The following is a 72,089-nucleotide window of genomic DNA, read 5'->3' as shown; positions in this document are numbered from 1 at the left end:
ACATTATATAAGGTAGCATTGTTTAAAGTGGCTAGTGATATATTTACATCATTTCCCATCAATTCCCATTATTAAAGTGGCTGGAGTTGAGTCAGTGTCAGTGTCAGTGTGTTGGGTAAGTAACATTATATAAGGTAGCATTGTTTAAAGTGGCTAGTGATATATTTACATCATTTCCCATCAATTCCCATTATTAAAGTGGCTGGAGTTGAGTCAGTGTCAGTGTCAGTGTGTTGGCAGCAGCCACTCAATGTTAGTGGTGGCTGTTTAACAGTCTGATGGCCTTGAGATAGAAGCTGTTTTTCAGAATCTCGGTCCCAGCTTTGATGCACCTGTACTGACCTCGCCTTCTGGATGATAGCGGGGTGAACAGGCAGTGGCTCGGGTGGTTGATGTCCTTGATGATCTTTATGGCCTTCCTGTAACATCGGGTGGTGTAGGTGTCCTGGAGGGCAGGTAGTTTGCCCCCGGTGATGCGTTGTGCAGACCTCACTACCTTCTGGAGAGCCTTACGGTTGAGGGCGGAGCAGTTGCCGTACCAGGCGGTGATACAGCCCGCCAGGATGCTCTCGATTGTGCATCTGTAGAAGTTTGTGAGAAGCCTTTTGGTGACAAGCCAAATTTCTTCAGCCTCTTGAGGTTGAAGAGGCGCTGCTGCGCCTTCTTCACGATGCTGTCTGTGTGAGTGGACCAATTCAGTTTGTCTGTGATGTGTATGCCGAGGAACTTAAAACTTGCTACCCTCTCCACTACTGTTCCATCGATGTGGATAGGGGGGTGTTCCCTCTGCCTTTTCCTGAAGTCCCCAATCATCTCCTTAGTTTTGTTGACGTTGAGTGTGAGGTTATTTTCCTGACACCACACTCCGAGGGCCCTCACCTCCTCCCTGTAGGCCGTCTCGTCGTTGTTGGTAATCAAGCCTACCACTGTTGTGTCGTCCGCAAACTTGATGATTGAGTTGGAGGCGTGCGTGGCCACGCAGTCGTGGGTGAACAGGGAGTACAGGAGAGGGCTCAGAACGCACCCTTCATTACTTCCGGCGCCGACAGAGATGGCCGCCTCGCTTCGCGTTCCTAGATATATGGGGCTGAGGTATGAGGCTAGGGCAGAGATATGTGGCTAGGCTGAGGTATGAGGCTGGGGTAGATATATGGGGCTAGGCTGGGGCTGAGGTATGGGGCTAGGCTGGGGCTGAGGTATGAGGCTGTGGTATATGGCTAGACTGGGGCTGAGGTGTGTGGCTAGGCTGGGGCTGAGGTATGAGGCTGGGGCTGAGGTATGGGGCTGGGGCTGAGGTATGAGGCTAGGGCTGAGGTATGAGGCTAGGCTGGGGCTGGGGCTGAGGTATGAGGCTATGCTGGGGCTGAGGTACGAGGCTATGCTGGGGCTGAAGTTTGGGGCTAGGCTGGGGCTTAGGTTTGGCTGACGTATCCGACAGGGGATAAAGCTGAAGGTGGACTTAGAGAGGCCCAGGGACCAAAAGCTTTCTCCATTTCAGGGCTTGTGAATGCCACCCCACAACTGTCTGGGCATGCATATCTGTGGGTGTGGGGAGTAGTGGGGGGGGTCTGTGTCCGGTTGGTCAGTCTGAGAATGTAGAACCATTACCACCCGAATTGCCACTGACGCTCCTCCACACAACTGCTGTCCAGTCAGCACATCTCCACAACACCTGTCTGAATACCCCCCGTGTGCATGTGTGTGTCTCTCTCTCTTTCCCCATGGCCCCACACACAGACACAGGAATAGATAACCCCCAAAGAGTGTGTGAGCAGAATGAACACATGCACACACACTCACACACATACGTACATCTTGCGGAAGCTCAGAAAATAGATTTACTCTGAGAAACAACCAACCAAATATCTCCCCAATAATAAAGCCATTGAACCTCAATAGCAGTATATTGAACACTTCTCCATGCATCTATAACCTCTATAACACTTATCCATGCATATATAACCTCTATAACACTTCTCAATGGATCTATAACCTCTATAACACTTATCCATGCATATATAACCTCTATAACACTTATCCATGCATCTATAACCTCTATAACACTTATCCATGCATATATAACCTCTAGAACACTTCTCAATGCATCTATAACCTCTATAACACTTCTCCATGCATCTATAACCTCTATAACACTTATCCATGCATATATAACCTCTATAACACTTCTCAATGCATCTATAACCTCTATAACACTTCTCAATGCATCTACAACCTCTATAACACTTATCCATGCATATATAACCTCTAGAACACTTCTCAATGCATCTATACCCTCTATAACACTTCTCCATGCATCTATAACCTCTATAACACTTCTCCATGCATCTATAACCTCTATAACACTTCTCCATGCATCTATAACCTCTATAACACTTCTCCATGCATCTATAACCTCTAGAACATTTCTCAATGCATCTATAACCTCTAGAACATTTCTAAATGCATCTATAACTTCTATAACACTTCCCCATGCATCTATAACCTCTAGAACACTTTTCCATGTATCTATAACCCATATAACACTTCTCCGTGTATATATAACCTCTATAACACTTCTCAGTGCATCTATAACCTCTGGAACACTTCTCCATGCATATATAACCTCTAGAACACGTTTTCATACATCTATAACCCCTATAACACTTCTCTGTGCATCTATAACCTCCATAACACTTCTCCGTGCATCTATAACCTCTATAACACTTCTCCATGCATCTGTAACCTCTATAACACTTCTCCATGCATCTGTAACCTCTATAACACTTCTCCATCTATCTATAACCTCTATAACACTTCTCCATCTATCTATAACCTCTATAACACTTATCTGTGCATCTGTAACCTCTATAACACTTCTCCATCTATCTATAACCTCTATAACACTTCTCCATCTATCTATAACCTCTATAACACTTCTCTGTGCATCTGTAACCTCTATAACACTTCTCCATCTATCTATAACCTCTATAACACTTCTCCATCTATCTATAACCTCTATAACACTTCTCCATCTATCTATAACCTCTATAACACTTCTCTGTGCATCTATACCCTCTATAACACTTCTCCATGCATCTATAACCTCTATAACACTTCTCCATGCATCTATAACCTCTATAACACTTCCCCATGCATCTATAACCTCTATAACACTTCTCCATGCATCTATAACCTCTAGAATGTAGAACATTTCTCAATGCATCTATAACCTCTAGAACATTTCTAAATGCATATATAACCTCTATAACACTTCCCCATGCATCTATAACCTCTAGAACACTTTTCCATGCATCTATAACCCATATAACACTTCTCCGTGTATATATAACCTCTATAACACTTCTCAGTGCATCTATAACCTCTGGAACACTTCTCCATGCATCTGTAACCTCTATAACACTTCTCCATGCATCTGTAACCTCTATAACACTTCTCCATCTATCTATAACCTCTATAACACTTCTCCATCTATCTATAACCTCTATAACACTTCTCTGTGCATCTGTAACCTCTATAACACTTCTCCATCTATCTATAACCTCTATAACACTTCTCCATCTATCTATAACCTCTATAACACTTCTCCGTGCATCTATAACCTCTATAACACTTCTCCATCTATCTATAACCTCTATAACACTTCTCCATCTATCTATAACCTCTATAACACTTCTCCATGCATCTATAACCTCTATAACACTTCTCTGTGCATCTGTAACCTCTATAACACTTCCCCATGCATCTATAACCTCTAGAACACTTCTCCATGCATCTGTAACCTCTATAACACTTCTCCATGCATCTGTAACCTCTATAACACTTCTCCATCTATCTATAACCTCTATAACACTTCTCTATGCATCTATAACCTCTAGAACACGTTTGCATACATCTATAACCTCTATAAGACTTCTCTGTGCATCTGTAACCTCTAGAACACTTTTCCATGCATCTATAACCTCTAGAACACTTATCCATGCATCTATAACCTCTAGAACACGTCTCCATGCGTGTAGAAGCTAGAGAACACTTCTCCATGCATCTAGAACCTCTAGAACCCTTCTCCATGCATATATAACCTTTATAACACTTCTCCATGCATCTATAACCTCTAAAACACGTATCCATGCATCTAGAATCTCTAGAACCCTTCTCAATGCATCTATAACCTTTATAACACTTCTCCATGCATCTATAACCTCTAGAACCCTTCTCCACGCATCTAGAATCTCTAGAACCCATTCACCACATCATTAAGGCTATGTTTACGCACACACACACACACACTGCCCTTCACTTTGTTAGTCCATCGAACCCGTTAAAGGTTCTTGTTAAGTCTATCATCATAACTCTTGTTATGATGGTTCTAAACCAAACAACCCACCACTCAGGTCAGAAGAGGCCTTGATCACACCTTTCTATCAAACTTAGGCAGCCCAATTCTGATATTTTGCCAAATTATTGGCAAAAGATCTGATCTGATTGGTCAAAATACCAATTAGTGGCAAAATATCAGAATTTGTCTACCTGTGTTGAGGGCCCTGCTCTGACCTGAGGGGTGGGTTGTTTGGTTAAGAACCGTCATTACAGGAGTTATGATGATAGACTTAACAAGAACCTTTAACGAGATTGATGGCCTAACGAAGCAAAGGGCAGTGTGTGTGTGTCGGTGTTAATGTGTGTGTGTGTGTGTGTGTGTGTGTGGGAGGAAACACTCATTATCATTTGCTATAGTAATGAACCTCTCCTCCTTCATAATGATAATAATGAACCAACAGCCACACAGCCAGAAGGCCTTGCAGGTTAGAATAGAGACCTGGAAAGGAGTAAACAACATTATCTAACAGTGTCAAGGTCACAAAACAGGGGATATTATGAGATGTGTTTGGAGTTGTTCATCCTAGTCTAAGACAGAGGCCTCATTTGAAAACATTTCAACATTTAAAGCATCAACCTCCATGACCACTAAACAGTAGAAACACCCCCTGTGAGGGCTAATGTTGGGCAGCAGACGACAACATTATGATAGGAGCTGGAGGAATCAATACATTATGAGCTCAGAATGTCATCTACATTCTTTCCTCAATCAACAGCTGTGTGTGTGTGTGTAGGTGTGTGTGTGTGTGTGTGTGTGTGTGTGTGTGTGTGTGTGTGTGTGTGTGTGTGTGTGTGTGTGTGTGTGTGTGTGCGTTAGTGTGTGTGTGTGTGTGTGTGTGTGTGTGTGTGTGTGTGTGTGTGTGTGTGTGTGTGTGCGTTAGTGTGTGTGTGTGTGTGTGTGTGTGTGTGTGTGTGTGTGTGTGTGTGTGTGTGTGTGTGTGTGTGTGTGTGTGTGTGTGTGTGTGTGTGCGTGTGCGTTAGTGTGTGTGTGTGTATGTCAGTGTGCGTTAGTGTGTGTGTGTGTGTGTGTGTGTGTGTGTGCGTGTGTGTGTGCGTGTGTGTGTGTGTGTGTGTGTACTGTCACGAGTCAGCCAGTCGCTGGTCTATGAATATGATTATGCATCCCATTCTGGGCAGAACAACTATAATAACCACAATCATCAGCTGTCACAGATTACATTCTACCTTTACAGGCCGTTCCACTGTTGTCACATTGTGACAGTCATCTGGTTCATCACATTACAGCAGACTGGGTCATTTCCTGGTAATTTATGGAATATACATTATAAACCCAAATATAACTAAACAGGTTAGTTATGGAATATACTATATAAACCCAAATATAACTAAACAGGTTAGTTATGGAATATACTATTTAAACCCAAATATAACTAAACAGGTTAGTTATGGACTATACTATATAAACCCAAATATAACTAAACAGGTTAGTTATGGAATATACATTATAAACCCAAATATAACTAAACAGGTTAGTTATGGAATATACTATTTAAACCCAAATATAACTAAACAGGTTAGTTATGGAATATACTATTTAAACCCAAATATAACTAAACAGGTTAGTTATGGAATATACTATTTAAACCCAGCCAATTTTGACTTTTCAGCTTGCCTATCTAAGGGGAAATGGCTCAGTTCTGCCTCCAGAACAAGACTCATGACAATAAAGGTCAACCTTTATGCCCCTTTCAAATCCGAGTGTGGAATGTCCTTCTTCACTCGGCTACAACATATGCACTAAAACATTTGAACTTACTTTACTGATTTCCTGCTCATTCAGCTGGATATACGAGACAAACCATCCACTGGAAAGTGTTGTTAACGTAACTTGAAAACGCGTGTCTCTGTGTGTGGTTATCACGATTTGTTTGTTAATCACCTAACCCACTGGGCACAGATGTCAATTCAATGTTTATTCCAGGTTGGTTCAACGTCATTTCAATGAAGTGATGTGGAACCAACGTTGATTCAACCAGTGTGCCCAGTGGGAAGGCACTCGCACAAGACAGAAGTACATGCATGTGATGTGGAACCAACGTTGATTCAACCAGTGTGCCCAGTGGGAAGGCACTCGCACAAGACAGAAGTACATGCATGTGATGTGGAACCAACGTTGATTCAACCAGTGTGCCCAGTGAGAAGGCACTCGCACAAGACAGAAGTACATGCATGTGATGTGGAACCAACGTTGATTCAACCAGTGTGCCCAGTGGGAAGGCACTCGCACAAGACAGAAGTACATGCGTGTGATGTGGAACCAACGTTGATTCAACCAGTGTGCCCAGTGGGAAGGCACTGCACAAGACAGAAGTACATGCGTGTGATGTGGAACCAACGTTGATTCAACCAGTGTGCCCAGTGAAGGCACTCGCACAAGACAGAAGTACATGTGTGATGTGGAACCAACGTTGATTCAACCAGTGTGCCCAGTGAGAAGGCACTCGCACAAGACAGAAGTACATGCGTGTGATGTGGAACCAACGTTGATTCAACCAGTGTGCCCAGTGGGAAGGTGCACAAGACAGAAGCACATGTGATGTCGTTGATTCAACAGTGTGCCCAGACAAGACAGAAGTACATGTGTGATGTGGAACCAACGTTGATTCAACCAGTGTGCCCAGTGGGAAGGCACTCGCACAAGACAGAAGTACATGCGTGTGATGTGGAACCAACGTTGATTCAACCAGTGTGCCCAGTGGGAAGGCACTCGCACAAGACAGAAGTACATGCGTGTGATGTGGAACCAACGTTGATTCAACCAGTGTGCCCAGTGGGAAGGCACACAAGACAGAAGTACATGCGTGTGATGTGGAACCAACGTTGATTCAACCAGTGTGCCCAGTGGGAAGGCACTCGCACAAGACAGAAGTACATGCATGTGATGTGGAACCAACGTTGATTCAACCAGTGTGCCCAGTGGGAAGGCACTCGCACAAGACAGAAGTACATGCGTGTGATGTGGAACCAACGTTGATTCAACCAGTGTGCCCAGTGAGAAGGCACTCGCACAAGACAGAAGTACATGCGTGTGATGTTCAAGACAGAAGTACCGTGTGATGTGGAACCAACGTTGATTCAACCAGTGTGCCCAGTGGGAAGGCACTCGCACAAGACAGAAGTACATGCGTGTGATGTGGAACCAACGTTGATTCAACCAGTGTGCCCAGTGAGAAGGCACTCGCACAAGACAGAAGTACATGCGTGTGATGTGGAACCAACGTTGATTCAACCAGTGTGCCCAGTGAGAAGGCACTCGCACAAGACAGAAGTACATGCGTGTGATGTGGAACCAAACGTTGATTGATTCAACCAGTGTGCCCAGTGAGAAGATTCAACCAGTGTGCCCAGCACTGCACAAGACAGAAGTACACCGTGTGATGTGGAACCAACGTTGATTCAACCAGTGTGCCCAGTGGGAAGGCACACAAGCACAAGACAGAAGTACATGCAGTGTGATGTGGAACCAACGTTGATTCAACCAGTGTGCCCAGTGGGAAGGCACTCGCACAAGACAGAAGTACATGCGTGTGATGTGGAACCAACGTTGATTCAACCAGTGTGCCCAGTGAGAAGGCACTCGCACAAGACAGAAGTACATGCATGTGATGTGGAACCAACGTTGATTCAACCAGTGTGCCCAGTGAGAAGGCACTCGCACAAGACAGAAGTACATGCGTGTGATGTGGAACCAACGTTGATTCAACCAGTGTGCCCAGTGAGAAGGCACTCGCACAAGACAGAAGTACATGCGTGTGATGTGGAACCAACGTTGATTCAACCAGTGTGCCCAGTGAGAAGGCACTCGCACAAGACAGAAGTACATGCGTGTGATGTGGAACCAACGTTGATTCAACCAGTGTGCCCAGTGGGAAGGCACTCGCACAAGACAGAAGTACATGCGTGTGATGTGGAACCAACGTTGATTCAACCAGTGTGCCCAGTGAGAAGGCACTCGCACAAGACAGAAGTACATGGATGTGATGTGGAACCAACGTTGATTCAACCAGTGTGCCCAGTGGGAAGGCACTCGCACAAGACAGAAGTACATGCATGTGATGTGGAACCAACGTTGATTCAACCAGTGTGCCCAGTGGGAAGGCACTCGCACAAGACAGAAGTACATGTGTGTGATGTGGAACCAACGTTGATTCAACCAGTGTGCCCAGTGAGAAGGCACTCGCACAAGACAGAAGTACATGCGTGTGATGTGGAACCAACGTTGATTCAACCAGTGTGCCCAGTGGGAAGGCACTCGCACAAGACAGAAGTACATGCGTGTGATGTGGAACCAACGTTGATTCAACCAGTGTGCCCAGTGGGAAGGCACTCGCACAAGACAGAAGTACACCAGTGTGCCCAGTGAGAAGGCACTCGCACAAGACAGAAGTACGTGTGATGTGGAACCAACGTTGATTCAACCAGTGTGCCCAGTGGGAAGGCACTCGCACAAGACAGAAGTACATGCGTGTGATGTGGAACCAACGTTGATTCAACCAGTGTGCCCAGTGGGAAGGCACTCGCACAAGACAGAAGTACATGCGTGTGATGTGGAACCAACGTTGATTCAACCAGTGTGCCCAGTGGGAAGGCACTCGCACAAGACAGAAGTACATGCGTGTGATGTGGAACCAACGTTGATTCAACCAGTGTGCCCAGTGAGAAGGCACTCGCACAAGACAGAAGTACATGATGTGTGATGTGGAACCAACGTTGATTCAACCAGTGTGCCCAGTGGGAAGGCACTCGCACAAGACAGAAGTACATGCGTGTGATGTGGAACCAACGTTGATTCAACCAGTGTGCCCAGTGGGAAGGCACTCGCACAAGACAGAAGTACATGCGTGTGATGTGGAACCAACGTTGATTCAACCAGTGTGCCCAGTGGGAAGGCACTCGCACAAGACAGAAGTACATGCGTGTGATGTGGAACCAACGTGATTCAGACCATGTGCCCAGTGGGAAGGCACTCGCACAAGACAGAAGTACATGCGTGTGATGTGGAACCAACGTTGATTCAACCAGTGTGCCCAGTGAGAAGGCACTCGCACAAGACAGAAGTACATGCGTGTGATGTGGAACCAACGTTGATTCAACCAGTGTGCCCAGTGAGAAGGCACTCGCACAAGACAGAAGTACATGCATGTGATGTGGAACCAACGTTGATTCAACCAGTGTGCCCAGTGAGAAGGCACTCGCACAAGACAGAAGTACATGCGTGTGATGTGGAACCAACGTTGATTCAACCAGTGTGCCCAGTGGGAAGGCACTCGCACAAGACAGAAGTACATGCGTGTGATGTGGAACCAACGTTGATTCAACCAGTGTGGAAGGCACGCACAAGACAGAAGTGCGTGTGATGTGGACGTTGATTCAAGCCCAGTGTGCCCAGTGATGTGGAAGGCACTCGCACAAGACAGAAGTACATGCGTGTGATGTGGAACCAACGTTGATTCAACCAGTGTGCCCAGTGAGAAGGCACTCGCACAAGACAGAAGTACATGCGTGTGATGTGGAACCAACGTTGATTCAACCAGTGTGCCCAGTGAGAAGGCAACAAGACAGAAGTACATGCGTGTGATGTGGAACCACGTTGATTCAACCAGTGTGCCCAGTGAGAAGGGCACAAGACAGAAGTACATGCATGTGATGTGGAACCAACGTTGATTCAACCAGTGTGCCCAGAAGGCACTCGCACAAGACAGAAGTACATGCGTGTGATGTGGAACCAACGTTGATTCAACCAGTGTGCCCAGTGGAAGGCACTCGCACAAGACAGAAGTACATGCGTGTGATGTGGAACCAACGTTGATTCAACCAGTGTGCCCAGTGAGAAGGCACTCGCACAAGACAGAAGTACATGCGTGTGAGACACGTTGATTCAACCAGTGTGCCCAGTACATGTGGAACCAACGTTGATTCAACCAGTGTGCCCAGTGAGAAGGCACTCGCACAAGACAGAAGTACATGCATGTGATGTGGAACCAACGTTGATTCAACCATGTGGAACAAGACAGTACGTGTGATTGGAACCAACGTTGATTCAACCAGTGTGCCCAGTGAGAGGCAGCACAAGCACATGCGTGTGATGTGGAACCAACGTTGATTCAACCAGTGCCCAGAAGTACATGCGTGTGATGTGGAACCAACGTTGATTCAACCAGTGTGCCCAGTGGGAAGGCACTGCACAAGACAGTACATGCGTGTGATGTGGAACCAACGTTGATTCAACCAGTGTGCCCAGTGGGAAGGCACTCGCACAAGACAGAAGTACATGCGTGTGATGTGGAACCAACGTTGATTCAACCAGTGTGCCCAGTGGGAAGGCACTCGCACAAGACAGAAGTACATGCGTGTGATGTGGAACCAACGTTGATTCAACCAGTGTGCCCAGTGGGAAGGCACTCGCACAAGACAGAAGTACATGCGTGTGATGTGGAACCAACGTTGATTCAACCAGTGTGCCCAGTGGGAAGGCACTCGCACAAGACAGAAGTACATGCGTGTGATGTGGAACCAACGTTGATTCAACCAGTGTGCCCAGTGGGAAGGCACTCGCACAAGACAGAAGTACATGCGTGTGATGTGGAACCAACGTTGATTCAACCAGTGTGCCCAGTGGGAAGGCACTCGCACAAGACAGAAGTACATGCGTGTGATGTGGAACCAACGTTGATTCAACCAGTGTGCCCAGTGAGAAGGCACTCGCACAAGACAGAAGTACATGCGTGTGATGTGGAACCAACGTTGATTCAACCAGTGTGCCCAGTGAGAAGGCACTCGCACAAGACAGAAGTACATGCGTGTGATGTGGAACCAACGTTGATTCAACCAGTGTGCCCAGTGGGAAGGCACTCGCACAAGACAGAAGTACATGCGTGTGATGTGGAACCAACGTTGATTCAACCAGTGTGCCCAGTGGGAAGGCACTCGCACAAGACAGAAGTACATGCGTGTGATGTGGAACCAACGTTGATTCAACCAGTGTGCCCAGTGAGAAGGCACTCGCACAAGACAGAAGTACATGCGTGTGATGTGGAACCAACGTTGATTCAACCAGTGTGCCCAGTGGGAAGGCACTCGCACAAGACAGAAGTACATGCGTGTGATGTGGAACCAACGTTGATTTGGGAAGGCAACAAGACAGTACATGCGTGTGATGTGGAACCCGTTGATTCAACCAGTGTGCCCAGTGGGAAGGCACTCGCACAAGACAGAAGTACATGCGTGTGATGTGGAACCAACGTTGATTCAACCAGTGTGGAAGGCAGTGTGCCCAGTGGGAAGGCACAAGACAGAAGTACATGCGTGTGATGTGGAACCAACGTTGATTCAACCAGTGTGCCCAGTGAGAAGGCACTCGCACAAGACAGAAGTACATGCGTGTGATGTGGAACCAACGTTGATTCAACCAGTGTGCCCAGTGAGAAGGCACTCGCACAAGACAGAAGTACATGCGTGTGATGTGGAACCAACGTTGATTCAACCAGTGTGCCCAGTGAGAAGGCACTCGCACAAGACAGAAGTACATGCGTGTGATGTGGAACCAACGTTGATTCAACCAGTGTGCCCAGTGAGAAGGCACTCGCACAAGACAGAAGTACATGCGTGTGATGTGGAACCAACGTTGATTCAACCAGTGTGCCCAGTGGGAAGGCACTCTCGCACAAGACAGAAGCACAAGACAGAAGTACATGCGTACATGCGTGTGATGTGGAACCAACGTTGATTCAACCAGTGTGCCCAGTGAGAAGGCACTCGCACAAGACAGAAGTACATGCGTGTGATGTGGAACCAACGTTGATTCAACCAGTGTGCCCAGTGAGAAGGCACTCGCACAAGACAGAAGTACATGCGTGTGATGTGGAACCAACGTTGATTCAACCAGTGTGCCCAGTGAGAAGGCACTCGCACAAGACAGAAGTACATGCGTGTGATGTGGAACCAACGTTGATTCAACCAGTGTGCCCAGTGGGAAGGCACTCGCACAAGACAGAAGTACATGCGTGTGATGTGGAACCAACGTTGATTCAACCAGTGTGCCCAGTGAGAAGGCACTCGCACAAGACAGAAGTACATGCGTGTGATGTGGAACCAACGTTGATTCAACCAGTGTGCCCAGTGTACATGCGTGTGATGTGGAACCAACGTTGATTCAAGCACAAGACAGAAGTACATGCGTGTGATGTGGAACCAACGTTGATTCAACCAGTGTGCCCAGTGGGAAGGCACTCGCACAAGACAGAAGTACATGCGTGTGATGTGGAACCAACGTTGATTCAACCAGTGTGCCCAGTGAGAAGGCACTCGCACAAGACAGAAGTACATGCGTGTGATGTGGAACCAACGTTGATTCAACCAGTGTGCCCAGTGAGAAGGCACTCGCCTGTGATGTGGAACAAGACAGAAGTACATGCAGAAGTGTGATGTGGAACCAACGTTGATTCAACCAGTGTGCCCAGTGGGAAGGCAACAAGACAGAAGTACATGCGTGTGATGTGGAACCAACGTTGATTCAACCAGTGTGCCCAGTGGGAAGGCACTCGCACAAGACAGAAGTACATGCGTGTGATGTGGAACCAACGTTGATTCAAGTGTGCCCAGTGGGAAGGTGCAAGACCAGTGATGTGGAAGGCACAACCAGTGTGCCCAGTGGGAAGGCACAAGACAGAAGTACATGCGTGTGATGTGGAACCAACGTTGATTCAACCAGTGTGCCCAGTGAATTCAAGACAGAAGTACATGCGTGTGATGTGGAACCAACGTTGATTCAACCAGTGTGCCCAGTGAGAAGGCACTCGCACAAGACAGAAGTACATGCGTGTGATGTGGAACCAACGTTGATTCAACCAGTGTGCCCAGTGAGAAGGCACTCGCACAAGACAGAAGTACATGCGTGTGATGTGGAACCAACGTTGATTCAACCACAGTGGAAGGCACTGCACAAGACAGAAGTACATGCGTGTGATGTGGAACCAACGTTGATTCAACCAGTGTGCCCAGTGGAAGGCACTCGCACAAGACAGAAGTACATGCGTGTGATGTGGAACCAACGTTGATTCAACCAGTGTGAGTTCAGTACATGCGTGTGATGTGGAACCAACGTTGATTCAACCAGTGTGCCCAGTGGGAAGGCACTCGCACAAGACAGAAGTACATGCGTGTGATGTGGAACCAACGTTGATTCAACCAGTGTGCCCAGTGGGAAGGCACTCGCACAAGACAGAAGTACATGCGTGTGATGTGGAACCAACGTTGATTCAACCAGTGTGCCCAGTGAGAAGGCACTGTGCACAAGCACAAGTACATGCGTGTGATGTGGAACCAACGTTGATTCAACCAGTGTGAGTGTCGCACAAGACAGAAGTACATGCGTGTGATGTGGAACCAACGTTGATTCAACCAGTGTGCCCAGTGGGAAGGCACTCGCACAAGACAGAAGTACATGCGTGTGATGTGGAACCAACGTTGATTCAACCAGTGTGCCCAGTGCACAAGACAGAAGTACATGCGTGTGATGTGGGAAGGCACTCGCACAAGACAGAAGTACATGCGTGTGATGTGGAACCAACGTTGATTCAACCAGTGTGCCCAGTGAGAAGGCACTCGCACAAGACAGAAGTACATGCGTGTGATGTGGAACCAACGTTGATTCAACCAGTGTGCCCAGTGGAAGGCACTCGCACAAGACAGAAGTACATGCGTGTGATGTGGAACCAACGTTGATTCAACCAGTGTGCCCAGTCGCACAAGACAGAAGTACATGCGTGTGATGTGGAACCAACGTTGATTCAACCAGTGTGCCCAGTGGAAGGCACTCGCACAAGACAGAAGTACATGCGTGTGATGTGGAACCAACGTTGATTCAACCAGTGTGCCCAGTGGGAAGGCACTCGCACAAGACAGAAGTACATGCGTGTGATGTGGAACCAACGTTGATTCAACCAGTGTGCCCAGTGGGAAGGCACTCGCACAAGACAGAAGTACATGCGTGTGATGTGGAACCAACGTTGATTCAACCAGTGTGCCCAGTGGGAAGGCACTCGCACAAGACAGAAGTACATGCGTGTGATGTGGAACCAACGTTGATTCAACCGTTGCCCAGTGGGAAGGCACTCGCACAAGACAGAAGTACATGCGTGTGATGTGGAACCAACGTTTCAACCAGTGTGCCCAGTGGGAAGGCACTCGTTGCACAAGACAGAAGTACATGCGTGTGATGTGGAACCAACGTTGATTCAACCAGTGTGCCCAGTGGGAAGGCACTCAGTGTGCCCACAAGACAGAAGTACATGCGTGTGATGTGGAACCAACGTTGATTCAACCAGTGTGCCCAGTGGGAAGGCACTCGCACAAGACAGAAGTACATGTGTGTGATGTGGAACCATGATTCAACCAGTGTGCCCAGTGGGAAGGCAACAAGACACACGTGTGATTGGAACCAACGTTGATTCAACCAGTGTGCCCAGTGGGAAGGCACTCGCACAAGACAGAAGTACATGTGTGTGATGTGGAACCAACGTTGATTCAACCAGTGTGCCCAGTGAGAAGGCACTCGCACAAGACAGAAGTACATGCGTGTGATGTGGAACCAACGTTGATTCAACCAGTGTGCCCAGTGAGAAGGCACTCGCACAAGACAGAAGTACATGCGTGTGATGTGGAACCAACGTTGATTCAACCAGTGTGCCCAGTGAGAAGGCACTCGCACAAGACAGAGGTACATGCGTGTGATGTGGAACCAATGTTGATTCAACCAGTGTGCCCAGTGAGAAGGCACTCGCACAAGACAGAGGTACATGCGTGTGATGTGGAACCAACGTTGATTCAACCAGTGTGCCCAGTGAGAAGGCACTCGCACAAGACAGAGGTACATGCATGTGATGTGGAACCAACGTTGATTCAACCAGTGTGCCCAGTGGGAAAGCACTCGCACAAGACAGAAGTACATGCATGTGATGTGGAACCAACGTGATTCAACCAGTGTGCCCAGTGGGAAGGCACTCGCGCAAGACAGAAGTACATGCGTGTGATGTGGAACCAACGTTGATTCAACCAGTGTGCCCAGTGGGAAGGCACTCGCACAAGACAGAAGTACATGCGTGTGATGTGGAACCAACGTTGATTCAACCAGTGTGCCCAGTGAGAAGGCACTCAAGACAAGACAGAAGTACATGCGTGTGATGTGGAACCAACGTTGATTCAACCAGTGTGCCCAGTGAGAAGGCACTCGCACAAGACAGAGTACATGCGTGTGATGTGGAACCAACGTTGATTCAACCAGTGTGCCCAGTGAGAAGGCACTCGCACAAGACAGAAGTACATGCGTGTGATGTGGAACCAACGTTGATTCAACCAGTGTGCCCAGTGAGAAGGCACTCGCACAAGACAGAAGTACATGCGTGTGATGTGGAACCAACGTTGATTCAACCAGTGTGCCCAGTGAGAAGGCACTCGCACAAGACAGAAGTACATGCGTGTGATGTGGAACCAACGTTGATTCAACCAGTGTGCCCAGTGAGAAGGCACTCGCACAAGACAGAAGTACATGCGTGTGATGTGGAACCAACGTTGATTCAACCAGTGTGCCCAGTGAGAAGGCACTCGCACAAGACAGAAGTACATGCGTGTGATGTGGAACCAACGTTGATTCAACCAGTGTGCCCAGTGAGAAGGCACTCGCACAAGACAGAAGTACATGCGTGTGATGTGGAACCAACGTTGATTCAACCAGTGTGCCCAGTGAGAAGGCACTCGCACAAGACAGAAGTACATGCGTGTGATGTGGAACCAACGTTGATTCAACCAGTGTGCCCAGTGGGAAGGCACTCGCACAAGACAGAGGTACATGCGTGTGATGTGGAACCAACGTTGATTCAACCAGTGTGCCCAGTGGGAAGGCACTCGCACAAGACAGAAGTACATGCGTGTAATGCAAACTAACGGAATTTTGCATTTCGTTGCACCTTTAATTAATACCTGCTGTAAACGAATCCCTTTGTTATATGTATATATTTAAAGTCAGGCAGGTGTTTGGCGCGTGTGCCCGGTGAGCTCAACGGCAGTACCAGTGGTTTGAGAAGTCGGTTTTATTGTAATGTTTTTCTCACATTTCCACCTGAATAAGGACCAACTCCACAGACAACCGGTCAAGTAAGTTCAAATGTAATTTTATTCAACATTCTGGCTTGTAAGGAAACCTTCCTGGTTTTTGCAGTGCTTCAATTCAGACTGTGTTAGCAGAAAGCTGGTTTCACAGTCTGATTCATTAGGCAAGCAGGACTCTACCAGACAAAGTACTGCTTTTACTAACAAAATCATGGTTGTGATGATGATAGAAATACTTAGGCAGAATAGGTTGAAATGTCAAACGCTTAACAGAAATAAACAGGTTCTGATGTCAAACTCAAACCTTTCAAATCAATCCAAACTGGATCTGGCCCAGGATCAGGGTACATGCACTGTAACATCACAGACAACCTACCCACACAGACACTCACAAATGCTGACAGAAAAAAAGCAAAGCCAAGTTGAAATACCTTTAAAGCCTGTTGAAATTTCCCTTTGCTCTCTAAACTCTAACCCACTCAGTGACATTATCACATCCTGCCTGTTTCCAACCACCACGACCAGTAGGGAAAATCCACAACATACTGTAGGTAGCATTTCATTTAACCTCAGCTCACAGGGTGTGTAGTAGTTGTGTAGACAAATAAGGTGAAGGAAATTATGACTTTGGTACAAAATGACTGGTTGAGCATGAGGGTGGAGGGATAGGGGGTCTCAGGAGCACTAAACACTGGGGTGTGTCCCAAATGTGCATGGGCCCTGGTCAAAAGAGCATGGGCCCTGGTCAAATGCAGTGCACTATAAAGGGTGCCATTTGGGACACACCCTGAGTGACAAATGGTGACCAGGCAGGCAGAGTGCCAGATATGGCCTCTAAATCAGCCAGAGATCAGGAGAGTGACATCCAGCCTCCCATAGAGAACCATCTGATAGACCACTCATGGTGATGTAAAATACACAATAAGGTAAAAATACTATTTATTTGGGGGGTAAATATGTGGTTCTGTAGCTCAGTTAGTTGGTGCTGTTATCGTTTTGGATAAAAGCATCTGCTTGGTAAATGTCCATATTTCCCATGTCATATCTCAACTGCCAAACCTATACCTTCCATCTGCTATTCTGTCAACTTAGTTCCTCTCACATTTTGGGGATATCATTTGAGTGTTCTGGAACATTTAATGTGCCCCTACCTGTGTTGTCGGGTAAGATACAGCTGGTTCAGACAGTGACTCAGGAGTCAGACAGAGACCACAGCTCAGACAGGTACACAGCCTCACCCTGTGTTGTCGGGTAAGATACAGCTGGTTCAGACAGTGACTCAGGAGTCAGACAGAGACCACAGCTCAGACAGGTACACAGCCTCTACCTGTGTTGTCGGGTAAGATACAGCTGGTTCAGACAGTGACTCAGGAGTCAGAGAGAGACCACAGCTCAGACAGGTACACAGCCTCACACTGTGTTGTCGGGTAAGATACAGCTGGTTCAGACAGTGACTCAGGAGTCAGACAGAGACCACAGCTCAGACAGGTACACAGCCTCACCCTGTGTTGTCGGGTAAGATACAGCTGGTTCAGACAGTGACTCAGGAGTCAGACAGAGACCACAGCTCAGACAGGTACACAGCCTCTACCTGTGTTGTCGGGTAAGATACAGCTGGTTCAGACAGTGACTCAGGAGTCAGACAGAGACCACAGCTCAGACAGGTACACAGCCTCTACCTGTGTTGCCGGGTAAGATACAGCTGGTTCAGACAGTGACTCAGGAGTCAGACAGAGACCACAGCTCAGACAGGTACACAGCCTCACCCTGCTGGCTGGGAATTAACCTCGCTGTAACCTTGTCTTTAACGTAACCTGGTCAACACGTAATCTTTTGAATGGATTAATTCAGCTAATATAATTTCTGTATCCCCAGCCTTGTACAACCAGCTACTAACTCATTCTCAGCCTCTACCTCAGGCCTCAGTATCAAGGCATAGCCCCAGCCATATACCCCAGCAGCCCTATACCCCAACCACAGCATCAAGACACAGCTCAGCCCCAGCCCTGCATCCAGCCCCTACCTCAGAGCCCCATCTTCCTACCCCAGCTTCTACTTCCAGCCCCACAGGAATGAGCCCTAGGCCATCTGGAGGCATTTCTGTCTATACATCTTGTTGCAATGGTGGTCCTCTGGCCCCTGGCCCAGCCCAGCCCTGTCGGGGGTGTGCAGGGGCTGGGCCTGAGACTTAGGGGGTGTGGCCCTCTGACCCCCTAAGGTCATCCCACACACCCCTGAGGACACAGGTCCCATACCCCCTAAGTCTCAGGTCCCTGCACCCCGATGGTCACCCCACCACCCTCTCCTTCCTCTCGGACACACAAGGGCTTGGAAGCACCACTTTCTCCTTCTGTCATCTGTCCATCCTCCCCCACCCTCAATCCATCCATTCCCACACAACCTACTCCTGTCCATCTAGCACCGTCAATACATCAATCTCTCCATTCTGCCAACATTGGATACATTGATCCATCCCTACATCCATCCTCACAATGAGAACAGATGCCTCCCCTTCCTCCATGCTGACACAGCTATCTGACCAGCATGCTGGGGAGCAGACAGTTTACTAGACAGACAGGAGACTGACTGGTAGAGACAGACAGGAGACTGACTGGTAGAGACAGACAGGAGACTGACTGGTAGAGACAGACAGGAGACTGACTGGTAGAGACAGACAGGAGACTGACTGGTAGAGACAGACAGGAGACTGACTGGTAGAGACAGACAGGAGACTGACTGGTAGAGACAGACATGAGACTGACTGGTAGAGACAGACAGGAGACTGACTGGTAGAGACAGAAAGGAGATTGACTGGTAGAGACAGACAGGAGACTGACTGGTAGAGACAGACAGGAGACTGGTATAGATACAGACAGGGTACTGGTAGAGATACAGACAGTGTACTGGTAGAGATACAGACAGGGTACTGGTAGATACAGACAGGGGACTGGGAGATACAGACAGGGGACTGGTAGATACAGACAGGGGACTGGTAGAGATACAGACAAGGTACTGGTAGAGATACAGACAGGGGACTGGTATAGATACAGACAGGGTACTGGTAGAGATACAGACAGTGTACTGGTAGAGATACAGACAGGGTACTGGTAGAGATACAGACAGGGTACTGGTAGAGATACAGACAGGGTACTGGTAAAGACAGACAGAGGACTGGTAGAGATACAGACATGGGACTGGTAGATACAGACAGGGGACAGATAGAGATACAGACAGGGGACTGGTAGAGATACAGACAAGGTACTGGTAGAGATACAGACATGGTACTGGTAGAGATACAGACAAGGTACTGGTAGAGATACAGACATGGTACTGGTAGAGATACAGACAGTGTACTGGTAGAGATACAGACAAGGTACTGGTAGAGATACAGACAGGGGACTGGTATAGATACAGACAGGTTACTGGTAGAGATACAGACAGGGGACTGGTAGAGATACAGACAAGGTACTGGTAGAGATACAGACATGGTACTGGTAGAGATACAGACAAGGTACTGGTAGAGATACAGACATGGTACTGGTAGAGATACAGACAGTGTACTGGTAGAGATACAGACAAGGTACTGGTAGAGATACAGACAGGGGACTGGTATAGATACAGACAGGTTACTGGTAGAGATACAGACAGGGGACTGGTAGAGATACAGACATGGTACTGGTAGAGATACAGACAGTGTACTGGTAGAGATACAGACAAGGTACTGGTAGAGATACAGACAGGGGACTGGTATAGATACAGACAGGGTACTGGTAGAGATACAGACAGTATACTGGTATAGATACAGACAGGGGACTGGTAGAGATACAGACAGGGAACTGGTAGATACAGACAGGGTACTGGTAGAGATACAGACAGGGGACAGGTAGAGATACAGACAAGGTACTGGTAGAGATACAGACATGGTACTGGTAGAGATACAGACAAGGTACTGGTAGAGATACAGACATGGTACTGGTAGAGATACAGACAGTGTACTGGTAGAGATACAGACAAGGTACTGGTAGAGATACAGACAGGGGACTGGTATAGATACAGACAGGGTACTGGTAGAGATACAGACAGGGGACTGGTATAGATACAGACAGGGTACTGGTAGAGATACAGACAGTATACTGGTATAGATACAGACAAGGTACTGGTAGCGATACAGACAGGGAACTGGTAGATACAGACAGGGTACTGGTAGAGATACAGACAGTATACTGGTATAGATACAGACAAGGTACTGGTAGAGATACAGACAGGGGACTGGTAGATACAGACAGGGGACTGGTATAGATACAGACAAGGTACTGGTAGAGATACAGACAGGGAACTGGTAGATACAGACAGGGGACTGGTAGAGATACAGACAAGGTACTGGTAGAGATACATACAGGGAACTGGTAGATACAGACAGGGTACTGGTAGAGATACAGACAGGGTACTGGTAGAGATACAGACAGGGGACTGGTAGAGATACAGACAGGGGACTGGTAGAGATACAGACAGGGGACTGGTAGAGATACAGACAGGGTACTGGTAGAGATACAGACAGTTGACAGGTAGAGATACAGACAGTGTACTGGTAGAGATACAGACAGTGTACTGGTAGAGATACAGACAGTGTACTGGTAGAGATACAGACATGGTACTGGTAGAGATACAGACAGGGGACTGGTAGAGATACAGACAGGGGACTGGTAGAGATACAGACAGGGGACTGGTAGAGATACAGACAGGGGACTGGTAGAGATACAGACATGGTACTGGTAGAGATACAGACAGTGGACTGGTATAGATACAGACAGGGTACTGGTAGAGATACAGACAGTGTACTGGTAGAGATACAGACAGGGGACTGGTGTAGATACAGACAGGGTACTGGTAGAGATACAGACAGTGTACTGGTAGAGATACAGACAGTGTACTGGTAGAGATACAGACAGTGTACTGGTAGAGATACAGACAGTGTACTGGTAGAGATACAGACATGGTACTGGTAGAGATACAGACAGGGGACTGGTAGAGATACAGACAGGGGACTGGTAGAGATACAGACAGGGGACTGGTAGAGATACAGACAGGGGACTGGTAGAGATACAGACAGGGGACTGGTAGAGATACAGACATGGTACTGGTAGAGATACAGACAGTGGACTGGTATAGATACAGACAGGGTACTGGTAGAGATACAGACAGTGTACTGGTAGAGATACAGACAGGGGACTGGTGTAGATACAGACAGGGTACTGGTAGAGATACAGACAGTGTACTGGTAGAGATACAGACAAGGTACTGGTAGAGATACAGACAGGGTACTGGTAGAGATACAGACAATGGTGGAAAAAGTACCCAATTGTCATACTTGAGTAAAAGTAAAGATACCTTAATAGAAAATTACTCAAGCAAAAGTGAAAGTCCCCCAGTAAAATACTACTTGAGTAAAAGTCTAAAAGCATTTGGTTTTAAATACACTTAAGTATCGAACGTAAATACAGTTGGTCAAATATACTTAGTATTAAAAGTAAAAGTATGAATAATTAAAATGGCCTTTTATTAAGCAAACCAGATGACACATTATTCTAGTTATTTTTAATTTACATATCGACAGGGGCACACTCCAACACTCTGACATCATTTACAAACACAGCATTTGTGTTTAATGAGTCCCCCAGATCAGAGGCTGTAGGGATGACCAGGGATGTTCTCTTGATAAGTGTGTGAATTTAACCTTTTTCTGTTCTGCTAAGCATACAGAATGTAATGAGTACTTTTGGGTGCCAGGGAAAATGTATGGAGTAAAAAGTATATACTTTTCTTTAGGAATGTAGTGAAGTAAAAGTAAAAGTTGTCAAATATATAAAGAGTAAAGTACAGATACTAAAAAAAACTACTTAGTACTTTAAAGTATTTTTACTTAAGTACTTTACACCACTGGAGACAGACAGGGGAGAGTGAGTGAGTGAAACAGTGGAGAGAGTGAATCAGTGGAGAGAGTGAAACAGTGGAGAGAGTGAATCAGTGAAGAGAGTGAATCAGTAGAGAGAGTGAATCAGTAGAGAGAGTGAATCAGTAGAGTGAAACAGTGGAGAGAGTGAATCAGTAGAGAGAGTGAATCAGTAGAGAGAGTGAATCAGTAGAGTGAAACAGTGGAGAGAGTGAATCAGTAAAGAGAGTGAATCAGTAGAGTGAATCAGTGGAGAGAGTGAAACAGTGGAGAGAGTGAATCAGTAGAGAGAGTGAATCAGTGGAGAGAGTGAAACAGTGGAGAGAGTGAATCAGTGGAGAGAGTGAAACAGTGGAGAGAGTGAATCAGTGAAGAGAGTGAATCAGTAGAGTGAAACAGTGGAGAGAGTGAATCAGTAAAGAGAGTGAATCAGTAGAGAGAGTGAATCAGTAGAGTGAAACAGTGGAGAGAGTGAATCAGTAGAGAGAGTGAATCAGTAGAGAGAGTGAATCAGTGGAGAGAGTGAATCAGTAGAGAGAGTGAATCAGTAGAGAGAGTGAATCAGTAAAGAGAGTGAATCAGTAGAGTGAAACAGTGGAGAGAGTGAATCAGTAAAGAGAGTGAATCAGTAGAGAGAGTGAATCAGTGGAGAGAGTGAAACAGTGGAGATAGTGAATCAGTGAAGAGAGTGAATCAGTAGAGTGAAACAGTGGAGAGAGTGAATCAGTAGAGAGAATGAATCAGTAGAGAGATTGAATCAGTAGAGAGAGTGAATCAGTAGAGAGGGTGAATCAGTGGAGAGAGTGAATCAGTAGAGAGAGTGAATCAGTAGAGAGAGTGAATCAGTAGAGAGAGTGAATCAGTGGAGAGAGTGAATCAGTAGAGAGAGTGAAACAGTGGAGAGAGTGAATCAGTAGAGAGAGTGAATCAGTAGAGAGAGTGAATCAGTAGAGTGAAACAGTGGAGAGAGTGAATCAGTAGAGAAACTGAATCAGTGGAGAGAGTGAATCAGTGGAGAGAGTGAATCAGTGGAGAGAGTGAATCAGTAGAGAGAGTGAATCAGTAGAGTGAAACAGTGGAGAGAGTGAATCAGTAGAGAGAGTGAATCAGTAGAGAGAGTGAATCAGTGGAGAGAGTGGATCAGTGGAGAGAGTGAATCAGTGGAGAGAGTGAATCAGTGGAGAGAGTGAAACAGTGGAGAGAGTGAATCAGTAGAGAGAGTGAAACAGTGGAGAGAGTGAAACAGTGGAGAGAGTGAATCAGTAGAGAGAGTGAATCAGTGGAGAGAGTGAATCAGTAGAGAAAGTGAATCAGTGAAGAGAGTGAATCAGTGGCCAGAGAGCCAGAATGGGAACAGGACACATCAACAGTGTAAACTGGCTCTTCCTGTCGAACCATTCACATGGAAATACCACCTTCATAATTACTAATGGGGGGGGGCAGAGTGTGTGTGTGGGGGGAGGTTGTTTGGCAGAGTGTGTGTGTGGAAAGGTAGGGGAGCAGAGTGTGTGTGAGGGGGAGGTGGGGGCAGAGTGTGTGTGTGGGGGGAGGTGGGGGGCAGAGTGTGTGTGTGAGGGGGAGGGGGTGTCAGAGTGTGTGTGTGGGGGGAGGGGGGTGTCAGAGTGTGTGTGAGGTGGGGGGCAGAGTGTGTGTGTGAGGGGGAGGTGGGGGCAGAGTGTGTGTGTGAGGGGGAGGTGGGGTGTCAGAGAGTGTGTGTGAGTGAGGGGGAAGTGGGGGGGCAGAGTGTGTGTGAGGGGGAGTGGGGTACAGAGTGTGTGTGTGAGGGGGAGGTGGGGGGAATAATGTGTGTGGGGGGGAACAGAGTGTGTGTGTGGGGGAGGTGTGTGTCTCTCTGTGTCTCTCTCTGTCTCTCTCTGTGTCTCTCTCTGTGTCTGTGTCTGTGTGTGTCTGTGTCTCTGTGTCTGTGTCTGTGTCTCTCTGTGTCTGTCTCTCTGTGTCTGTGTCTCTCTGTGTCTGTGCCTGTGTCTTTCTGTGTCTCTCTGTGTCTATGTGTGTCTGTGTCTGTGTCTCTCTGTGTCTGTGTCTCTCTGTGTCTGTGTCTCTCTGTGTCTCTCTGTGTCTGTGTGTGTCTCTCTGTGTCTGTGTCTGTGTCTGTGTCTCTCTGTGTCTCTCTGTGTCTGTGTCTCTCTGTGTCTGTGTCTCTCTGTGTCTCTCTGTGTCTGTGTGTGTCTCTCTGTGTCTGTGTGTGTCTCTCTGTGTCTGTGTCTGTGTCTCTCTGTGTCTGTGTGTGTCTCTCTGTGTCTGTGTCTGTGTCTCTCTGTGTCTCTCTGTGTCTGTGTGTGTCTCTCTCTGTGTCTGTGTGTGTCTCTCTGTGTTTGTGTGTCTCTCTGTGTCTGTGTGTGTATCTCTGTGTCTGTGTGTCTCTCTGTGTCTGTGTGTCTCTCTGTGTCTGTGTGTCTCTCTGTGTCTGTGTGTCTCTCTGTGTCTGTGTGTCTCTCTATGTCTGTGTGTCTCTCTCTCTCTCTCTCTCTCTCTCTCTCTCACACACACACACACACACACACACACACACACACACACACACACAGAGAGAGAGAGACCCACACACTTAAACAGACACACATTCTGATTCTCCAAATGTGCATTGAGAATCATCTGCTGCTTGAACACAGTCTTGCAGATTTGATGAGTGTCTGAAACACATTATAGGAGTGACTGAAGCATGTTATATGAGTGACTAAAGCATGTTATAGGAGTGACTGAAGCATGTTATACGAGTGACTGAAGCATGTTATAGGAGTGACTTAAGCATGTTATAGGAGTGACTGAAGCATGTTATAGGAGTGACTGAAGCATGTTATAGGAGTGACTGAAGCATGTTATAGGAGTGACTGAAGCATGTTATAGGGGTGACTGAAGCATGTTATAGGAGTGACTGAAGCATGTTATAGGAGTGACTGAAGCATGTTATAGGAGTGACTGGAGCACGTTATAGGAGTGACTAAAGCATGTTATAGGAGTGACTGAAGCATGTTATAGGAGTGACTGAAGCATGTTATAGGAGTGACTGAAGCATGTTATAGGTGTGACTGAAGCGTGTTATAGGAGTAACTGAAGCATGTTATAGGAGTGACTGAAGCATGTTATAGGAGTGACTGAAGCATGTTATAGGAGTGACTGAAGCATGTTATAGGAGTGACTGAAGCATGTTATAGGTGTGACTGAAGCATGTTATAGGAGTGACTGAAGCATGTTATAGGAGTGACTGAAGCATGTTATAGGAGTGACTGAAGCATGTTATAGGGGTGACTGAAGCGTGTTATAGGAGTGACTGAAGCATGTTATAGGAGTGACTGAAGCATGTTATAGGAGTGACTGAAGCATGTTATAGGAGTGACTGGAGCACGTTATAGGAGTGACTAAAGCATGTTATAGGAGTGACTGAAGCATGTTATAGGAGTGACTGAAGCATGTTATAGTAGTGTGTGAGCCATCAAATCAAATCAAATCAAATGTTATTTGTCACATACACATGGTTAGCAGATGTTAATGTGATCGTAGCGAAATGCTTGTGCTTCTAGTTCCAACAATGCAGTAATAACCAACAAGTAATCTAACTAACAATTCCAAAACTACTGTCTTATACACAGTGTAAGGGGATAAAGAATATGTACATAAAGATATATGAATGAGTGATGGTACAGAGCAGCATAGGCAAGATACAGTAGATGGTATCGAGTACAGTACATACATATGAGATGAGTATGTAAACAAAGTGGCATAGTTAAAGTGGCTAGTGATACATGTATTACATAAAGATGCAGTAGATGATATAGAGTACAGTATATACGTATACATATGAGATGAATAATGTAGGGTAAGTAACATTATATTAGGTAGCATTGTTTAAAGTGGCTAGTGATATATTTAACATCATTTCCCATCAATTCCCATTATTAAAGTGGCTGGAGTTGAGTCAGTGTCAGTGTGTTGGCAGCAGCCACTCAATGTTAGTGGTGGCTGTTTAACAGTCTGATGGCCTTGAGATAGAAGCTGTTTTTCAGTCTCTCGGTCCCAGCTTTGATGCACCTGTACTGACCTCGCCTTCTGGATGATAGCGGGGTGAACAGGCAGTGGCTCGGGTGGTTGTTGTCCTTGATGATCTTTATGGCCTTCCTGTAACATCGGGTGGTGTAGGTGTCCTGGAGGGCAGGTAGCTTGCCCCCCGGTGATGCGTTGTGCAGACCTCACTACCCTCTGGAGAGCCTTACGGTTGTGGGCGGAGCAGTTGCCGTACCAGGCGGTGATACAGCCCGCCAGGATGCTCTCGACATTGTCATGTCATAGACATTGAGTCAGTGAGTCCTGGGGTCTGAGTAATGTAAGGGCTTGTGGGGGATTTCCTTTCCTGATAGATTGTAACTGTATTTGTGTCTACTTCCAGTGCATCTCTCTGTCTGTATCTCTCCCCTCCTCTCCCCATCCACAACCCTCCTCTCCACTCCTCGCCCCTCGTCTCCGCCTAGCTAGCCCTTCGTTATCCCTCTGATGTGATTCTCACTGACAAACTGGGTTAATGGAACAAATTGTAAGAATTTATTACCATAGGCCATACCAATTGTTCAGTTCAGTGCATCGCTGGGCTCTGCATTTGTGTGTGTGTGTGTGTGCATTGTTGTTAGATCAGGGCATTACTTACTGGTGTGTTAAAGACAAATGTTTAAATCCATCAGCATCGTTGCGTGATGCACATATTTACTGTGGGATCCATTTGTGGAATGGCAGAAAGGGTACACATGGGTAAAGTACATGAATAACGATGTCTAAGTTTCATACATAACCATGCATTTGGTCTATTGCATTCAACAACTGCAAGTTGGTGTAGAAAGGTCATAGCATTAGACTAGCTGTAGTCCAGTATAGCAGACTGGAGTTAAATGGTTTAAAGATTTCCTTTCTCAGCAAGTCCCCCTTTCCCCTCCAAAAACAATTCTGCTGAAAATATTTACCAAGGGCTTCACTTACTGGGTGTGGGGGATGGGAGAAAGGAGAGGGGGGCAAGGCAGGGTCATGTGGGAAGGTGGGGGCCTCTCTCTCTTCTCTTTCTTTTCTCTCTCGTAGGAAAGAAAGCGGTCGGGGAGGGAGAGTCTCCAAAACCCACAGCCCTGGAGAGAGAGACGCGGAGAGGGAGAGAGATGTGGGAGGGACTGAAGCGAGAGCTCGGCCTATTGGAAGACAGGCAGAGCGCTGTGTGATGGATTGACTCTGTATGGATCGAGTTACACCATTTGCCGTGCATTAGATTGTTTTTCTGGCTGCCCACTGCAAGCTAACAGCGACCAGTTGGACTATTCGTGATTTTGTGATTGTATAAAAACTAAAAAGGATTTAAAAAATATATACCCGATGAGGTGAGTTTATTCTTTAAATCAGCAACGAGCAGCGAAAGTGCCCTTGCAAACTGAAGGGGAAAGGTTGTATTTGTTGCAAACTGAGTCGGCTTGTAGGGCTGCCCTGCACAAGTGGTGAATACTACAGAAATAGTTGTCGACCGGGCTATTTATACATGGGCTTTCTTCGTATGGGTTGCAGCCTATATAATCATAGTTTATAAAACATTATCGTTCTGCTTGTATCTCTTTTGCCTGATTTGTTCTATGTTCGCGCTCAGGGCTGAACGGAAAGCGCACGTCTCTTATTTACGTTTTCCCTCTGGTTTAAAAGTTAATAGTAAAGGGGGGTGGGGAATGAACGTACGAGGGGACTGTAGCGCTATTTGATCACGGTTGAGCTTTGAAGATCAGTAAGCATTGAGCCGGGCCCAAGGACGCAGAGAGAGAAGTCCGCGACTCTGAATTAATGTCCGCGGTCCGCGACTGGAAAAGAGAAGTGTGGAGACCATATGGCACTGGGAATAAGGAATTATATACGTTTATAACTCGACCAAATGGAATTATTATAATGGATGAACGTTATAGAGAATATAGCCTTCATTGGGATTGGAAGGAGATCTGCAATACGCTTTCATGAATCATTTTGGAACCACAAGGTAGGTTATTAGTGTTCATAATAAACCGGTTGAAAGTGGGTCAAATAGGTTTGTTAAAATATATTCTCTCCTTCTATTTGGGCATTGGACTTTCTGTTAATTATCTAGACTACATTTGTTTGACTAGTTTTCGTCCTATAGAGATTGGTTCAGAATTCACAATAGATTTCAGAAAACAGCACTTTATTGTTGGAGTGAATAAAGTAATCGCGTAATTAGTTTGTTGTCCTCTCATGGATAGATGAGCAAATACACATCATTATATTTACAGAGAATAAAATAGTTCACTATTGTTCTAATACTGTGGCGCAGATAAGATGGATGAGCCCTGATTGTTGATTTAAAGCGCAGGTGAGAGAAGCGTTTCTCACATTGTGTTGGGGTCGTGACGGTGTATAGGCATGTAAGCAATGGGAATAAGATGTGAACTTTCACATTCTCACACAGTGGACTTTTGGTACTGATCAACAGAACATGACCAGCGAAATTGCACCTTCATTGTGATTGTGAAACGAGATATTTGATTCGTTATTGGCGTTAGGTTGGATAGGTAGGCGACTACTTATACGTGTTATCCAATGGTTAATTTCATTTGTTGTTAGATTGTATTTTAGTAAGATACACGTCTAAACATGTTGGTAAATAGGGATTGTTGATTAGTCTAAATAAATCAGTGTTTCCTGTGAACTAATCAGCCTTCGTTCCGTCCGCCGTGGTAGGGACCTTTTAGCGAATGCGCCCGCCTCCGAGCCCATCCCTGCATCCATGCATTAGTGGAACAATCAATTCTCTCCTCTCCCCATTACTGGTGTGTCACTCCTCTGCTCTCCCTCACGTCTTTGTTGTCTTTCGCATTTCATGTGGAGTAGAAAGGTTAGCACAGATCAATGTTGAATGCGTTCCCTCCCAGCCGGGACAATAGGTGTTGTGGAGCCGGGATGTGGCTTGGGTCCACCGGCACTAGAAAGCTCCCCCCACGCACTCTCCCTGGCCTGCCCTGTCCGCTAGGGTAAATAGCCAGATTGTCCCGCAGCTCTGGATCCCTGAACATCTGTGTTCTAATCCAGTGATAGGATGAATGGGTTAAGGTTAGGGGGAGTTGGGGGTGCGGTAGTGTAGGGGTTACCGTCGGAGAATGAATGAATCGGCGCAATAGAGTCAGCTAATTGAATGGGTTAAGGTTAGGGGGAGTTGGGGTGCGGTAGTGTAGGGGTTAACGTCGGAGAATGAATGAATCGGCGCAATAGAGTCAGCTAATTGAATGACAGCCGTGGAAGGACTGTGTCGGGAATATAAGTTATTCAAGTCAATATTCACACGCTGTATGTTGTGTTTAGGAGGGCCATGCATCGTTTAGTTTGACACATTATTTAGGTAAAATTAGCAAATAGTTGATGCCATTCTGATTTTTATGTGACATACATAATATCACAAGAACTAGATTGTTTTTGTGACTGAAATGATATGGAAAGTCGAATATAATTGTAAACCCTTGTTTTAAGGGCAAATGTAATCCAGTAAAATGATTCCCCATTCACCCTGGTCAATAGTAGCAGGTCTACAGGGTGTCCAGGCTCAAACCCATCAATATAGCAATATATTCAGGAATATGTTGGTGCTGAATTTGCATATAGCAGCAACTTGAACAGTTGACTTACATTAAGTGATTTACAGTAAACACATATATTCAGTATATGGCCCATGCTGGAATCTAACCCACTCTGGTGTTGCCAGTACCAAACCCACCCTGGTGATGCCAGTACCAAACCCACCCTGGTGATGCCAGTACCAAAACCACTCTGGTGTTGCCAGTACCAAACCCACTCTGGTGTTGCCAGTACCAAACCCACTCTGATGTTGCCAGTACCAAACCCACCCTGGTGATGCCAGTACCAAACCCACCCTGGTGATGCCAGTACCAAACCCACTCTGGTGTTGCCAGTACCAAACCCACTCTGGTGTTGCCAGTACCAAACCCACTCTGGTGTTGCCAGTACCAAACCCACTCTGGTGTTGCCAGTACCAAACCCACTCTGGTGTTGCCAGTACCAAACCCACTCTGGTGTTGCCAGTACCAAACCCACTCTGGTGATGCCAGTACCAAACCCACTCTGGTGATGCCAGTACCAAACCCACTCTGGTGTTTCCCTACAAAGTAATATTGTGCTGAATATGAAATTAACCAACGTTAACTCCTTTAATCAACTCCACTACTACTAATCCTAACCACCAGAGAGTTGGACAGTGAGGGGCCAAACCCACTAACTGGTGATGACAGTGAACCGCTAACCCTAACCACCAGAGAGTTGGACAGTGAAGGGTGCTGACTACTGAACCCTAACCACCAGAGAGTTGGAAGTGAGGGGCCACTACTACTAACCCTAACCACCAGAGAGTTGGACAGTGAAGGGCCGCTACTACTAACCCTAACCAACAGAGAGTTGGACAGTGAAGGGCCACTGCTACTAACCCTAACCACCAGAGAGTTGGACAGTGAGGGGCCACTACTACTAACCCTAACCACCAGAGAGTTGGACAGTGAGGGGCCACTACTACTAATCCTAACCACCAGAGAGTTGGACAGTGAAGGGCCACTACTACTAACCCTAACCAACAGAGAGTTGGACAGTGAAGGGCCACTGCTACTAACCCTAACCACCAGAGAGTTGGACAGTGAGGGGCCACTACTACTAACCCTAACCACCAGAGAGTTGGACAGTGAAGGGCCACTACTACTAACCCTAACCACCAGAGAGTTGGGACAGTGAAGGGCCACTACTACTAACCCTAACCCCCAGAGAGTTGGACAGTGAAGGGCCACGACTACTAACCCCCAGAGAGTTGGACAGTGAAGGGCCACTACTACTAACCCCCAGAGAGTTGGACAGTGAAGGGCCACGACTACTAACCCTAACCACCAGAGAGTTGGACAGTGAAGGGCCACGACTACTAACCCTAACCACCAGAGAGTTGGACAGTGAAAGGCCACTACTACTAAGCCTAACCCCCAGAGAGTTGGCCCGTGAAGGGCCACTACTACTAACCCTAACCCCCAGAGAGTTGGACAGTGAAAGGCCACTACTACTAATCCTAACCCCCAGAGAGTTGGACAGTGAAGGGCCACTACTACTAACCCCCAGAGAGTTGGACAGTGTTAGGGGCGGTAGCTCCATTGTACAGCCCAGCCCAAAGCCTCTATTGTTCCTGTCACACCTGCAGCTCTGGCCTTTGTGCTTCACTACAGCTGAACAACCATGGAGCCTTTCTCTTCTTACAATCCCCCTCTCACCAAGGTATATGGAAAGAGCGAGTAAAGGAGACAAGGAGAGAGACAACTGTCTTTCTCCTCTTATACCCCTCTACACATGAAAGGAAAGAAAGAGGGAGGAAAGGAGGGAAGTAAAGAGGAGGGAGGGATGGTGTGAGGTGGCACAGCCTTCGTTCTTTGCCAACTCTCTCTGTAGCAACAAGTCAGGCTCTTCAGATATAATCCTCAGTAAATACTGAGATGACTGGCTCATGTTGTTATTGAAGAGAAGGAGAGGGAGCAGTAATGGTTTCTCTAGTCTGCTCTGATGGAGGTCTGCTAATCGCCTGGCTGCTCGGTCACAAACTGATTACTTTCCCAAAGCCCTGATGAGGACAACAAAGTTATTTAGTACATCCAATTTGGCATGGCTGCACACACACATGCATGCACGTAGGCAAGCACACACACATACACACACACACGCGTGTAGTCAGGCAGACACTTGCACACACACAGGAAATGCTACTAGTAAAATGTCATTGTATTCAGTGAAGTCCAGTAGAAGTAATACTACAGTTTGTACTGAGGTTATCTGATTTCCTCTACGTTGTGTGTATGGCTGTGTGTTTTTGGTTTTACTATACTTGTGGAGACCAGAATCCCTCACAAGGATACTAAAACAATTCAAATTTGGACAAGTGGGGACAATTCGATGGTCTCCACAAGGAAAAAATATATTTTAGGCTTAAGGGGTTAGGTTTAAGGGTACAATTAGGTTTAGGATTAGAAATAGGGTTTGGGATTAGGGTTAAGGGTTTAAAGGTTAGGGAAAATATGATTTTTAATGTAAATAAATTATTTGATCCCCACAAGTATAGTAAAATGTGTGTGTGTGTGTGTGTGTGTGTGTGTGTGTGTGTGTGTAACATAGGGCTGGGCTGGGTTGTCCCTGGAGCAGCATCTATTGTTCAGTGGTGTTCTATTCACCCTGGTCATACTGATGGAGGGGTATTTACAACAACACACAGGGTGGGGTCATGGGGTTACATTACTGCAGTCTTATTGTGTACCACACTTGATTGGGCCAATTCCTCCACAGCCCCAGTTGTACTGACCTGCAGGAGAAGAGACTGCTCTGGTGTTGTTTCTACAGGCAGAATGGGAACAGCGGGAGGGAGGGAGAGAATAGAATGAGAGAAGGAGGGTAGGGAGAGAGAGAGAGAATAGAAAGATGGATGGACATGGACAGAGAAAACGAGAGAGAGAGAACTAACTATACATACAGTATGTCCAACAATCACAGAAGCTGGACTAAATATACAGTACCAGTCAACAGCACCAGTCAACAGTACCAGTCAACAGCACCAGTCAACAGCACCAGTCAACAGCACCAGTCAACAGTACCAGTCAACAGTACCAGTCAACAGTACCAGTCAACAGCACCAGTCAACAGCACCAGTCAACAGCACCAGTCAACAGCACCAGTCAACAGTACCAGTCAACAGTTTGGACACACCTACACATTCAACGGTTTATCTTTATTTTTACTATTTTCTACATTGTAGAATAATAGTGAAGACATCAAAACTATGAAATAACACATATGGAATCATGTAGTAACCAAAAAAGTGTTACACCAATTAAAATATATATTTAACAAAGTAGCCACCCTTTGCCTTGAGGAAAGCTTTGCACACTCTTGACATTCCCTCAACCAGCTTTACCTGGAATGCTTTTCCAACAGTCTTGAAGGAGTTCACATATATGATGAGCACTTGTTTCCTTCACTCTGCTGTCCAACTCATCCCAAACTATCTCAATTGGGTGGAGGTTGGGTGATTGTGGAGGGCAGGTCATCTGATGCAGCACTCCATCACTCTCCTTCTTGGTCAAATAGCCCAAATAGCCTGGAAGCCTGGAGGTGTGTTGGGTCATTGTCCTGTTGAAAAACAAATGATAGTCCCACTAAGAGCAAACCAGATGCGATGGCGTATCACTGCAGAATTCTGTGGTAGCCATGCTGGTTGTGTGTCTTGAATTCTAAATAAATCACAGACAGTGTCACCACCAAAGCACCCCCACATCATCACACCTCCTCCTCCATGCTTCACGGTGGGAACCACACATGCGGAGATCATCCATGGTGGTTGGAACCAAAAATCTAAAATTTGGACTCATCAGACCAAAGGACAGATTTCCACTGGTCTAATGTCCATTGCTTGTGCTTCTTGGCCCAAGCAAGTCTCTTCTTATTATTGGTGTCCTTTAGTAGTGGTTTCTTTGCAGCAATTCGACCACGAAAGCCTGATTCATGCAGTCTCCTCTGAACAGTTGATGTTGAGATGTGTCTGTTACTTGAACTCTGTGAAGCATTTATTTGGGCTGCAATTTCTGAGGTTGGTAAATCTAATGAACTTATCATCTGCAACAGAGTAACTCTGGGTCTTCCTTTCCTGTTGTGGTCCTCATGAGAGCCAGTTTCATAATGCTTGATGGTTTTTGCAACTGCACCTGAAGAAACGTTCAAAGTTCTTGACTGACCTTCATGTCTTAAAGTAATGTCATTTCTCTTTGCTTATTTAAGTTGTTCTTGCCATAATATGGACTTGGTCTTTACCAAATAGGGCTATCTTCTGTATACCAGCCCTATCTTGTCACAACACAACTGATCGGCTCAAACACATTAACAAGAAAATAAATTCCACAAATGAACTTTGAACAAGGCACACCTGTTCATTGAAATGCATGCCATACGGTTTGAATCTGGTTGGCAGAATGTCAAGAGTGTGCAAAGTTGTCATCAAGGCAAAGAGTGGTTACTTTGAAGAATCTCAAGTATAAAATATATTTATTTTTGTTTAACACTTATTTGGTTACTACATGATGCAACATGTGATATTTCATAGTTCTGATGTCTTCACTATTATTATACAATGTAGAAAATAGTAAAAGTAAAGAAAAACTCTTGAATGAGTGGGTGTTGTTTAAACCTTTGACAGGTATTGATATATATATGCAGAGAGTGGAAGTCCTGTCCACACTGATTGCTGCTCCCAGTCTGTAAGTTCTCTGTTAATAACCTTGTGCTACTTATAACTTTACCACAATGTAGGTGTTGGTCAGGTTCTGTGATTGAAACACTGCAACTAGAACAAGCTTCATAGGGCAACTTGGTGCAGATCCTGCCAATAACAAACAACCAGCCAACAACCCCCGCCACACACATACACACACTATACTTACGCACACACCCTCCTCTTGGTGTTTAAACAGCGCGAGTCTGAGCCAACAACATCAGCAGTGGGAGAGTGATTGTAGGATACTGAAAAGCCTGTAATAACAGACAGAGAGAGGAGAGAGAGAAGGAGGGGGAAGGCTGAACAGGACAGAGTTGCGTGACTAGCTCTATTCCTGCGTCTCAGGGACTGTCGAGCCCCCCCACACACACACACACACAAACACTCGGCAGGGTAGGAATAGGATAGTGAATAGGGAACATGCTAGGTTGGCCTCAGATTGAGGGTAATTTTAGCAGGCTGACCCCTCCATGTCTCCCCTTCCTCTCCCTCTCTGTTCTGTTTTACATTAGAGCTGCTCAGGAACAACTGCTGCTCCACCGCTAGGCATCATGGGAAGTTACAGCCCAAGTGTTCCACAATAACAGAGAGAGAGAGAGAGTCTTGAAAGAAAAGGGATAGGGAATGAAGGAAGGGAGAAAAATAGAAGGGATAGGGAATGAAGGAAGGGAGAAAAAGAGAAAGGATAGGGAATGAAGGAAGGGAGAAAAAGAGAAGGGATAGGGAATGAGGAAGGGAGAAAAAGAGAAGGGATAGGGAATGAAGGAAGGGAGAAAAAGAGAAGGGATAGGGAATGAAGGAAGGGAGAAAAAGAAAAAGGATAGGGAATGAAGGAAGGGAGAAAAAGAGAAAGGATAGGGAATGAAGGAAGGGAGAAAAAGAGAAGGGATAGGGAATGAAGGAAGGGAGAAAAAGAGAAGGGATAGGGAATGAAGGAAGGGAGAAAAAGAGAGAGTATAGGGAATGAAGGAAGGGGGAAAAGAGAAAGGATAGGGAATGAAGGAAGGGAGAAAAAGAGAGCATTAGAAAGAAGAAAGAAAGGAAAAAATAAATAAAAATAATCCTTAACAAGGGAGATGAATGATTTACCTGTGAATAAATGATTAACCAGTGAAAGGAGCCTTGTTGTATCTTGAGGCAGCCCTGAGGCAGTATAGTAATGTTCATATCATTTTCCCAGGGTTTATACTTTATTGATTGTATCTGTATTCATTGTTTTCTTCTTAGAGATTTAATTGTCAGTTGTTGTCTCGAGAACCATTTGGAAAACAATACATTTTCTCTTGGACAACTTTTTGGAATTGATTTGAAGGTCTGAATTGTAGGGAGAGTAACAACAGCAGCGGGGATATTGCCAGATTTTGGCAATTAAGCTAGCATGCTAGCTGTTCTGATAGACTTCCAGGCATTGTGCTAATGCTAGTTAGCAACGACTGGTGAAACTACAGTGCATTCAGAAAGTATTCACAGCGCTAGACCTTTTCCACATTTTGTTGTGTTACAGCCTGAATTTAAAATGTGTTGATTTGAGATTTGGTGTCACTGATCTCCACACAATAAATACCCCATAATGTCAAAGTGCAGTTATGATTTTAGAGATGTTTACAAATGAATTCAAACTGAACAGCTGAAATGTCTTGAGTCAATAAGTATTCAACTCTTTTGTTAAGGCAAGGCTAAATAAGTTCAAGAGTAAAAATGTGCTCAACAAGTCACATAATAAGTTGCATGGACTCACTCTGTGTGCAATAACAGCGTTTAAATGACTACCCCATCTCTGTACCCCACACATACAATCAGGTTTTAGAAGTGGGGGGACATAACTTGTGTTTTTTAAATGTTTTTTTATCCAGTCGGATAAACACTCCAAACAACCTACCTGACCACATGGTCCTGGAGCACACAGGACCATGTGGTCCTGGTGCCTCGTTGTTGGACCACATTCCAATGATAAAACGGGGGTGAAAGATGCGCACCTGCATACAATTATATGTAAGGTCCCTCAGTCGAGCAGTGATTTTCAAGCACAGATTCAACCACAAAGACCAGGGAAGGAAACTGCGTAGGGATTTCACCATGAGGCCAATGGTGACTTTAAAACAGTTACAGTGTTTAAAATGTCTGTAGAATCAGATAACGGAGGATGGATCAACAACATTGTAGTTACTCCACAATACTAACATAAATGATAGAGTGAAAAGAAGGAAGCCTGTACAGAATAGGCAGTAAGGAAGACACTTAAAATAATACTGCAAAGAAATAAAAGTTTTGTCCTGAATACAAAGTGTTATGTTTGGAGCAAATCCAACACATCACTAAGTACCACTCTTCATATTTTTAAGCATGGTGGTGGCTGCATCATGTTATGGGTATGCTTGTCATCGGCAAGGACTAGGGAGTTTTTTAGGATAAAAAGAAATGGAATAGAGCTAAGCACTGGCAAAATCATATAGGAAAACTTGATTCAGTCTGTTTTCCAACAGACACTGGGAGACAAATTCACCTTTTAGCAGGACAATGACCTAAAACACAAGGCCAAATATACACTGGAGTTGCTTACCAAGATGACATTGAAAGTTGCTAAGTGACCTAGTTACAGTTTTGACTTAAATCGGCTTGAAAATCCATGGCAAAACTTGCAAATATCTGTCTAGCAATGATCAAGAACCGACTTGATAATTTTTTTAAAGAATAATGGGCAAATATTGTACAATCCAGGTAAGCAAAGCTCTTAGAGATTTACCCAGGAAGACTCACACCTGTAATCACTGCCACATGTGATTCTAACATGTATTGACTTAGGGAGTTGAATACTTACTTAGTGGTTTATTTTCCATATATATATATATATATATATATATATTTAAATTGTCTTCCATTTTGTCATCACAGAGTATTTTGTGTAGATCATTGAAAAAAATAAAATAATTAAATCCATTTTAATCCCACTTTGTAACACAACAACATTTGGAAAAAGTCAAGGGGTGTGGATAGTTTCTGAAGGAACGGTACCTTCATCTTCCTTCAAACTGCATGCAGAGACATACAGATTGTACCCATGAGCTCATCTGACTCTGGGTAAGTAGAAAAAGGTCTTAATTGCCAATATCTCACATTACCCCTTTAAGTAGCTAAAGCAGCATGTCTCCATGTAGTTGTCTCTACTTGTCTCTCTTTCTCCACTATATCAATTCCTCTTCTTCACTGATGAGGGTGAGGGATGAAATTGCTGACAGTTGCAGATCAGTGAATCATTCGTTCTATATAGATTATATGAATTGTTCGGTATGGATCAGTGAATCATTTGTGTATGGGATATCCTGTAGCCAGCCTCATCAATGTGTGTTCGATCATCAGAGATCTTTCTGCTCTGATTTTCAGAACTCTATTTTCTCCACTAAAACCACTAATTGAAGAGAAGAGCAGATCTGCTCTGCCAGCTGGCACTGGGCTGGTTGTGCAGTAGTGCATGTGTACCTCCATAGTGGCTGGTGATGCATCACTGCCAGTCATACAGCTTGGTTTGACTCTCTGTGTCTCTCTGTCTCTCTCTGTCTCTCTCATCACCACAGTGATATAACTCTCCTCAGGCCACTTTAACAGCCACATAGATACCATAGATCTAAGGCTGTGTGTATTCAGCCAGTTAACAGTATTAGACAGGGAGAGTAGATTTAGTCTGCAGTGTGTTGATTGTTCCATCTGACCCCCTGCAGACATCCTCATTCTCAATGGTCATCTGTGCTGCTCTAACGATGACATCTAATATTTCTTAGATCTGAAGATATAATATAATGCTCCATAGGTAAACTGCTGTGGTGTGTTAACCTATAGAGGCTGTTGTAGTTAGTATAATAGTTCATATAGGTGAACATGTATATAAGCCTAGTGAGGCATACATCCTGACTGGATCAATCAGATACTAATGGGCTGGCCAGACAGACACACCGGCTGCTGCCAGTTAGCTCTGCTCTGAAGCAGGTGGACCTTGGGCTAATTGAAAACGTGTCAATACTGGTTTGTGTGTGTGTGGCTGTGTGTGCGTGCGTGTGCGCAAAGAGATGACGTGCTCATCAGTGGTACTCTTGGATACTCTGCTTGTGTGCACACTTTTGTGTGTGTGTGTCTCAGTGTGCTGCTGGCTAATCCATCCCTGTGTGTGTGTGTGTGTGTGTGTGTGTGTGTGTGGTGTGTCTAGTGGTAAATTGTGTATATCCGTTCAGACTGTCCACATGAATAATTTGTTTGTCTTATAAATATTTGACTGGACGTTCATTAATATGCACACACGTTGTCTCTAAAGGGCTGCTCTTACACACACACACACACACACACACTAGCTGATCAGGCCGTCCGAGGTACTGCTCATGTCATAAATCATCTCAACTTGAAACCACTAAACATTCAATCATGTGATCTACAATAGACCTGGGTACAATAGTCACTGGTAAAAGGGCTTGAGGAGAGAGAGAGAATGAGAGAGAAATTGTGTGTGTGTGTGTGTGTGTGAGAGATATAGAGAGCGATTACAGAAAATGACAGAGGAAAATATAATTTTCTTTGGCGATTTAGAATATACAGGTATTTGGTGTCAATACTGAAATCTGTTAGTTCTGGACTTTCCTGACCATGTGTGTATCTGTATTTCATGACTGATCGTCTCTGTGTTTCCAGGTAACATCTTGTTGGGTGAGAACCAGGCAGGAAGGAGTGGTCTCAGACCAAAAGCAGCAACAGTCATGGTTTGGAGAGCAGGCCTTCTGCTCAGCATACTGCTAGCTACAGCCACACACACCATGTCTGCCAGCTTCCCAGAGGACAGTATACCCCTGGACGCTGTCGATGCACACTGTGAGTACACACACGCTGCAGGTACACACACACTCAGGTTAGTCTCACTCACAAGACAGCAGCATCATGTCTCAGTACAATTTAATTTCCAATCAGCTTTTATGCTGCACCCTGTTGTCATGAATTATGTGTCCCATTGTCCTGCATGTATCAGTGAATATTGTATTAATGGTGTACTGTAAGGTCTTCATGGTAATGTAATGTGTATCAGTGAATAGTGTATTAATGGTGTACTGTAAGGTCTTCATGGTAATGTAATGTGTATCAGTGAATAGTGTATTGATGGTGTACTGTAAGGTCTTCATGGTAATGTAATGTGTATCAGTGAATAGTGTATTAATGGTGTACTGTAAGGTCTTCATGGTAATGTAATGTGTATCAGTGAATAGTGTATTAATGGTGTACTGTAAGGTCTTCATGGTAATGTAATGTGTATCAGTGAATAGTGTATTGATGGTGTACTGTAAGGGCTTCATGGTAATGTGTATCAGTGAATAGTGTATTGATGGTGTACTGTAAGGTCTTCATGGTAATGTAATGTGTATCAGTGAATAGTGTATTGATGGTGTACTGTAAGGTCTTCATGGTAATGTAATGTGTATCAGTGAATAGTGTATTGATGGTGTACTGTAAGGTCTTCATGGTAATGTAATGTGTATCAGTGAATAGTGTATTAATGGTGTACTGTAAGGTCTTCATGGTAATGTTATATGTATCAGTGAATAGTGTATTGATGGTGTACTGTAAGATCTTCATGGTAATGTAATGTGTATCAGTGAATAGTGTATTGATGGTGTACTGTAAGATCTTCATGGTAATGTAATGTGTATCAGTGAATAGTGTATTGATGGTGTACTGTAAGATCTTCATGGTAATGTAATGTGTATCAGTGAATAGTGTATTAATGGTGTACTGTAAGGTCTTCATGGTAATGTAATGTGTATCAGTGAATAGTGTATTAATGGTGTACTGTAAGGTCTTCATGGTAATGTAATGTGCATCAGTGAATAGTGTATTAATGGTGTACTGTAAGGTCTTCATGGTAATGTAATGTGTATCAGTGAATAGTGTATTAATGGTGTACTGTAAGGTCTTCATGGTAATGTAATGTGTATCAGTGAATAGTGTATTGATGGTGTACTGTAAGGTCTTCATGGTAATGTAATGTGTATCAGTGAATAGTGTATTAATGGTGTACTGTAAGGTCTTCATGGTAATGTTATATGTATCAGTGAATAGTGTATTGATGGTGTACTGTAAGGTCTTCATGGTAATGTAATGTGTATCAGTGAATAGTGTATTAATGGTGTACTGTAAGGTCTTCATGGTAATGTAATGTGTATCAGTGAATAGTGTATTGATGGTGTACTGTAAGGTCTTCATGGTAATGTAATGTGCTGACTGATCAGACATAGTATGTCCTGTATAAAATCAATCCTGTCCATCGTCAGCTCAGGCATTAACTAGATTCCCTTCCTCTGTGATGTACACAGGGAATACAAAGACTGCTGACCTTGCATACCATAACTCTCTCTCTCACTCTCACTCAGTCTTGTATAACTAACCTTGGGGGGATGCACAAAACCTGCACCTAAACTAAACCCTAACTACTAACCCTAAACCTTAACCCTAACTGTAACCTGAACCTAAACTAAACCCTAGCTACTAACCCTAACTGTAACCTGAACCTAAACTAAACCCTAACTACTAACCCTAAACCTTAACCCTAGCTGTAACCTGAACCTAAACTAAACCCTAACTACTAACCCTAAACCTTAACCCTAGCTGTAACCTGAACCTAAACTAAACCCTAGCTACTAACCCTAACTGTAACCTGAACCTAAACTAAACCCTAACTACTAACCCTAAACCTTAACCCTAGCTGTAACCTGAACCTAAACTAAACCCTAGCTACTAACCCTAACTGTAACCTGAACCTAAACTAAACCCAAACTACTAACCCTAAACCTTAACCCTAACTGTAACCTGAACCTAAACTAAACCCAAACTACTAACCCTAAACCTTAACCCTAACTGTAATCTGAACCTAAACTAAACTCTAACTACTAACCCTAAACCTTAACCCTAGCTGTAACCTGAACCTAAACTAAACCCTAGCTACTAACCCTAACTGTAACCTGAACCTAAACTAAACCCTAACTACTAACCCTAAACTAACCCTAGCTGTAAAACCTTAAACCCTAGCTACTAACCCTAACTGTAACCTGAACCTAAACTAAACCCAAACCTAACCCTAAACTAACCCTAACTGTAACCTGAACCTAAACTAAACCCAAACTACTAACCCTAAACCTTAACCCTAACTGTAATCTGAACCTAAACTAAACTCTAACTACTAACCCTAAACCTTAACCCTAAATTCCCTAGAAATGGCATTTGACCTTGTGGGGACCAACAAAATTCTGTTCGTTTACTATTCCTGAGGCGACCACCGTGCTGTATCAGCAGCCTGAATTACACTACTGAGACATTTCTATAAAGCTGTAACACACAACATGTTTATGCTTAATCAATAACCTGATTGATAGTGTGTGGCCCTCAGAGCCAGTGTGTGTGTGTGTAGCACTCTGAAAGCTTACACGTGCGTCATCTCTAACTAACGTGTGTATGTGTGTTTCAGTCTCGCGGCAGTACCCAGTGTTCCGAGGTCGTCCGTCGGGGAACGAGTCACAGCACAGACTGGACTTCCAACTGATGACCAAGATACAGGATACACTGTTCATCGCTGGCAGAGACCAGGTGTATCTAGTGAGTCTCCGAGAATCCTACAGGAATGAGATCATTCCCTACAGGGTAAGTCTGCCTGTCTTTGAGTTTGTCTGTCTGTCTAACCACAAGTTACTCACTGAGTTACACACTGAGTTTTCTGTAGAAAAAAATACCTCATCAATCACATAATTAACAGGCTACAAATGAGAGTGGACATTGTTCTTTCTATAAATAATGGGGCCAATGTGTGACATTGGGATCAACATTTCAAGGTGGTTTGAAACTAAAATAAAATGTTTTTTCATAGATGAAATAGATTGGATGCATACATGGTGTTGTTTCGGTAGCCTATGTGGTTGACGCAGGGATACATAATAAAGCCATGAATAATGGTAGCATTAATCTCACCATCCCTGGTTTAATAATGAGAAAGTGACCAAAAAACAGGTTCCTTTTTAATGGAAGACTTTGTATGGGAAGCCAGCAGATGACTTCATAATAACTGCACGTGGTTTTACCAACCGAGTACTGCAACACCCTTCATTTGAATTCCATTGAAACGGTGGGAAACTGTGGCCACATTTCTCACAAAAACGGATCAAAAATGAAATCACAGATAATTATAAGGGAGCAGGGGAATTTATAAATGGGCTACAAGAATTAAAAATCATTTTCAAGCACCAGATTTTCAAGGTAGGCCTAGGTAGGCCTTCCAGTTCTTGAATTTCTGAGCTCCAAATTTAATTTCAAGTAGGCTACTTCAAGCCTCTTGTATTGTTTCAAATTGCAGGTATAACATGGAGAAAAAAATGTATTTGTCACGTTATTTCTTTACCAGATCATAATGTCAATAAGCCCACTAGGCTGTGTAATTTGTTGGCATTATATCCAGAATAATTCATAGGAATAGCATTGGTGTTGCGCACAGCTGCGCACAGTAGACTCCATGTCCAATCGGAGGCACAAAAACATATGAAAACATGAACTCAGTACATAAAAGTTTTCTCTGTTAAATCTAAGGAGGCCCTGCTGTAAATCAAGCAGGAAACAACAGATGATCGACATCAATTCACAAGGGATATTAGATCCAACGTGGATCCAGGAACAACTGTCTTCACCAGTGTAACCAATGAGACACCAAAATAGGATTTTTTTCCAGCACTCGGGCTGTAGTTGCATTGCATACGCTTTCACAACAGCTGTTCGTTCAGCACTTGACTGTCATTCAGAAAATTCCTTCCTGGATCAGATGATGGTGTGTGAAAATATTACGGCGTACCTAATCAGCTGGACACCAAATGATCACCCAACAAGTATTAAGCATAATTATTGAAGAACCGGAGGGTCTGCTGTCCGGACCTCTGGCAGTCTCTATGGAGGTGCCACAGGGTTCATTTCTTGGACCGACTCTCTTCTCTGTATACATCAATGATGTCGCTCTTGCTGCTGGTGAGTCTCTGATCCACCTCTACGCAGACGACACCATTCTGTATACTTCTGGCCCTTCTTTGGACACTGTGTTAACAACCCTCCAGGCAAGCTTCAATGCCATACAACTCTCCTTCCGTGGCCTCCAATTGCTCTTAAATACAAGTAAAACTAAATGCATGCTCTTCAACCGATCGCTGCCTGCACCTGCCCGCCTGTCCAACACCACTACTCTGGACGGCTCTGACTTAGAATATGTGGACAACTACAAATACCTAGGTGTCTGGTTAGACTGTAAACTCTCCTTCCAAACCCACATCAAACATCTCCAATCCAAAGTTAAATCTAGAATTGGCTTCCTATTTCGCAACAAAGCATCCTTCAGTCATGCTGCCAAACATACCCTTGTAAAACTGACCATCCTACCAATCCTCGACTTCGGCGATGTCATTTACAAAATAGCCTCCAATACCCTACTCAACAAATTGGATGCAGTCTATCACAGTGCAATCTGTTTTGTCACCAAAGCCCATATACTACCCACCATTGCGACCTGTACGCTCTCGTTGGCTGGCCCTCGTTTCATACTCATCGCCAAACCCACTGGCTCCATGTCATCTACAAGACCCTGCTAGGTAAAGTCCCCCCTTATCTCAGCTCGCTGGTCACCATAGCATCACCCACTGCTTTGCTTTATCTTGGCCAGGTCGCAATTGTAAATGAGAACTTGTTCTCAACTTGCCTACCTGGTTAAATAAAGGTGAAATAAATAAATTATCAATTTAGGTTTTAAGTATCAAGGTACGTTGACTCTTTCGGTTAGAAGCATTAACTTTTGCAATCACATACATTATTTTGGATTTGTGTGCCCATAAAAACAGTTTTCACCCTGTAACATAAGGAGACAAGAAATGGTTACACTGCATTTCTGAGATCTCTATACAAAAAAAAACTGCCCAACAGCTATATCCAGGATTCTTACAGGGTTAAAGTTCAATGTCTAATTGAACTGATTACTGCTTAATACAGTATATGATATAACGACAACTTACACTGCCATAAATGCAAGGACAGAAAAGTAATTTTTTATGTAACACGATTTTGGACAAATCCGTCAAGACACCAATCATGATAAAAGGTTAAACATAGGTTTTTAAGTAAACTTTGATTGAATATAGCTATGATCCCCCATTACATCTTCATGTAATGACATGACATTGTTTTTGCAGATTGTAGCTGTAAAATGTTGTCCAGTGTGGGAAATCCCAAATGCTGAATTGTGTATGTTTGTGCTTGCCTGAATGTATGTGCCTCAATATGTGTGTGTGTGTGTTGATGTTTACAGAAGTTAACATGGAGGTCAGGCGAGGCAGACAGAAAGAACTGTGCCATGAAGGGGAAACACAGAGTAAGACTTTACTATACTTACTAATATACTATGTTACTACTCACTGCCTTTCTACTGACTACTATAGACTCTCTACTCTCGGCTTTACCTCTCACCTCATAATGTCTTATCATTATAGCTACTGGCTATAGCTGCCATTATAGCTACTGGCTATAGCTACCATTATAGCTACTGGCTATAGCTACCATTATAGCTACTGGCTATAGCTGCCATTATAGCTACTGGCTATAGCTACCATTATAGCTACTGGCTATAGCTGCCATTATAGCTACTGGCTATAGCTGCCATTATAGCTACTGGCTATAGCTGCCATTATAGCTACTGGCTATAGCTACCATTATAGCTACTGGCTATAGCTGCCATTATAGCTACTGGCTATAGCTACCATTATAGCTACTGGCTATAGCTGCCATTATAGCTACTGGCTATAGCTACCATTATAGCTACTGGCTATAGCTACCATTATAGCTACTGGCTATAGCTGCCATTATAGCTACTGGCTATAGCTGCCATTATAGCTACTGGCTATAGCTACCATTATAGCTACTGGCTATAGCTGCCATTATAGCTACTGGCTATAGCTACCATTATAGCTACTGGCTATAGCTGCCATTATAGCTACTGGCTATAGCTGCCATTATAGCTACTGGCTATAGCTGCCATTATAGCTACTGGCTATAGCTACCATTATAGCTACTGGCTATAGCTGCCATTATAGCTACTGGCTATAGCTGCCATTATAGCTACTGGCTATAGCTGCCATTATAGCTACTGGCTATAGATACCATTATAGCTACTGGCTATAGCTACCATTATAGCTACTGGCTATAGCTACCATTATAGCTACTGGCTATAGCTGCCATTATAGCTACTGGCTATAGCTGCCATTATAGCTACTGGCTATAGCTGCCATTATAGCTACTGGCTATAGCTGCCATTATAGCTACTGGCTATAGCTGCCATTATAGCTATCATTATAGCTACTGGCTATAGCTACCATTATAGCTACTGGCTATAGCTACTGGCTATAGCTGCCATTATAGCTACTGGCTATAGCTGCCATTATAGCTACTGGCTATAGCAGCCATTATAGCTACTGGCTATAGCTGCCATTATAGCTACTGGCTAAACGGTTTATAATATGATCTCTCTCTCTCTCTCTCTCTCTCTCTCTCTCTCTCTCTCTCTCTCTCTCTCTCCTCCAGGATGAGTGTCATAACTACATCAAGGTTCTGGTTCCCAGAAATGATGACCTGGTGTTCATCTGTGGAACAAACGGCTTCAACCCCATGTGCCGGTACTACAGGGTAAGACAACAGCAGGGTGTGTGAGAAACGTTCTCTCTCCCTCCCGCTCTGCCTCCATAAGCACCTATTGTTTACTATGCCGTCCACGTCTTTGTTAACGGAGTGCATGTGTGTCTGTGTGTAGCTGGATAACCTGGAGTTTGATGGGGAGGAAATCAGCGGACTGGCACGATGCCCGTTTGACGCCAAGCAGACCAACGTCGCTCTGTTCGCTGGTATAACCACACACACACACACACTGTGGCCATAGCAACTAGGGTTCATAAGTCAGTCTGTAAACAAACAGTTTGAACCAGGGTGTTAGATCCACATGTCCAGTCTGACAGAATGGAATGTGTTTGTCTGACCTGTGTGTGTGTTGTTTCAGACGGGAAGCTGTACTCGGCAACGGTTGCTGACTTCCTGGCGAGCGACGCAGTGATCTACCGTAGTATGGGTGACGGCTCGGCCCTCAGGACTATCAAATACGACTCCAAATGGCTGAAAGGTAAACATAGCAGTGTGTGTTGACCGCAGACTCTGTCCATGTCCCTGTCCTGCGAAGACGTCCTGTAGCTCTGCTCTGTCACACTATCTAGGTCAACTTTTACACGCAGCTGTAACAGGAACACTGAAATATTCAGGATGGATGCAGAGAGAGAGAGAGAGAGAAGTGGGGAAGGAGGGAGAGGGGAGGAGAACAGAGAGAGACAGAGTTGAAGGGAGGACAGAGGTAGTTATGTATAGACAGAGGTAGTTATGTATAGACAGAGGTAGTAGAGGGAGAGAAAAAAAGAGACGCGACAACACAAAACCTCTGTCCCCTCTCTCTTCCAGAGCCCCATTTCCTGCATGCAGTGGATTATGGGAACTATGTCTACTTCTTCTACAGAGAGATCGCAGCAGAACACAACAACTTGGGCAAGGTAACACACACACACACACACACACACAGTTTACTAGACAACATTGTGTATTATAAATATTGATTTATTATACATAGTAAACACTATATTACCAGACAACAGACTGTGTTGTAGAAAAATGCCGAGTACAGCAGAATGTGTAAGGTGTAGTTTGGTAGTGACTGAACTGTAGGTCAAACTACTTTACATGTAAACCCTTTACCCATGGAGAGGATTCACACACACACACACACACACACACACACACACACACACACACACACACACACACACACCCCTTGGTGGTAATGGATGTTTTCTGCAGTTGTTAGTTGCTTTAGCCACCACAGGCCTCATATTTACCCATGATGCATCATTCAAAGAATGGGCGGCCAGGCTGAAACCGTGGGATGATAAATATTTTAGCGCTACTAATGCTGGGATGTGTGTTTGTGTGTGTTCCTGTGTGTGTGTGTGTGTCGATGCTGATGGGTCTGGGATAACACCTGGGCAGATGGAGCTTTGCACTGGTCAATTATTTAAGCTGTTTCTGCTGACTGCTTCACACGCTTCATTTAAACCACAATAGCTCTAGCCCTAGTCCCCCACACTCCAACACCCAGAGCTCTAGCCCTAGTCCCCCACACTCCAACACCCAGAGCTCTAGCCCTAGTCCCCCACACTCCAACACCCAGAGCTCTAGCCCTAGTCCCCCACACTCCAACACCCAGAGCTCTAGCCCTAGTCCCCCACAGTCCAACACCCAGAGCTCTAGCCCTAGTCCCCCCACAGCCCAACACTCCGACACCCAGAGCCCTAGCCCTAGTCCCCTACAGCCCAACACTCCGACACCCAGAGCCCTAGCCCTAGTCCCCTACAGCCCAACACCCAACACCCAGAGCCCTAGCCCAGAGATCTAGCCCAGTCCCTATCATATAGCCCAGTCCCCGTCATATAACCCAGTCCCTATCATATAGCCCCATCCTATAGCCCAGTCCCCGTCCTATAGCCCAGACCCTATCATATAGCCCCATACTATAGCCCAATTCCAGTCCTATAGCCCACTCCCTGTCATATAGCCCCTTCTTATAGCACCATCCTATAGCCCAGTCCCTGTCATATAGCCCAGTCCCTATCATATAGCCCAGCCCTATAGCCCAGTCCCTATCATATAGCACCGTCCTATAGCCCAGCCCCTATCATATAGCCTAGCCCCTATCATATAGCCCAGTCCTATAGCCCAGCTCTGTCCTAGTTCAAGGTTAATCAGACTGAGTAAAGAGGTGTGTGTGAATCAGGTTTAGGGCTAAGAGGTGTGAGTGTGAGGTGTTTGTTCAATCGGAGCTTCAAACAAATGTCCTCTCTGACACAGGGTCCTGGATAAGCATGTGTGTGCGCCCGCGCATGTGCTTGTGTATGCGTCAGTGTGCGTCACACTGTGAGGCCACAGGATGAGGCAGATGTCTTATTCAGAGGGAGGAAGTGTTTTAGTGATGCTGATTGCAGAGTCTCTCTCTCTCTCCCCCCTGCTCCCCCTTTCCTTTCCAGGCCGTCTACTCCAGAGTGGCTCGTATCTGTAAGAACGACGTAGGCGGGTCTCAGCGTGTGTTGGAGAAACACTGGACGTCCTTCGTCAAGGCCAGACTCAACTGTTCTGTTCCTGGAGAATCGTTCTTCTACTTCGATGTTCTACAGTCCATCACTGACATCATCAACATCAACGGAGTTCCTTCTGTGGTGGGAGTCTTCACTACACAGATGAACAGGTAAGGATGGACACACTGAGGCTGCATCCTGAATGGCACCCTATTCCCTGTATAGTGCACTACTTTTGACTAGGGACCATAGGGATCTGGTCAAAGTGGTTCACTATACGGGAATAGGGTGCCATTTGTGGTACACTCTTTGTAATATTGGTGTAACAGATGTGTTGTTATTGTGAATCTCTTGTTGTGTGTGTTTTCTCCATATCTAGTTAATAGTAGTTGTGTAACAGTGTGTGGTTGTGTTCCTCTCTCTTCAGTATCCTAGGGCCTACAGTGTGTATATTAGTAGCTATAGTTAATAGTAGTTGTGTAACAGTGTGTGGTTGTGTTCCTCTCTCTTCAGTATCCCAGGGTCTGCAGTGTGTATATTAGTAGCTATAGTTAATAGTAGTTGTGTAACAGTGTGTGGTTGTGTTCATCTCTCTTCAGTATCCCAGGGTCTGCAGTGTGTATATTAGTAGCTATAGTTAATAGTAGTTGTGTAACAGTGTGTGGTTGTGTTCATCTCTCTTCAGTATCCCAGGGTCTGCAGTGTGTATATTAGTAGCTATAGTTAATAGTAGTTGTGTAACAGTGTGTGGTTGTGTAACAGTGTGTGCTATAGTTTGTGTTCAGTGTGTGGTTGTCTCTCTTCAGTATCCCAGGGTCTGCAGTGTGTATATTAGTAGCTATAGTTAATAGTAGTTGTGTAACAGTGTGTGGTTGTGTTCCTCTCTCTTCAGTATCCCAGGGTCTACAGTGTGTATATTAGTAGCTATAGTTAATAGTAGTTGTGTAACAGTGTGTGGTTGTGTTCCTCTCTCTTCAGTATCCCAGGGTCTGCAGTGTGTATATTAGTAGCTATAGTTAATAGTAGTTGTGTAACAGTGTGTGGTTGTGTTCATCTCTCTTCAGTATCCCAGGGTCTGCAGTGTGTATGGATTGACTATAGTTAATAGTAGTGTGTAACAGTGTGTGGTTGTGTTCCTGACTCTCAGTATCTAGGGTCTACAGTGTGTATATTAGTAGCTATAGTTAATAGTAGTTGTGTAACAGTGTGTGGTTGTGTTCCTCTCTCTTCAGTATCCCAGGGTCTACAGTGTGTATATTAGTAGCTATAGTTAATAGTAGTTGTGTAACAGTGTGTGGTTGTGTTCCTCTCTCTTCAGTATCCTAGGGTCTACAGTGTGTATATTAGTAGCTATAGTTAATAGTAGTTGTGTAACAGTGTGTGGTTGTGTTCCTCTCTCTTCAGTATCCCAGGGTCTGCAGTGTGTGCGTTCTCCATGGATGACATAGAGAAGGTGTTCAGAGGACGATTTAAAGAACAGAAAACACCTGACTCTGTCTGGACCGCCTTCCCAGAGGAGAGACTGCCCAAACCCAGGTATGTACCTGTACCCTAACCCAGGTATGTACCTGTACCTGTACCCAAACCCAGGTATGTACCTTTACCCTAACCCAGGTATGTACCTGTACATTTACCCAGGTATGTACCTGTACCTTTACCCTAACCCAGGTATGTACCTTTATCCTAACCCAGGTATGTACCTTTACCCTAACCCAGGTCTGTACCTGTACCCTAACCCAGGTATGTACCTGTACCTTTACCCAGGTATGTACCTGTACCTTTCCCTAACCCAGGTATGTATGTACCTGTACCCTAACCCAGGTATGTACCTGTACCTGTACCCTATCCCAGGTATGTACCTGTACCTTTCCCTAACCCAGGTATGTACCTGTACCTGTAACTTTACCCAGGTATGTACCTGTACCTTTCCCTAACCCAGGTATGTACCTGTACCTTTCCCTAACCCAGGTATGTACCTGTACCTTTCCCTAACCCAGGTATGTACCTGTACCTTTCCCTAACCCAGGTATGTACCTGTACCTTTACCCAAACCCAGGTATATACCTGTACCTTTACCCAAACCCAGGTATATACCTGTACCTTTCCCTAACCCAGGTATGTACCTGTACCTTTCCCTAACCCAGGTATGTACCTGTACCTTTCCCTAACCCAGGTATGTACCTGTACCTTTACCCAAACCCAGGTATGTACCTGTACCTTTACCCTAACCCAGGTATGTACCTGTACCTTTACCCTAACCCAGGTATGTACCCGTACCTTTACCCAAACCCAGGTATGTACCTGTACCTTTCCCTAACCCAGGTATGTACCTGTACCTTTCCCTAACCCAGGTATGTACCTGTACCTTTCCCTAACCCAGGTATGTACCTGTACCTTTACCCAAACCCAGGTATGTACCTGTACCTTTCCCTAACCCAGGTATGTACCTGTACCTTTACCCAAACCCAGGTATGTACCTGTACCTGTACCTTTACCCAGGTATGTACCTGTACCTTTTCCCTAACCCAGGTATGTACCTGTACCTTTCCCTAACCCAGGTATGTACCTGTACCTTTACCCAAACCCAGGTATGTACCTGTACCTTTCCCTAACCCAGGTATGTACCTGTACCTTTACCCAGGTATGTACCTGTACCTTTACCCAAACCCAGGTATGTACCTGTACCTTTACCCTAACCCAGGTATGTACCTGTACCTTTACCCAAACCCAGGTATGTACCTGTACCTGTACCTTTACCCAGGTATGTACCTGTATGTCAGTCTTTGACCCAAACCCAGGTATGTACCTGTCAGTCTCTTCCCTAACCCAGGTATGTACCTGTACAGTCTTTACCCAAACCCAGGTATGTACTTGTACCTTTCCCTAACCCAGGTATGTACCTGTACAGTCTTTACCCAGGTATGTACCTGTACCTTTAACCCAAACCCAGGTATGTACCTGTATGTCAGTCTCTTACCCTAACCCAGGTATGTACCTGTCAGTCTCTTTAACCCTAACCCAGGAACTATGTACCATGTCAGTCCTAACCCTAACCCCAGGAACCAGGTATGTACCTGTACCCTTACCCAAACCCAGGTATGTACCTGTCAGTCCTTTCCCTAACCCAGGTATGTACCTGTATGTCAGTCTCTAACCCTACCCAGGTATGTACCTGTATGTCAGTCTTCCCTAAGCCCAGGTATGTACCTGTAGCCCAGGTACTTACCCCTAACCCAAACCCAGGTATGTACCTGTACCTTTCCCTAACCCAGGTATGTGCCTGTACCTTTACCCAAACCCAGGTACTATACCTACAGTATGTCAGTCTCTAACCCTGACCCAAACCCAGGTACTATACCTACAGTATGTCAGTCTCTAACCCTGACCCAAGCCCAGGTGCTATACCTACAGCATGTCAGTCTCTAACCCTGACCCAAGCCCAGGTACTATACCTACAGTATGTCAGTCTCTAGCCCTGACCCAAGCCCAGGAACTATACCTACAGTATGTCAGTCTCTAACCCTGACCCAAGCCAGGTACTATACCTACAGCATGTCAGTCTCTAACCCTGACCCAAGCCCAGGTACTATACCTACAGTATGTCAGTCTCTAACCCTGACCCAAGCCCAGGAACTATACCTACAGCATGTCAGTCTCTAACCCTGACCCAACCCCAGGAACTATACCTACAGTATGTCAGTCTCTAACCCTGACCCAACCCCAGGAACTATACCTACAGTATGTCAGTCTCTAACCCTGACCCAACCCCAGGTACTATACCTACAGCATGTCAGTCTCTAACCCTGACCCAAGCCCAGGTACTATACCTACAGTATGTCAGTCTCTAACCCTGACCCAACCCCCCAGGTACTATACCTACAGTATGTCAGTCTCTAACCCTGACCCAAGCCCAGGTACTATACCTACAGTATGTCAGTCTCTAACCCTGACCCAACTATACCCAGGTCACTATAACCCTGACCCAGCCCAGGTACTATGTCAGTCTCTAACCCTGACCCAAGCCCAGGTACTATACCTACAGTATGTCAGTCTCTAACCCTGACCCAAGCCCAGGTACTATACCTACAGCATGTCAGTCTCTAACCCTGACCCAAGCCCAGGTACTATACCTACAGTATGTCAGTCTCTAACCCTGACCCAAGCCCAGGTACTATACCTACAGTATGTCAGTCTCTAACCCTGACCCAAGCCCAGGTACTATACCTACAGCATGTCAGTCTCTAACCCTGACCCAAGCCCAGGTACTATACCTACAGTATGTCAGTCTCTAACCCTGACCCAAGCCCAGGTACTATACCTACAGCATGTCAGTCTCTAACCCTGACCCAAGCCCAGGTACTATACCTACAGCATGTCAGTCTCTAACCCTGACCCAAGCCCAGGTACTATACCTACTGTCAGTATGTCAGTCTCTAACCCTGACCCAAGCACTATACCTACAGTATGTCAGTCTCTAACCCTGACCCAACCCCAGGTACTATACCTACAGCATGTCAGTCTCTAACCCTGACCCAAGCCCAGTATGTCTCAGTAAGTGTATGTCAGTCTGCACAAGGTACATGACCCACCCTTCAGTTTATGATGCAGGGCAGGACTGTATTGTCACTATAACCTTGAGTTTTGGTCTCATTGAGATAAACCCTCTTTAACAAGAGAGACATGGTCTATGACCACACACACATGTACACACACACGTACACACACACACACGTACACAACACACACGTACACACACACAGCTGGTGGTTATTAGCAGTAAATAATGAATCTGGATATTTAGACACATTGCATATTTAACCTGTATTCACACACACGCGTAGCTCAGCTCTCTCCCACACAAAGTCCACAGAGCTGCTCATTATGTTGGTAAATAATGAACATTCTAATCCTCTGTTATGACTTCATGTTTAAGGTGATACAGCAGCACGTCTCTTTGTTGTCCTGACAGGCATCTGCTCCTCTCTCATACCCTAACCCCTCTCCTCAGTTCAATTCAATAGTCAACATTATTAGTCCCTTCAGGGTGATGGTAGCTGGGCTCATGTGTGACCTGTGTTGACCTTTGACCCCTCTCTGACCCCTATGACTCCAGGCCAGGCTGCTGTGCGGGTCACGGCCAGGCTGAGTCCTATAAGACCTCTATAGAGTTCCCTGATGAGACCCTCCTCTTCATCAAGTCTCACCCCCTCATGGACTCCTCCGTGCCTAACATAGGAGACGAGCCCTGGTTCACCAAGACACGCGTCAGGTAAGCACACACAGACAAAACACACACGCACACATCGCAAGAGTTGCTTGTGGGATCTAAATTCCCAGGTAACAATCAACAAAAAACTAAATCAAAATGCTCATTTGTAGATCGCACGGATGGCCTTTAAATACTGGCTTGATAATTCCTACTGAAGTCTGACTGTCCTCCTGTCTTGTCCTTGTCTCTCTAGGTATAGGCTGACAGCCCTGGCGGTGGACAACGCGGCTGGTCCACATGGTAACTACACAGTGCTGTTCATTGGTTCAGAGGCGGGTGTGGTGCTGAAGGTTCTAGCCAAGACTTCCCCTCTGTCCCCAAATGACAGCATCCTATTGGAGGAGATTGACCTATTCAACAGAGCCAAGTACGGAACACTCACTACACGTCTCTCACTGTCTCTCTCTCTTACTCTCTTTGTGTCTCTGTCTCTCACTGTCTTTCTCTTTTTTTGGTCTCATATCTCTCACTCTGTGTTTTTCTCTTTCATGCTGTGTCTCTCTCACCCTCTCTCTCCTCGGTCTTTCTCTCTCTCTCTCTCTTTGGTCTCTCTCTCTCTCTCTCTTCGGTCTCTCTTTCCTCGGTCTCTCTCTCTCTCTTTCCTCTGTCTCTCTCTCTCTCCTCTGTCTTTCTCTCTCTCTCTGTCTTTCTCTCTCTCTCTCTCCTCTGTCTTTCTCTCTCTCTCTCAGTCTCTCGTTCTCTCCTGTCAGTAAGGGTATCAGGGCTAAACAGTGCCACTGTGATTACATCTGGAGAGTGAAACCGTAGACAGGCCTTTCTGATAAACAACCGATCAAGTAACCTGTAATCTGATTTCTGATTCTCCTCTGTCTCCCCCTCCACCCTCCCTTTCTCTCCCCTACTCCCTCTCCTCTCCCAACCCATCTCTTCTTTTCTTCTCTCTGTCTCCCAGGTGTCTGTCTAACAGTGAGGATGACAGGCATATTTTGTCGCTCCATGTTGACAGAGACACACACAGTGTGTATGTAGCTTTCTCTAGCTGTGTGGTTCGCATGCCTCTCAGCCGCTGTGAGCGACACACTAACTGCCACAAGTGAGTCAGACACAGACACATACAGACACACACACACATTCAGAAACATGCACACACTCCACTCCAAGGTTACTTACTGCTGTACCTGGTCACAGGTTTGTGTGTTTATTGATGTGTTTTTTCTCTATCTACATGTCATAAACACTGAGTACCTGTAGCACACTGGTTAATATACAGCCAGAGGTTAACTGGTGCTGTCTATTTAACCCTGTATGGTGAACTGTATATTTACAGATATATGTTAACCCTGTGTTGTGTTTCTCCCCTAGGTCTTGTATAGCGTCCAGGGACCCCTACTGTGGCTGGATGCCTCATGGAGCCTGTGAGAGGATCCTGTCTGGAGTTCTGTGAGTACCAAGTATTACAATACTAAATAGTATGAATACTCAGGGCCCCAAAGTGGGATCAATTTGATCTCATATGCAACAAAATATTTTGCTGTGCGACCTGGAGTTTTTAATTTGGGAGCACCAGCGCAACCCCCAAAAAATCCAATATTTGTTTTTCTTTATTTTTAATAATAATGTTTGTAATGATAAGGCTTCGTTGTAACGTTGTTTCCCGAGCGCAGATTCGTTAGCACCATGATTGCACCATTAATCCAGTGGAAACTGCTTGTTTTTAGCACAAACATTTCAAAAGATCTGACTCATATTACTGGAGCAACATTTATCTCTTCCGGTCACAGATTGGCAGGACACATTTTACATTCATAACATGTCACGGGCCTTTCTAAAACTATTGGCAGGACACATTTTACATTCATAACATGTCACTGGCCTTTCTAAAACTATTGGCAGGACACATTTTACATTCATAACATGTCACAGGCCTTTCTAAAACTATTGGCAGGACACATTTTACATTCATAACATGTCACTGGCCTTTCTAAAACTATTGGCAGGACACATTTTACATTCATAACATGTCACAGGCCTTTCTAAAACTATTTGGCATTTGTTTTACACCTTGTTCAGTCATGTTTGTTAGCTCATTAGCTATCTAGCAAACAACCTGGTAACTTTACCAGTATATCCAAACATTTGTTTTACACCTTGTCCAGTCATGTTTGTTAGCTCATTAGCTATCTAGCAAACGACCTGGTAACTTTACCAGTATATCCAAACACTTGTTCAGTCATGTTTGTTAGCTCATTAGCTAGCTAGCAAACGACCTGGTATCTTTACCAGTTTATCCAAACATTTGGAGGCACAGAAAGAAAGGAAAGGTAATAGCTTCTTCAGGAGATCAATGATCAATGAATGAATGGCACAAGCATTTCGCTACACCCGCAATAACATCTGCTAAATATGCGTACGTGACCAATAAAATTGTATTTGATTTGAATGAGAGATGCCCTGCATGACATCATCACAAATGCTCTTAAAGAGACAGCGAACAATTTTCGATGTAATGCATCTCAATAGGAAAATAGTGCTTTTACATAATGTAGAAACCGTATATTCCCCAAAATTACTTTTTCATTTCAATGACAGGTATCTGTATCAACATTTTAGGTTTTTATAGTAAACACATGTATTTACAGGGTTCCATATGAGTTTTTAGGGCACAACATGGCTGTAGAGCAGCTAGACTTCATATAGACTATATCTCAATCCATTTCAAAAATCTGATTTTCTGGTTCTCCTAACCTTTTTAAAGGCGGGAGGACCAGTGCTACCAATGAAAAATGTAAATTTAGAGCCCTGTGCGTATTAAATATTACAATACTACCACAGTACTAAGCTAGGGTACATACTACAGAGTTCAGGAAAAACTGTAATAAATGTTGGTTAGAGAGGTTTGGTTCTCGGCTCTAATCTTCTCCCCTCTGCCTCTCTCTTTCAGGTCTGGTTATGAGCAGGATGTAGAGTTTGGGAACACGGTTCAGCTGGGAGACTGCCATGGTGAGCCCCTCCCATTCATACCAACCCATCTCTTTCTCACTCTCTCTTGCTACCACACACCATCAGTCTGCACAACCAACCAGTAACACACTACCAGTAACACCAGTAACCACACCATACCAACACACCAATCAGTAACCCTCCCTACATGGTTCTATGTTCAGTATTAACATACACATCCACCGTAGATCCACATACTGTACACAGCCAGGCCACCTGTAACTAATGCTGCCTACTTGGAGGGGAGAAACATAGACGTGCTCTCCCAGTAGCAGTACTAAGACAGTGTTGCTATAGGAGACACACCAGGCCGAACCATAGAACTAGAACAGGGGATAGAGGCCATGCATAGCTGTCTCTCCTCTAGAGACAGACAAGACTTGGAGGGGAGAAACATAGACGTGCTCTACCAGTAGCAGTACTAAGACAGTGTTGCTATAGGAGACACACCAGGCCGAACCATAGAACTAGAACAGGGGATAGAGGCCATGCATAGCTGTCTCTCCTCTAGAGACAGACAAGACTTGGAGGGGAGAAACATAGACGTGCTCTACCAGTAGCAGTACTAAGACAGTGTTGCTATAGGAGACACACCAGGCCGAACCATAGAACTAGAACAGGGGATAGAGGCCATGCATAGCTGTCTCTCCTCTAGAGACAGACAAGACTTGGAGGGGAGAAACATAGACGTGCTCTACCAGTAGCAGTACTAAGACAGTGTTGCTATAGGAGACACACCAGGCCGAACCATAGAACTAGAACAGGGGATAGAGGCCATGCATAGCTGTCTCTCCTCTAGAGACAGACAAGACTTGGAGGGGAGAAACATAGACGTGCTCTACCAGTAGCAGTACTAAGACAGTGTTGCTATAGGAGACACACCAGGCCGAACCATAGAACTAGAACAGGGGATAGAGGCCATGCATAGCTGTCTCTCCTCTAGAGACAGACAAGACTTGGAGGGGAGAAACATAGACGTGCTCTACCAGTAGCAGTACTAAGACAGTGTTGCTATAGGAGACACACCAGGCCGAACCATAGAACTAGAACAGGGGATAGAGGCCATGCATAGCTGTCTCTCCTCTAGAGACAGACAAGACTTGGAGCAATAGGTCAACTCAGACAACCTGTCCTTTAGCTTTTTATCATTTGATTAAAAAGAACTACACTCTTAGTTATCGGGGACTTTTTTTGTTTTGGGACTTTACTTTTGGGTTCCTTTATACTGATTTCTTGTTCCTTTAATTGTTTTAGTGTTTTTGGCCACTACATCAGCGACAGATTACAAATCATTTGGTGACCCGACCTCTGGTTAGTTGGATCTTTTATTCAGCTGGTTTCTTTCTTTCCTTGAACTCCGAACCCCTCTCTCCTTCCATCCTTCCTTCAACGCTGCTCACTCTTCATCTTATTTAACAAACCTCCTCTTCTTCAACACCTTTTTATGTTCTTCATCATCTCAACAAACATCATCACCGGGTCTCGTCAGAAATCTCCATCTCCACACAGACTCATTTCCTCACTTCATCTTCCTCACGCACTTCCTCTTTACTTCCTGCATGCTCACTCGGCGCCCCTCCCTCCTCTGATGTCATCACTGCTATGAAATCATCGCTGCTGTGTACCAAAGACCTTCCTCAGACAACTCTCACCCTTTTCCCCTTTCAAACTGTATCCTGTCTCAACAAAATGAATCTTACAACTGTATTTCTATGACTGGTAATGATAAATAAAATAGCTCTTGAATCAGAAAATGTATGATTTTTTCAAACAGCATTATCATAAAACATAAAACCTATTATGTTATGTAAACTAACCCACATGTGCGTACACATACCAATCCATGCCTACTAACCAGGATGTAAGCTAACAGCCTGCTGGCCTCATGTCTACACACCGTGTTAACAGTTTGTTTGTCACCACAGACATGGAGTTGTCATCTACGTCATTCACAGACCAGCCCAGTGGGCCCATACACCCCCCAGTACCCCCAGTACTCACCCCCACCCTGAGCCCCCATCCTGGGCTTGGTCCTGGGGAAGGGCCTGGGTTGGGGCCTGGGGCTGGTTTTCCAGACCTGTATGGCTCAGGGTTTGTGCAGCAGGATGACCCGGCCACCTCCCATTCACTAGAGTCACTCCCAGGGGGCCTAGAGGGTAAGGCCTAACAGGGAGAGAGAGAACTGCTGCCACCACACTGTATGGAGCCCTGACAGTCACACACAGTACACACAGTACCAGTACCTGACACACAGTACCAGTACCTGACACACACACAGTACCAGTCAAAAGTCCAGACACACCTAATCATTCAAGGGTTTTTCTTTATTTTTACTATTTTCTACATTGTAGAATAATAGTAAAGACAACAAAACTATGAAATAACACATATGAATCATGTTGTCACCAAAAAAGTGTTAAACAAATCAAAATACATGTTATATTTGATATTCTTCGAAGTAGCCTTTGCCTTGATGGCAGCTTTACACACTCTTGGCATTCTCTAGACCAGCTTCATGAGGAACTTGTTGGTTGCTTTTCCATCACTCTGCAGTCCAACTCATCCTAAACCATCTCAATTGGGTTGAGGTCAGGTGATTGTGGAGGGCAGGTCATCTGATGCAGCACTCCATCACTCTCCTTGGTCAAATAGACTTACACAACCTGGAGGTGTGTTTTGGGTCATTGATCTGTTGAAAAACAAATGATAGTCCCAATAAGCGCAAACCAGATGGGATGGCATATCGCAGCAGAATGCTGTGGTAGCCTTAAATAAGTAAATCACAGACCGTGTCACCAGCAAAGCCCCATCACACACACCCACGGTGGGAACCACACACGCGGAGATCATCCGTTCACCTACTCTGTGCCTCACAAAGACACGGTGGTTGGAACCAAAAATCTCAAATTTAGACTCATCAGACCAAAGGACAGAATTCCACCGGTCTAATGTCCATTGCTCTTGTTTCTTGGCCCAAGCAAGTCTCCTTTTATTATTGGTGTCCTTTTGTAGTGGTTTCTTTGCAGCAATTTGACCCTGAAGGCCTGATTCAAACAGTCTCCTCTGAACAGTTGATGTTGAGATGTGTCTGTTATTTGAACTCTGTGAAGCATTTATTTGGGCTGCAATTTCTGAGGCTGGTAACTCTAATGAACTTATCCTCTGCAGCAGAGGTAACTCTGGGTCTTCCTGTTCTGTGCTGGTCACCATGAGAGCCAGTTTCATCATAACGCTTGGTGGTTTTTGCGACTGCATTTGAAGAAACTTGTTGAAATGTTCTGTATTGACTGACCTTCATGTCTTAAAGTAATGATGGACTGTCATTTCTCTTTGCTTATTTGAGCTGTTCTTGCCATAATATGGACTTGGTCTTTTACCAAATAGGGCTATCTTCTGTATACCACCTCTCCCTTGTCACAACACAACTGATTGGCTCAAATGCATTGAGGAAAGAATTTCCAAAAATGAACTTTTAACAAGGCACACCTGTTAATTGAAATGCATTGCAGGTGACTACCTCATAAAGCTGGTTGAGAGAATGCCAAGGGTGTGCAAAGCTCTCATTAAGGCAAAGGTTGGCTACTTTGAAGAATCTCAAATATAACATATATTTTGATTTGTTTAATACTTTTTTGGTTACTACATGATTTCACATGTGATATTTCATAGTTTTGATGTCTTCACTATTATTCTACAAGAAAAACCCTTGAATTAGTAGGTGTGTACATTTTTGACTGGTACTGTACACACACACCACATGCACGCACACACACACCACACCCACACACGCACACACGCATACACACACACACCTTCACACCTTCACACACACACCTACACACACACACACACCTACACACACACACACACACACACACACACACACACACACACACACACACACACACACACACACTCAGGGGCAGGTATTTGGGATTACCATCAAATGATATAGCATTTTTCAGATTTTGTTATGATTTATATTTCATCCAACTTCATGTATTTTGATTTATTCATTGATTTATTGTCATGATTATAATGATTTTCTACATGGTGAAAATGTATTTTCTCCCTTTTTTAAACAATTCTTTCAAATCTTCAAACCATCTGCACTTCTATATTCTTTCTTCAGACTCTTTATTTTGCCCTCGTTTCTCTCTCTGCCAGTAGACCCTATAACCCTGGCTGTTACAGTTGAAGGGTTAACCCTGTTCCCGGGTGTAAAGGGTTAACCCTGGGAGTTTGGTTTTTTAACCCTAGGAGCGTTAGAGCACGTCCCAGGCCTGTCCATTAACCCCTCCGGCTCCAGGACCTCTCTCTGTCTCTCTCCTGCTCTGTGAATGTTTAACTCGTCCATGTCTGTGGTTACTAACCAAGCTGCAGTCTAGAAACAGAACAGCCTCACCATGTAGAGAACAAACTACAATCCTCTTCCCTTTGACAACGCTGGGGAGTCAATGGTTCATTGTATTTCTGATTTTGTGAGAACAAGTCTTTCTCTGTCCTGGTTAGGAATACACTAACCCTGGTTAGGAATACACTAACCCTATTTCTATCTGGACAAATGTTTGACACTTGGTAGGGAAAAAGCAACACTTCAATTCTTCCTCTTCAAACTAACATAAAACTACTTCTTCTAGATTGGCTTACATCACCGGAGTGGTTGTGGGATCCTAACCATTTTCACCATGTATTTACAATTAAGAACGACGAGAGTGGAAGCCAATCTGAATGGTTTTGGCAACGATAAAGTCCCTGTTGGATAGCGGACAGAATACCTTTAAGGGGAAAAGCAGAGAAACCATGCATGACTGAGTGTCCACAAACACACCTGATATAGAGGTGTAGTGTAAAGCTGTGATTGGCTGTGATTGTGTGTGTCGGGGTGTTCGTTAACCAATGGGGTGTGTGACTTCAGGTGTGTGGGAGATCCAGGCGGGAGAAGCCAATCAGATGGTCCACATGAATATCCTGATCAGCTGTGTATTGGCTGCCTTCCTCCTGGGGGCGCTAGTGGCCGGCCTGGTGGTGTTCTGCTACAGAGACTCCTTCCTCCGCCACAAGCCCCGGCACGCCCACAAAGATGCAGAGTCAGCCCCCTCCTGCAGCGACTCCACCGGATCCTTCGCTAAGCTCAACGGGCTCTTCGACAGTCCTGTCAAGGTAACCTGGAGCCCTGAATACAGAGTGCAATTTATGAGTCAACACATTATTCAGTAACCAAGTTTTACAGACTGACATTGTCGTTGCATCTTATGTAGATAGATAGAACCAGAGTGCGAATTATACCGTGACATTCAGGGTGCGGCGTCCACAATTTATTTTGGGGGGTGGGGGGCTAATAATAATAATAAAGAAGTAATTTAACGGTAAAAATGTATTACCTTTTAATGTGGCATGAACACAACCAGTCATGATGCTGTCATCTGATTGTCAAACAAATCACTTCCAAATGTGGGCTACCTGTGCATGTTCGTCCAGTCCAAAATAATCCAAACAGTGCAATGCATGTACTCTGATGACTGGAAATAGACATCTGCATGTACTCTGATGACTGGAAATAGACATCTGCATGTTCTCTGATGACTGGAAATAGACATCTGCATGTACTCTGATGACTGGAAATAGACATCTGCATGTACTCTGATGACTGGAAATAGACATCTGCATGTACTCTGATGACTGGAAATAGACATCTGCATGTTGACTCTGATGACTGGAAATAGACATCTGCATGTACTCTGATGACTGGAAATAGACATCTGCATGTACTCTGATGACTGGAAATAGACATCTGCATGTACTCTGATGACTGGAAATAGACATCTGCATGTACTCTGATGACTGGAAATAGACATCTGCATGTACTCTGATGACTGGAAATAGACATCTGCATGTTCTCTGATGACTGGAAATAGACATCTGCATGTACTCTGATGACTGGAAATAGACATCTGCATGTACTCTGATGACTGGAAATAGACATCTGCATGTACTCTGATGACTGGAAATAGACATCTGCATGTTCTCTGATGACTGGAAATAGACATCTGCATGTTCTCTGATGACTGGAAATAGACATCTGCATGTACTCTGATGACTGGAAATAGACATCTGCATGTACTCTGATGACTGGAAATAGACATCTGCATGTACTCTGATGACTGGAAATAGACATCTGCATGTACTCTGATGACTGGAAATAGACATCTGCATGTACTCTGATGACTGGAAATAGACATCTGCATGTACTCTGATGACTGGAAATAGACATCTGCATGTTCTCTGATGACTGAAATAGACATCTGCATGTACTCTGATGACTGGAAATAGACATCTGCATGTACTCTGCATGACTGAAATAGACATCTGCATGTACTCTGATGACTGGAAATAGACATCTGCATGTACTCTGATGACTGGAAATAGACATCTGCATGTACTCTGATGACTGGAAATAGACATCTGCATGTTCTCTGATGACTGGAAATAGACATCTGCATGTACTCTGATGACTGGAAATAGACATCTGCTGTACTCTGATGACTGTAGACATCTGCTCTCTGATGACTGGAAATAGACATCTGCATGTACTCTGATGACTGGAAATAGACATCTGCATGTTCTCTGATGACTGGAAATAGACATCTGCATGTACTCTGATGACTGGAAATAGACATCTGCATGTACTCTGATGACTGGAAATAGACATCTGCATGTACTCTGATGACTGGAAATAGACATCTGCATGTACTCTGATGACTGGAAATAGACATCTGCATGTACTCTGATGACTGGAAATAGACATCTGCATGTACTCTGATGACTGGAAATAGACATCTGCATGTACTCTGATGACTGGAAATAGACATCTGCATGTACTCTGATGACTGGAAATAGACATCTGCATGTACTCTGATCACTGGAAATAGACATCTGCATGTACTCTGATGACTGGATGTAGATCTGTTTACAAAACACCAAAAAGTGTGCCTACTGACATTCGGCGAATACCATTGATTGGGGCCAAATTAATTGCTGCTTCTTGCTGACAAATTGAAATGTTTTGTTCCTTGAAAAGTCGGGACAACTGAAATGGGTCTGAAACTGTCCTGGGGAAATGGGTGGTTGCCCTAACACACATGGTCAATTTACTAGACTAGGCTACAATGTGTAGGCCTATAGAGTACCACAGTATGAGTCATAATACCCTCCAATCGTTTTTCCACCATACATTTTTCCCATAGAGGATTTTAGAAACACTTCAAATAAGGGCTGTGTTTCGTGTAGGTTTACTTTGGCATGACGTTTTAATAACCGTGTAAATCTCTAGGACAAGGTGATTTTTATCAATATAGTCGCCTGTGTTTATCCCCTAAAAATTAAACGCTTATGTGGCTATCATAAAGAACTACAAATACCATGATTGATCTGGACAAGCCTGCCAAATAGAGGCAAAGGTAAGAATCTCTGGATTAACTATCTGTTAGCTAAATGTAGCAATTCTGTAAACTGTCTTGTGCAAGATTTAACTTGACACAATACCTGTTAGCAAAGGTGTCAGCTAGAGACGACGTGCAGAAGCTTGCAGGGATTTGTAGTCTTGCATGATGTCTACGTTGTTGCTAATTAGCATTTTCAAACCGAAAAGTAAATAGAGCTGACTATATTGATAAAAGTCACCTTGTCCGAGAGAGATTTACATGGTTATTAAAACATCATGCCTGGGTAAGCCTCCACGAAACACAGCCCTAATTTTAAGTGTTTCTAAAATTTCCTATGAGAGAAATTAATGATGAAAAAACGATTGGAACCATTTCCATGTTTGACCGCTAGGTTTTATGGGTATTGACATCTCCACTGTGGGGTAGCCAGTGATGTAGTAGTAAATAAATGGTGGGTAAAAGTTCCGCTCCCTATACTTTCAATGCATTTTTCAGAAAAGGAGGGTCAACTGCATTTTGTTGCCTTTACCCTCCACTAGGCCTACACTGCCAGTAGCCTACGCTCTCAACTGAAGCAATTTTACACACATGAACATAAACAGAACAGGTAGCCTACATTCAATATAATGCACAAGTTGAATTCTTAGATTCTTCACAGATCATGTGACATAAACCACAACCTTTCTTTCCCTACATTTATGACATTAATGATAGTGTAATTTGTAATTATTAAGCATTTAATGATTGAATTAGAACATTGAACTTAAACCCTGTACTATTCCTGGATCTTGGAGATCTCGGAAAAAGCACTAAGTGTAACCATGCCTATGTAAAATGTCATTATCCAAAATAATGCAGGCCTATGCCATTGCCAAATCGAAGTCTTCTGAAGAGTCTACTATAGGCGTACTGTCATTAATGTTGGATGGAATGGTTGCACATTGCTATTTAGCTGTAGGCTGATTGTCTAGTGATATTGGAGACAATCATCAGCTGATCCAGGCAAGAAAACTGATATTGATTGAAAATAATAAAGCTAAATAAATGGTCTACTTCTGGTCGCGGACAGCACAGAGAACAGCGATACCCGCCTGAGAAACAAAGCAATGAGCGCTCTAAACAGCTGACTGACAAAAGCAAACAATTATGAATGAACGGATAAATCTAATGCATTGGAATTAAAGGCTATTTTTATCAAGGGGACTTGGCAAACAAATGGCGAAAGTGAGCAAGTGCAAAGAAAAATCTGTGTTTAAAGGAGCTCAGCTGAGGCTGAAATTCAGCACTAGTGAGTGGACAGTGCTGTGGACAGGGAGACGGTTTGTGCAGCCTCATAGAAATAAATGGTTTAAACCATGACAGAAAGGTGGGGGTGTTCGATTAATTTGTAAACATTTATTTTCATATTTACCACTGCTTTTAAACAAATAGGAGAATGGTTAAATTAGCATTATTTAGATCCCCCCCCAAAGTTGGACTTTTGTTTCATTCAGGGGAGCTGAGCCCCTGTAATTCACATTTACAGTGCCTTCGGAAACTCCAAGTGGGCTGTCATGTGCCTTTTACTGAGCAGTGGCTTCCATCTGGCAACTCTACCATAAAGGCCTGATTGGTGGAGTGCTACAGAGATGGCTGTCCTTCTGGAAGGTTCTCCCATCTCCACAGAGGAACTCTAGAGCTCTGTCAGAGTGACCATTTGGGTTCTTGGTTACCTCCTTGACCAAGGCCCTTCTCCCCCGATTGCTCAGTTTGGCCGGCAGGCCAGCTTTAGGAAGAGTCTTGGTGGTTCCAAACTTCTTCCATTTAAGAATGATGGAGGCCTCTGTGTTCTTGGGGACCGTCAATGCTGCAGACATTTTTGGGGGTATTGTGTGTAGATTGCTGAGGATTTATTTTTATTTAATCCATTTTATAATAAGGCTGTAATGTAACAAAATGTTGAAAAAGTCAAGGGGTCTGGATACTTTCTGAAGGCACTGTATGTATGTACTGTATGTATGTATGTACTGTATGTATGTATGTATGTATGTATGTATGTATGTATGTATGTATGTATGTATGTATGTATGTATGTATGTATGTACTGTATGTACTGTATGTATGTATGTATGTATGTATGTATGTATGTATGTATGTATGTACTGTATGTATGTACTGTATGTATGTATGTACTGTATGTATGTACTGTATGTATGTATGTACTGTACTGTATGTATGTACTGTATATATGTATGTACTGTATGTATGTACTGTATGTATGTATGTACAGTATGTGTTGGCTGGAGGAACCAAATGAACAAAGCCCTCTCTTCTGTCCTGTCTTGTCTCCAGGAGTACCAGCCAAGTCTGGACTGTCCCAAGCTGTACACCAACTTACTGAGCAGTGGTAAGGACCTGACGCCTAACGGAGACACCAAGACCATGATCCTCCGGGACGGCTGTCAGCCCCCGGAGCTGGCCGCCCTGCCCACCCCCGAGTCTACCCCTGTGCTGCAGCAGAAAGGCCTGCAGCCAATCAGGAACCAATGGGAGCGAGCCAATCACCACGGGAAGATCAACGGATCCAGGAAGAACTCCAACTCTACCTCCTCCTCCATTGCCAAGAGTCCCCAGTTCCACCCCAGTTCCCCCCCTCCTCACCCCCAGCCCCACCCCCACCCTGCACTGGGACACTCCCACATCCCCAGCGCCGTCGTTCTTCCCAACGCCACGCACGAATACCGCAGTGGTTACCATGGAAACCCGACCGACGACGTCACGCCGCCGCGCACCCTGGACAGGAAGCCAGAGAACATGGAACACCTGCAGGCCACGCCCCCTCATTCTAAAGGAAGCAGGAAGGAGCAGAAGAGGTCGCTGGATGCCAGGAACACACTGAACGACCTGCTGAAGCACCTGAACGATGCTAACACGGCTAACGCTAGCTCCAAGGTTATCCTCCAAGAGGGGGCCGGCTCAGCACCCCGACCCAGCAGACAACACCTGATGCTGGAGCCTCTAGGGGACATCACTGAGGTTCCCCCAAGGTCCCCAGCCGAGAGGCCTCTCTTTACTCCCCCTCCTCCTCCTCCTCCCTGCCCAGGCACAGCCCCACCAAGAGGGTTGATGTCCCACTGCCCTCCACCCCTAGCTCCCCCACAGGCAGCCTGGGTATGGGAGGAAGCATGAGCGGCACCCTGGAGAGGAGGTACGGCTCGCATCACAGGATCTCTTCTCACAGACACTCCCTCACCGCCACCTCTCCCAACGGGGTCAGTATGGGGGTGTCGTTGTCCCACCAACACAGTATGAACAGAGGGGGGTACATGCCCCCCACCCCTCCCTCCAGACTGGACTCCCAGAGGGGGCTTCACTCCCCCCATCAACACCCCCACCCCCCCTCCCTGTCCCGCCAGAGCAGCTACAGTGGGCACGGCTCGCTCCCCCGCCAGGGGCTTAAACGAACCCCGTCCCTAAAGCCTGACGTCCCCCCTAAACCCAACGCCTTCACCCCACAGACTCCTCAGATGAGGGTGGTCAACAAGTACAGCTACTAGGACACTATAGACACTATGGAGTGTACTACCAAGTGTACTAACTGGGACGGGGCAGGGGCACTACTGAGTGTGCTCTAGAGCCAGACTGGTTGTGAGAAGGCTTAGGGAGAGAGTAGGACCATGTGTGTGTCGGGGTGTGTTCCCCGTGGAATGATTCATTCCTTCACTCTAAAAAGAGAAAATCACACCAGATGTGACGTGGAGGTCTGTGTCTTGTCTTGTGGCTCCATGTTTCTCTCCATCTCACAACACACTGGTCAGTCTCCTCTAACCCTGACCCCTGGCCCTGACTCACTAACCCCAGCCCAGCCCCAGGACATAAGGCAGGGTGGGGGTAGATGGGTGTAGGGGTCCTGTAGGGGACTAGCGTGGCCCCCAGTGTGTAGCCTGGCCCTATGATCCCGAAGGTGGACGGTACGAGGTCTAACTCCGAGAACTACTTGAAGAATGGGTCTGATGTCTCACTGTCACTAAGCACTGTCTGTTTGTGTCACAAATGGCACCTTATTCCCCTTTGTTGTCAACTACTTCTGACCACGGCACATAGGCCTGGTTGTACCTAGTGCACTATATAGGGACTAAGGGTGCCATTTGGGGGACACCCTCTGTCTTCCCATGAATGTGAACTGGACTGAACTGAACAAGGAGGAGGAATACAATAGAACTGTTTGTATCTTATCTGTCTGACTGATGGGGGAGAGCAGTGAGGAGACACACTAAACATAGTGTCCCTTTAGTGTCCCTTTAGAGGTATTTAACACAACTATAAAGACTGAGGAGGAAGGAAGGCAACAGAGAGAACACCACTGTGTGTCAGCTGGAGGGTAAAACCCAATGTACAGCAAAAAACACACACACACACACACACACACTTTGCTTGGGGAGGTGAAAGGCCTGGCTGCCTACGTACCCTAACAGGGACCCTCTGTAACTCACTGGGATATCTACTAAACACGTTTGCTGCTATTGGTTTATGATGAGTAATGTATGTTGAGTGTATTTAGTCCTCTTATGTGTCTGTACCCTACAGCTGCCGTTGTCTCCTGACGTGTGTGTGTGTGTGTGTGTGTGTGTGCGTACAGACCATGCAATTCAATGCACTGTTATAACAGGCTCCAGTGACATCAGAGTCCTCTATCAACACATACCACTCTTCTCCTGTCTCACACAGACACACAGATACAAACGGGCGATGCAGAGACCTTTCCTCCAGTCTTTCAATGTAGCAGAGTGGTATTTAGAAACATTTCATCCAACCCACTTCAACAGGCTGGTGTTGTTTTGGTTTTCTTTATTTTATTCAGAAATGAAAGACGTAAACATTTTAAGCAACACCAATGGGTTTAGTTCTGTCAGGTTGAAATGGCATCCTGTAACATGTCTGTCTGTCTCACCTGCCAACTGCATGTCCATCACTAGTGTTAGTCTCTGTGCTCCGTTGGGAGTTCACACACTGCTCTCTGTGTGGTAGTTGCCCCAAGGTACAGATGCAGGATCAGCTTACCCTCTCTCAAACCTAATCTTAACCATTTCCAGGGTAACTGATCTTAGATCTTCGGTTCTCTGGTTGCCATTTTGGTTCCAGAGGCAGTGTTGTGTTTGCAGTTTCCCAGTGAGTGACAAGTGTACAATCACACCAACATCTACCAATGTGTCCTACCGAGTCATGCTGGTAATGACAAGATACTGTACATATTATAAATATATGAGTATACATATTTTTAGGCCAGTTAACCCCAATCTGTGCATCGTGTGCCTTATTCAACGAATGATCGATATACAGAAATATTGAGGGAAAAAAGTGATTTGGTCCTGAATGTCATTATTGTTACAATATAACCTAAGCAACTCTGATTATTTTAATTCAGAGTGAAATTTGTGTTCTGCATTTCAATTTGTATTTATCTACCAAACTGCAGTTATTTTGATTCTAGAACTAAGAGTCGGTTTAGTCACCAACATTCCATTACAAAATGCAGGCTGAAGCAAAGCATGCTGGGATTACAGTATCCGTATATGACCTCATGAAGAAGAAGGCTGCTGATAGACCAAGCTGAGGTTCCATGCAGTGAATGTACTATTATGGCATGGGGATGTAGACTGACTCTTGTCTTTTCTCTAAACGCTTTGCTTCAAAACACTCAGCTCAACATGGCACTATACAGCCAATATACAGGAAACAGTCAATACAGTACTCAATAAACCATCCAACCCAGTATTAAGGTAAACACTCAGCTCAACATGGCACTATACAGCCAATATACAGGAAACAGTCAATACAGTACTCAATAAACCATCCAACCCAGTATTAAGGTAAACACTCCGGGTAATTATTATAGATCAAAGATGTGTATCTAATGGCTTAATGAACTGTTCCATTAGAGTGAGCAGTGGTCATGTGACCGGGACATGTATAACAACAGGATGTGGGTCAGATCTCACATTGACAATGAGGTTCATGATTTGGGTACATTTACTTTATTTGGGGAATTAATTTGTCTGCCTGTTTGGAACCCGAAGCCACATTGTGTTTCAAAAAGATAATGGTATTAATTAAAGTCTGTTGTCTATCAGTCGTCCTCTGCTAACCAGCGTTTGGGCTCACACACACACACACACACACACACACACACCTGTTCCATGCGTCCAGACAGGCTGTGCTCAGCTGTCTTGTGCATTGCCATATTGACCTGGGTCTTTGTGTTGCAGTGTCAGTCTAAAGCCTTCCTACCCTCCTGTCTATCTATGCTCTGTGTGTGCAGATGAACCAGCCTCGTTGACATTACCTTTCTAATACTGTTCTGATTGGACAGTAAGCCCTCCTGATGTTTGTTCAGAGTGTTTGTAGATATGTTGTAAAGTTGGAACTGTGAATGTGTACAAAATGATCGTCTTTTGTTTCAGGACTTCTTGTTGAATTTTTTTTAACACGGCATGTATAGTTGAAATAAAATATTACTGCACAGAATTCTGATTCTGAGAGAGACCCTTGTTTTTCATGATTCTCAGAAGACAGCGGATTAGACCAGTGACTCTCTAATCCAGTTAGTGAGTACAAGATGCAGCGATCACTGAACTCACTAGAGGAGTCAGACATCAACATACTGTTCATGTTCAACTGTATTGATTTAGCAAAGCTTTTGTTTAATTAGAGTTTCATGAGTAAAATCTTAACTGGGACACTAATGCCTATATTTATACTAGTGTTCCTTCTTCAACATATCCCACAGCAGAAGAACAGGCTATTTGCCTCCATGCACCCCTGCTATCATCACAAACCACTAGCTAACATCAAGCACTATTTACACCTCTGCCAAATAATGTCCTGTTTTCCTCTGGCACTGAGTGAGCTACATATCTACAGTTAAACATGTAAGACAGCATTGTTTCAGAAATAGACATTCAAAATATGGATGGAGATTTGTTAAGATTTGGTGTTGCAGGCCAGGCTGTTTCTGCTTAGGGTTGCCAATAAGTCATTGTTGTCTTGCCAATAGTGTTGTTGTCTTGCCAACAACAATGTTGATTTGTTGCATTTCCAAAGCTAAGTAGTGCTGTTGCATGCCTAGGCTTTAGCTTAGTGGGCTTACATGGTCTTGAGGTTTGCAGATGACCTTGGTTAGATTCCCTTTTGGTCATAGCAGCGCAGGATTGGTGATTTAACATCTGAGAGGAGATCTGTTGCAGAGCAGAGGGTATTTTTGTGTGTGTGTGTGTGTGTGGTCATGTGGGAAAGTTTCCAGAGTGGTTTGTTTCCGTGGAGATGAACATCAGGTCCCTCCCTGCTCTGGGCTTAAGATCTGAGCCTCAGCACTGTGCCAGGCCCTTGAACACACACTAACACACCGTACACATGCACACTA

The 72,089-nt window shown here is 44.9% G+C and overlaps 1 protein-coding gene across 1 annotated transcript; it reads left to right on the top strand.

The window, feature by feature from the left end:
- Positions 1-27,722: 27,722 nt before the first annotated feature.
- On the top strand, positions 27,723-71,200 carry sema6d (semaphorin 6D). Its single transcript, XM_065012143.1, is given in 20 exon segments — positions 27,723-27,846; positions 39,486-39,662; positions 42,304-42,476; positions 45,166-45,228; positions 46,434-46,535; positions 46,660-46,750; positions 46,903-47,022; positions 47,352-47,440; positions 48,968-49,185; positions 50,420-50,551; positions 54,129-54,284; positions 54,478-54,651; positions 55,198-55,338; positions 55,608-55,685; positions 57,187-57,245; positions 58,500-58,556; positions 59,171-59,401; positions 62,164-62,408; positions 67,022-67,712; positions 67,715-71,200. Coding segments are annotated over 19 exon segments (3,444 nt in total). The 5' UTR covers positions 27,723-27,846; positions 39,486-39,550; the 3' UTR covers positions 68,227-71,200.
- The last annotated feature ends 889 nt before the right edge of the window (positions 71,201-72,089 follow it).

Source organism: Oncorhynchus nerka, linkage group LG27, assembly GCF_034236695.1.
Source record: "Oncorhynchus nerka isolate Pitt River linkage group LG27, Oner_Uvic_2.0, whole genome shotgun sequence".
NCBI classification, from domain to species: Eukaryota; Metazoa; Chordata; class Actinopteri; order Salmoniformes; family Salmonidae; genus Oncorhynchus; species Oncorhynchus nerka.
Note: the sequence above shows the minus strand (reverse complement) of the source record. Positions and strands in the feature narration are given on the sequence as shown.